The following is a 59509-nucleotide window of genomic DNA, read 5'->3' on the forward strand; positions in this document are numbered from 1 at the left end:
AAAATGTTGTTGTCTTTGCTGCTCTCCCAATGTTTTTTGGAAAAGCCCAAAGAGTCTGTGCTTGTGGTTTTAAAGGATAAGTGTGTAGGATTTAGCGGCATCTAGTAGTGTAGTTGCAGATTACAACCCCCTTGCTTCACCCTCCCCTTCCAAACTCTTTAGCCCCTCTCCAGTGGCTCCCTGTGGCTTTGACAAAACATTGTATGGAAATAAATAACAGTTCTTATTTTAAAGTCTGAGCCACTGACAGGCTCAGATTGTTATTCGAAGTGTCTAACAACAGTATGGAAATTATCCCTACAGAGACAGACCTTTTGTTTAACCAGAAACAGCTGCAATATCCCTATTGCTCGCCACCAGACTCCATAGAGAAAAACTGCATTTTTACCTTAAAGAACACAGGAGTTCCTGGACTACTGCTACTTTGATCAGTTAGTTTGTGTTATTGTGTGACTTTGGTGCTTTTAATTCTTACATTCTCTAATTGTAAAATTACATACTGAATAAAAAAATAAACTAAATTGTGCAGCATGGCACGCAAAATTGGCGTCTTTTCCTCTGTATGTTGTACAGATTTTTATTGTTGGCCCTTTTTATCGTAAAGGTTGCTGGCCACTACGGTGGCCATAACACGCGAAACGCACAAGGCCCTAGTCTGTGTTTGGTTTGTTCATTCTGGGCGACTAAAGAGGCACACTAGTTCAACAAGATATATTCCATTTCTGCCAAAATATCCACCTATGTTACACACTGGACCTTTAAGTCTATTGAGCTTGGTTTCTTGCAATAAAACAAAGACTTTGAAAATGACTTCCTTAAAAATAATCCCATAAGGATTACCAAACACATGTCATTAAAAAAAAAAAAAAACTTCAGTTTGCTTTAAAGAAATATCTACAAACTTATTTTAATTACAACAGTGTGATCTTTAAACTCAGAACTCAAATACATTTTTCACATGCCTAATCCTCTTCTGAAATAATTGATTATCAAGACTGTCTCCCTGGAGCGCCTCCTCCTCTTTCCACCTCCGTCATCAACAAGTGAGTCGCGCGCTGTTGGAGCCGTTTCAGTTGCAAATGCACGCGCACATGCTGCAGCTTTCCGCTCTCCCATTGGTCCACAAGCGGCTGACTGCACGAGAATAGAAGAAGTTTTGGAGTCAGCAGGCAGTAGAGTTCAGTGTGTGAGCTGTCCGTCTGACAACAAGTGGCTTTCCGCAGAGACAGAGGTCCGCAGCACCGAGGACAGTCATCTGCTTCACTTTGAATATCCTATGTGTAGCTATGTTAGTATCAAAGTAATGACTACCAGAATCAGAGTTATCATTTAAGAAAAACCTGAAAAACTGGTCTTCCTCTGCGGTGTGTTGCCTCCTCTGTGTGCTGTGAGTAATTAGTTAATTTGGATCACCCGGCGCTCCCGGTTAAACCTGACGGGAAACCTGGCTACAAGTCGCCAGGTGGAAGGCGACAAAAGGCTGCTGTGCGCTTCAGCGTTTCAACTTTTCACTTACTCCTTTGAACTTTCCTCTATCTGTCCAACATGTACAGCATGATGGAACACGAGCTGAAGCCGACCGGCCAGCCCCCTTCTCACCAGACCTCCCAGGGAATGTCACCGGTCACCGGCAACATGACCGGTAACATGGGCAGTAATGGCAACTCTCACCCGAGCTCCAAAACGGCATGTGCGCCTGGAGGTGACCCCATGGATAAAGTGAAGCGACCCATGAACGCCTTTATGGTCTGGTCCAGGGGACAGAGGCGCAAGATGGCTCAAGAAAACCCCAAAATGCACAACTCTGAAATCAGTAAACGTCTGGGAGCTGAGTGGAAACTCCTGACTGACGCCGAGAAGCGACCCTTCATCGACGAGGCCAAGCGGCTCCGAGCAGTACACATGAAGGAGTACCCAGACTACAAGTACAAGCCACGCCGCAAGACAAAACCTCTGCTTAAAAAGGACACTCAAGTGGGCAAGTACCCACTGTCCGCTGGGAACATGCTGGCGGCGGCGGCGGCGCAAGGCCAAGGTGGAAGTCCTAGGATGGAGAGCTACGGCTGGGGCCCCACCGGGGGGTACGCCGGCATGCAGGGTGAGGCGCTCGGCTACACACAGCAGTTACACCGGTATGACCTGTCGGCTCTCCAGTACCCACCTGCAATGACGGCACAGACGTACATGAACGGAGCCAACTCGTACAGGTGAGCTGTGTTTGTGTAGGAAGTCACTAAATTTAAGTTTGTAATGGTATCCAGTTGTACAATTTTTAAAGGCAGTTTGCTGAACTTCCACGGATTTTAAAGCCGTTTTTAATCATGCCACATCCTGAAGAAAATGCAGTGTTGTGTAAAGGGAGTCGGGCAAAGTAAGATTTTTATTGTATGGTATATACCACTGTTTCTTCTGTGCATATGACAATAACCTCTTGAATATTTAAACTATAAAGTGCGGGCTGCGACAACAGCCTGACTTACAGTCAAGTTCATAAATAAGGATACAACTGACTAAGTGAGGTTTGCAAACCTTGTCCATCAAGCAAACTCCTCCAAAAACTGTCCCACTGGAAACAAAACCATTAACATTGACTCAGTTGCGGTTCTCATATATTCATAAGTCATAGGCTCGGCCATTTTTTGTTTATTCCAATAGAAGTCTTTGATAATAACACAAGAAGTGTATAAGCTTCAAAGAAAGCCACCAAACAAGGTGTCCAACATGCTCTGTAGGTCAGAGCCACCTCTTCAGTACTAAACAAAAGGCCAAGCTTATCACATGACCTGATGATGACTTTCCAAAAAAGATGGATAAGAGTGTGAGTGCTTTCAAATGACAATCAATGGAGGAGAGAGTGTGCGTGTCTTCACAGAATCTTCAAATAAGTGGTATAAGATATATTATATGTAATGAAAATACACACTCTAACACCAAAGCAAAGAACCAGTTTATTCAGATTAAGGCTGATATGGTAAAAACATCATTGCAATTATTTTTGTTTTCTTAAAAAAATCTGTTTGCATATTACACTTGGCCATATTGCGATTTTGATAATATTTTGATTAATTGATTAATTCAGATCAAGGTTTTTTAATTATGCATTTTTATATTGTATTTAGATTCAGCTTTTGTTTTCATTAGTGGGTCCATCTTTAATACAGTCATTACTGCACACCTGTAGATCTAACTTGTTAAAACAAGTTCACAACAAAGCCATAATTACACTGACTTTTCAGTTTTATTGCAAGTGTGTGTGACTTGATGGTCTGAAGTACTCCTCTTAATCTCCAGAATTCACCTGGTGTAAAACTGACTTGTAAGAGAGCACTTAAAATTAGATTTTAATCGGGTTGAAATGTTGAGATGAAGTACATTCAGTCCCATTGAGTCACTGAGGAAACAACAGGGCTCAGTCTGTTGTCTACTTGTTATTCGTGTGACACTCTGCTCAGGGCTGGGTCCTGCTTGGAATGTTGATCAGTATGACTTGACGGCGGGCAGGACTACTCTGTGTGTGGTCTTCTACCCACAATCCCCTATTGCTGCTAAACCATTGTCCCAGTTCCACTTCTGGGTCTTCTCCTCCTGCCATTGGTCTCATGTTCCCCAATTTACAAAGACTTTAATAAATATTCTGGTGTGTGGATGGATGATGTTGAAATTTATTCCAGTATCTTCAACTAGGTCTTTTGACTAATAACTCAACTGCAGTTTTATCAATTTAGACATCTTTTTTGTTCTTGAATCCGTTAAGATGCTTTTATGTGTGTTATCGCTTGTCAGTTTTAGATGTCACAAACTTTGAGTCATGTTGGAGGCCAAACTTGTTGATGCCCATCCTCCCACAGAATTCCAGTTTAAAGTAAGAACGAAAGATTGGTCCGGACCACTTCTCAATTGATGCTTAGATATCCTACTCTACCTCTGAAAATAGACAATTTTGCTGAGAAATTACTCTGCAAAGGTAATCAGAAGTCTGATTTATTAAACAAATTACTTTAACAAAGAATATTTTAGTTAATATAATGAAAAATAAAAAGTTAAAAATTAACAGATTGCCAACAAATTCTAGTAAGGAACACTGAGAAACGTCACTACGTACTGTTAAAATTACAAGCCCTTTTGCAAACCAAAAGACCATTGATGTGACATTTATTAAGAATAAATGTTGCAAAAGACATGTTCCGTAAGATGTATTTCATTCTCTTGTGGCAAATTATTGAAAAGCCGAAGCGTTGTGAGTTTGTAAACTAGGCTAACCCTGATCGGTAGCGCAAACATGCAGCAGTGGCTCTGTCTCAACATGCACATAATTATTATAAATCTGGTATGGTTTGAACTCAGGTGTATACCCAACTCATTAACTTACTGACTCATAGCCTGTACAATAGGTAATGAGTCAAAGTACAGGACAACAATTTGGTTAAATAGTTGGCTAATTACTTTAGTGGAAGATGTATCCTGTCCTTTTTACCTCCTACAGTATTTATGCATAAAGAGTCATGTGTGACATTCAAATTCCATTACAAGAAGATACAAGTCCATGTGTCTATTGTTTTGGCAGAGTCAGTGTTCAGCTTTTTCCCCACTCACAACTGTGAAACTGAATGACCTTCAGTCTCAGTTCATTAATGCTGCTGATTTGGGACAATGGTTCTTAAAAAATATTGAGTCTACATTTTCAGGTTTTTCGAATCGAATAAAAGCATATTCATTCAAATATCAAGTGTATGACAAAACCCATTGCCCATGGCACATTCTCACAGAATGTTACACACAGTTCTGTTTTTATTTTTTCTATTTATTTATATTTTTAAACTTTGAGATGGCATCTGACTTGTATCGTCTCCTCCCCTCTACAGCCCTATGTCATACAGTAGCAGTCCCCAGCAGCCGAGCCCTGTCACCATGTCCATGGTGAAAGCAGAACCAGTGTCCCACTCACCTCCAACGGGGACGCCAAACCACCACCGGGGGCCTTTGCAGGGTGACCTTAGGGACATGATTAGCATGTATATTCCTGGACCAGGAGGGGATGCCGGCGACCCCACGACAGCACAAAGGGGCTACACTAGTGTCCAGCAGCACTACCTCACCGGAACCGTCCCACTTACACACATCTAAAACTGAAGTAGGAATCATGCAGAGGTTTAACTGACTGGGAGGGACGATGCACAGCTGACCGGACAGGCAACGGAGACAGTCGTGGGAGACTTTAGACTGGCAAAGCAAAGAGACACACAATATTAAGGAAATAACACCTTTTGTTCCTGCATTCAACAGTGTCATAGTTCCAGATGTGCCTGCAATTACACACAAGTGATGTCAATTTTTATATATATATATATATATATATATATATATATATATATATATATATATATATATATATATATATATGAAATGCTGTTTTTCTACCTCTTTGGTGCCATCTGTTCAGAGAAATGCCACATCCACCCACCAAACGTACATAGCTGAGACTCCTCTCCAGCAGACTTCTGTCCATGAAAGAAATGAAGACAGGGGCAACTTCTGTTTATTATGTACATATTAGGAAATGTTACTTTTGTCTTTTTTATATTTTTTAGAACTTATCCATATAAGTCTTAAGATTACTTAATGCCACCCTAAACACTTGTGACACTGGCACTCTTGGCAGTTTCACTATGCCCAGGCAGTCAGTGGCGAGGGACTAGTTTTCTACTGTTTGACCATGGAGCCAGTCCTTGCTGTCTTCAACCACAGCAGTGACAAACAACCTGGCAACCTGGTTGATGGATCAGTCAGCTGGTGATAAACACATCATCTGAGCTGAAGTGCTTTAGTTGGTCATTTGTAGTTGCTGTCCTGACGTGTGAGTGGAGCTGGAGAACAGCTGGGTGTCGGTGGAGAAAACCGGAAGGAAATGCACAACTTCAATGACAGAGCTGTTAAAATGAACTCTTTGTGCCTTGGCTTTGGTTTTATACTCTTCTATTTTTTTTGTATACTTTATTTTTTAGTGATGGAATTCTGTTGGATGACATGGAAAACACCTGTTGGACAATCAGCACTGCATCCACAGGAAACTAACAGAATACATTGGCTTCTATCATCTGTGGTGTTGCTTAAAATGTAGAACCAGTCTGATTTCTTCATTCAGTATGACCAGTATTCTCAGTCACACCACATCGCTGGATTTAGTGGAGTATTAGAAGATGTGTGGTGCTGTTTTTGCTGTCTGAGTTTTATTTGCTATAATTAGTTTTAGATTTGACCTTATGTAAATGTTCAGGTGCATTGTTCTGGCAGCATCCTGCATATTCATTGTCACTTTGCTCTAGGCAAGAGTTTTATTGTTTTTAGGCTTTTCATTAAGTGAATGGAATTTAATATGAAATGCTACATTTCAGTTGAGTTGTTTTATTCCAGCAGATTAAGACTTGCAAGTTATGTCTTCCACAAAGTACTCTGGATTGATAAAAAGGCCTTCCAGGCATGTTTTTAATGACCTGTCAGTTATTTCTGTTTTTACCAAAAGTAAAGGGTCTCAATAAGTTTAAGATTTTATCTCCAGCAAACCTTCCATCCTGTTTCTTAACTTTTTCTGATTAACTTTACCTGTGGGTAATATTATTCTATAAAATAAAAGTGTTTTTAATCTTGGTTTTCTCAAACTGACAGTAGTCATTTGTCTGTTTTTCTGTCTAGAATACTGTGTGGTTACTAGTGCTGCTATGGACCTAAAGGGAACTTTTATTTTCATTTTCAAACTACAAAACTGTGAATATTAAATGTGGTAGATTACAGTTATTCCATTACTAACTAAACATGCACTGGAAACAGATGCCTGACTTATTTTTGAAAAAGGGAGAGCAGTTCTTAAAGTAATGCATGAATGTTTACATTGCTACCCGAGTATTTGAAAACTTAACTTTTATACTGACTTTTATCTCTATTTTTAGAATGAATCCTCTTGTATGTAAATGCAGCCATATTGTAGTTACTGTAGCTTTGTGTAAATAATGTATAAATTTGTGGGCTCTTACACTAAGAGTCTGTCTTTTGATTAAAAAAAAAATGTTATGGCATTCATGACAATATTAAAAAGTCCAAATTCTTTTTTCATTATTGATGTCATGTTAAATGTTTCTGTGCTCTTTTAGTCCAACATTATATATTGGCGTTAATTTCGCACAATGACAAAAATACATTCAATGGCCACTTAAGTAGGTATACTTGGGCTGCTGTGTTGGATTGCATGAAATTGTACAACAGTCCCATCCAACCTTTCTAAAACTTAATTTAACAAATCAAATTAAATCATATCACATGGTTTTCCTCATCTGATAGTTTAATAATATAAATATATGTGTGTGTATATACACTTTATGGACAAAAGTATTTGGCCACACCTGTTCATTCTTGAATTCAGGTGTTCCAATCAGACCCCTTGCCACAGATGTATAAAGTCAAGCACCTAGCCATGCAGTCTCCATTTGCAAACATTTGTGATGCAAAATGGGTCGTTCTGAAGAGCTCAGTGACTTCAAGGGTGGTGCTGTGATAGGACGCCACCTTTGCGATAAGACGGTTCATGAAATTTCATCCCTGCTGGATATTCCACGGTCAACTAAGTGATATTATTAGAAAGTGGAAGCACTTAGGAACAACAGCAAGTCAGCCACAAAGCTGAAGACCACGTAAAATCAAGGAGCGGGGTCAAAGACTGCTAAGGCGCATGGTGCGTACATCATCAAGTCCAATGCCAAGCGTTGAATGGAGGGGTGTAAAGCGCATTGTCACTGGACTGTGGAGCAGTGGAAACCTGTTCTTAGGAGTGACAAATCACGCTTCTCTGTTTGGCAGTCAGATGGTCGAGTCTGGGTTTGGCTGATGCCGGGAGAACGTCACCTGCCTGACTGCATTGTGCCAGCTGCAAAGTTTGGTGGAGGAGGAATAATGGTATGGGGCTGTTTTTCAGGGTTTGGGCTAGGCCCCTTATCTCCAGTGAAGGGCTATGTTAATGCTTCAGCATAACAAGACATTTTGAACAATGCTATGCTTCCAACTTTGTGGTAACAGTTTGGGGAAGGTCCTTTTCTGTTCCAACATTACTGAGCCCCAGCGCACAAAGCAAGGTCCATAAAGACATGGTTTGATGAGTTCAGTGTGGAATAACTTGACTGGCCCGCACAGAGCCCTGACCTCAACCCCATCGAGCACCTTTGGGATGAACTGGAACGGAGATTGCGAGCCAGGCCTCATTCAACATCAGTGCCTGACCTTATAAATGCTCTACAGAATGAATGGGCAAAAATTCCCACAGAAATACTCCAAAATCTTGTGCAAAGCCTTCCAAGAAGAGTGGAAGCTGTTATAGCTGCAAAAGGGGGACCAACTCCATATTAAAGTGTATGTATTTGAATACAATGTCATTTCCGTCCGGTATTATGGTCAGGTGGCCGAATACTTTTGTCCATATAGTTTATATGTACACATAGATGTGTGTGTGTATATATATGTACACGTGTGTGTGTATATATATGTGTACACGTGTGTGTGTGTGTGTGTGTGTGTGTGTGTGTGTGTGTGTGTATATGTACGTGTGTGTATATATATATGTACACATATGTGTATATATGTACACATATTTGTGTGTATATATGTGTATATCTGTGTGTGTGTATATATATATAGTATAATATAGTTTATGTCGACACTGTCCCAAGTGTGGATTTACTTGATTTATGTTCATTGTTGGTGTTGTACTGGACATAATGTATGCATTACACTGAGAGGTGTTTCGATCCAGCCCGTTAATTGAGGGGGATGGAATCAATAATAAACATGATTGAATTAACTAAAAAGTCATCATAATCTGTGTAAAGCTTGTACTTGATTGCATTATATTTTACTGCTGTAATAAAGTGGCCACTGAGTGTAAGTAATGCTAGCAGTTGTAGGTAGGGCTGCAACTAACAATTATTTTCATTATCGATTAATCTGACAGTCAATTTCTCGATTAATTGATTAGTTGTTTGGTCCTTTTAAATGTTAGAAATGGTGAAAACTCTTGACCACTTTTTCCTAAAGCCCATGCTGACATCCTCAAAGGTCTTGATATTCAGTTGACTGCCATAGAGAACTAAAGAGACCAGAGAATATTCACATTTGAAAAACTGAAATGAGAGAAATGTTTTTTTCTTCTTACAAAATATCTCAAGATGATTAATAAAATATCAAAATAGTTTGCATATAATTAAATAGTTGACAGCTACTTGGTAGGTAGTTGCAGCTCTAGTTGTAGGCTAGTAATATACTGCTTTAGACCAATATTTTTGTAAGTCAGTATTTTATACAACTGTTGGCCATTTATCAAATCATGTAGAGTTTGGGTACAGACAATCATTGCATTTGTTTTTTTATTAATTCATTTTATTATGAGTAAATCTTCCCTTATTCCAGATTGAATAATTTATCTTCCTGGTTGAAAAAGCTGGTTATTACCAGACTCGTGAGTTTCGCTGTTTCTCAGCTGTTGCTTCAAACATGACCTGGTTCATCCAATCATTACAGAGCTAAGAACGGCATACCAGCAATCAAAACCGACCTTTTTTCACTTTCACAGCGTCCTCACAGGCGGAGCCGTCAGCTCTGCCCGAGGCACTGCGGACAAAAGTGAACATTAGTGGGAGAACATGGGTGTCTTGCCGGGATGGGAAGATGTGATGCGTGAGGGTGAATGGGGGCGGTAGTCTATAGTGCCTAGAATGATTTAAAGCTCGATTATTTACTTTCTTATCTTTACCCTCTTTAAAAAATCACTTTCCCCGTTCCCCTCCTCCTCCCTTTCACTCCCCCCCACCTTTCCCCACGTCTCTCCACAGAGAAAGCGGGTGGATGGCCCGTTCGTAATTGGCCGTGTCGGAGGCGCATTGTCCAAAGCTTTTCAGGCCGCAGGTGCATATAGTAAAGCCGGAGTCTCCGCTCCTCCCCCGGGCGTCTTTGTTCCCTCTCCCCGCTTCCCCCTCTCCCCCGCCGGGCAGAAAATTAGGGCTGCTTCTTGGGGCTTCGTCCTTAGGCTTAACCCTTTCACCGACCGCCGCCTTTCTCATGGAAATGGGAGAGAACCCCGCACCGGCTAATCGGTCACTAAGGGGAGGGGATGGTGGGGGGGAGGGCACCAGGATCAACAGGAGGAGGAGAACGGTGAACACTGAACAGATGCAATGGGGGGGATCGGTGAAAACTAATAGCTTCTCAAACTATATCTGAATGTGATTCGATTTTATAATTGGTGGTATATCTAGTTAATGTAGTATTTAATTATTGAAACTTGTCTGTGATCACAAGTTGTGTATAGAGTGGTTTATATATTGATTATAATAAAATCAAAGTTTAAACCATACTATTCCTTTCGCAACCCCCAGAACTTTGGAAGTACTTCCGGAACCCTCTCAGGAACTCCCTGTGCCCCTCAATCCAAAAGGGTTAGGGTTAGATTAGGTTCCACGATCCCTGGAACCTCTTCAGCAACAACGTTCAGAACTCTCTCAGTGATTCATGGAACCATATACACCTAAACATAAAATAGGGTTCTTCAAAAAGTTATTTGTCTTGCTGGGGTGGAACTTACCAAACTCTGATTAAACCTAGACCTAACCTAGAGAGGGCACAGTTCATTTGATACTGCTGCTGTGAAGCATTCTTAGATTGTACTAAAGCATGGGGATATGTGTAATATGTAGAACTCTGCCAATAATAAAAAGTTAAATAGCACCTGTTTTGGGGATAAATACAGGTTGAATATGGCAAAGTACCAAAGTAACATTTCTTGCCATGTAACTAGCAGAAGTTACAGCATGTATGTGGGTTGTTTTGGCTGCGGTCCATGGGTGGGTAAGGGTGGGGTAGGGAGAGGAATGGGTGGAGAAGGGGGTGGAGGCAGTGTCAATGGAAGGATTTTCTGGTCCAGTGCATCCCATCACTTAGCAACAAGCAGTGAGGCTTCAACAAGTGGTTGCCAGGGATCTGCAGAGAGTGACTTAAAAGTCTACAAAGAACTGTGGTCAGGCTGTGTGTGTGTGTGTGTGTGTGTGTGTGTGTGTGTGTGTGAGTGTATGTGTGAGAATCAGGTGGTGGATACCAACAGGGTTTTCTAAGTGCAAAATGACATTTACTTTGGTGACACACAATCTACTCATAACCTCCATGTTTTGCAGCGATTGGATTTGAATCCCAGCTCCTCTCCTGCAAAGTTAATTTATGCTCACTCACTGGCAGGTCAAGCTCTCATTCACTGGCTGCTGTTGTCTCTTTTTTCAATGAACATTCCAACAAGTAAGAGGAGGAATTAGGAATTATATCAATACAAAAAGACAGGAATGAGTTCAGCAACACTGCTCCAGGAAACCACCACTTCAGCCATGGAAACGCTGTCTGGATTTTGAAGTATAGTACCTGCTGCATTCCTTCAGGAGCCAAGACACAACTCTTATCTGCATGCACAGCAGGGCAAACACCTCCTATACACACTCTTTGACACATGTACGTAGACATAGACATGTATACACATGAACAGGAGGGACAGGCGAGGTTTGCAGATCAGCACTGGGATGCACTAGCATGCAATGTGTAATTTCTTTCATAAATTGGGGTGTAAAGTTGACACTAGAGTAACAACTAGTTGTAATTAAATTAGCTACTAAACTAATTAGTTTGTATGTTAATAAGTATGTCATAAGAAGCCAATCAACGATTCCATTGTCATGTTACTGTGCACATTAGCCTTCTGGCTAGCATGAGCCAGTTGGTATCAAAGCACATTGTAGTAAGCTAGATTAATATTGACATTGATTCACCCCTACCCATGGGGATGTCTGATTATTTAGTTTTTACTCTCTTTTAAGTTATGTTGTAACTTATTTCTGTGGGGCAACTGCATTTATTTTAGTAATAAATAAATAACAACTTAGCAGTAATTTAAATTATAACTAGGCTAAGTTTACCAGTGTGTAGGATTTAATGGCATCTAGCAGAGAAGTTGAAACTGGACCCCGCTTGCAACTGTATTTGACAACCTGGAATTGAGAACAGGCAGTGAAGTGTGTGGGAGGCCAGTGGTGCCTTGTCGACCCCCAGTGTTTGGCCTGAATGTATCTTAATCATAAACCCAAGCCCTAATAATACAGCACCCCTGAATTGAAAACTGGTTAAAGTGCCCTCAGATTTAAAGGCTTTTTCCATCTTCCTGTCTTTGTTAAGACTTGGTCCTCATAGATTACTGTCAGAAATATGCACACCCTCCTCCTCAGGTGGTTGGGTGAGGTACAGTGTTGTCTGCTGGCATGCAGGTGAAGAGGTGGGTGGCTGCTGTTTTGGCAGCTTGCCCCTTCAGTTGTAACAAACACAAGATCTACTGCATTTATGAGTAAGTGTCACGCTGTGAAGCATACCACATGCAATACCAGGGTGGGACTGAGAGGGCAGACACACGCACAGAGCTAGGTAGACTGGTTCTAAAGATATGATAGTGATCATTGTTTTGTCTGAAAACAGTAGAGGTAACCATCACCAGAAAGGAGGATATACGCAAACAGCAACTAATGCTGGCATGTTACTACCAAAAATCAATATCTATATTGTGAAATTCACTTGAAGTTTACCTACAAAAAGTGACACCCTTCCAAAAAATATGTCTTTCAACCACAGACGTACTTAAGGATTTTAAATTTTAAACTGGAACGACTCTTCAGGAAATCAGTCAACCCTCTCTTTGAATCAGGCAGACCACCGTGATTGCCAGCAGGTTTGTCAGATGCAGCCCTACTGCCACTAATAGAGGGAATTGTTGTCTTCACCACCTAACTAGCTCAGCATGTTTCTCTGATAACTCTAGATCCAGACGTCCGAAGACTAAAATCTTTCACCAGAGTTAAAAACCACCAAAATGACGAGGATTTCTCCGGGTTTGAACATTGATGGAAACACTGGGATAATTACACAACACAACAAAATATATAACATATAGTTTTTGTTTTTTTTTACAAATTTTAAGAGAAATTTTAGGTACTTGAGTATTTGTAGTTTATATTACTTGGTACTTCTACGCCACTACCTTTCAGAGAGACTACAGTTTAAAGATTAAACCAGTAGCTCCCAAACATTTTGGCTTGTACTCCACAAAAATCCACCTCTGGTCATATTTCAGATGTATATGAGAAAGGGTGATGATATATAATAATATATCAGTCACAGGGGACATTTTATTACAAAATGATCTCCACCCTCAAATGATAATACTTCTGTACTTTTACTTACGTAGGATTTTGGCAGCAGGCCTTTTAATTTCCGTGGATTGTTACTTTGTTGTATTGATTCTTTTAAGGAATCTGAATTCTTCATGTATAGCTGTTTTCATTGCTTTATATATACATTGTGACAAAAGTGTCTCTCTGATATGACACTTTCCAAACTGTTGCAGCACCTGTGATGGACAACAGGAGGAAAAATCTTCACTGTAATTGAGCCTCAGACCACCAGTTGCTTAGTAGCCTACATTTTGATATAATTTATTTATTATTGTTATTTATGTTTCTAGGTCAGTAGGTTATGAATATGCCTATACATTATTTGAGGTGCCTTTGCACACTATAGTATACTATTCTGTTACTGCTGTGACAAATAAAAATCATAGGAATATTTTTAAATATAGTAACATTAGAAAGTGCATTCAAGAATTGAGGCATGTTAAGCTTACTTTAAAGTACTAAGTTCAATCAAGGAACATCTTATCTTAACCCTATCAAATTCAGTTCTAAGTCACCATAGGAATATTATGGGAAAATTGAAATGGTAACATAAGTGAAGTAATAGTCAGATTTATACGGTAAATGTTTCTCAGGAGGCTGCTGGATCTCAGTGTTGTAATGGTACAGATAAAATACTGTTGAACTGTCATGAGGTCCATATGGCTGGTAGATGGACAACCCACACAGCTCATTACTTTTATTTAGCCTCACCTTTTCAGTCTCGTTACTGGCAGCATTGCATACACTGCACTGGTCTTGTTGCCCACAGATAATGCCCCAGGTTCCAAAAGCAACAGGGTTCATGGAAAATGTGGCCCCGAAATAGTAGCAAGAAAAAGAGTAGCAGGCATTAAGATGAGCAGCACAAGATCAATTATATGTGACATTATATATTATTACATTATATTATACATATGTGATAACAGACATAGGTATCAGAAAAAATGATGAAGACTACTGATTTGGTGAAAGGAGTTCATCTGGTCTGTTTAAGTTTTCAGTTCTTTTTTCCAACAATAAAAAACAAACAAACAAGCAAAAAAACCCAAAAGAACAAAAACAAAGAAAGAACAAAAATAGACAGAGAATAAAAGTAGACAGACAGGTTGACAAGGTTGACGCAGGCATTAGTGCAAAATGGAGTGATCATTCACACAGACAATGAGTTACACGTTAAAGAATATGAAGTCCACCTTTCCCAGTTCTGTTCAGCTCGTAGTCTTGGGGTGAAGGTCAGTTTTTCCATGCATTTTATTTCGTTAACAATGGTGATCCAGTCATTCCTTGATGGCAGATTTCTCTGCAGCCATTTCCATGTAATGGCCTTCTTGCTTGCAGCCAAGAGCACTTTATAAAGATAGTTGTCGTGGGCCATTAGTCCAACTGGGATTTTACCCAAATAAAGTGTAATAAAAGAAAAATCTACTTTTAAACCAAAGATTGACCGAAGTTTTCCAGCAAGTTCTTGCCAATATGGTTGAATAAGGGGGCAGGCCCAAAATATATGAAAGTAGTCTGCCATTGTCTGTCCACATTGTCAGCAGCATTTATCCTGTCCCTGGAAACCCTGCTGTTTAGATTTCAATTTAGGAGTCACAAAATATCTTATTATGTTCTTCCAACAGAATTCTTGCCAGGCTCTGGAGTTAGTGGTTTTAGCTTGACCTGCCCAAACAGTTCTCCAGTCATCCTCAGATATCTCCAGGCCAGACACCCCCTCCCATTTCTGATTAACCTGGAGAGTAGAAGGGTTCTTGGTCTTTAGCCTTATATGCATCGGTAAATATACTGATCAGATTGGAATCCCTATTGTCTGTAGTCTCTGACCTGGAAATATCTGAACATATCCTCTCTTCCCAGTCTGTATGATTTAGAGAGTAAAAGACTGTAGGCTGTCCTTATCAGCTTTAGTGCAGTAGGCTGTAATACCATTGTGTGCCCACTGCCTGAATGGCTTATCTAGACCTGATGGTATAAACACTGAGTCATATTCCACCCATTGCAATATTTTTGCATGTTTCTCGAGATGGAGTTTTTTACAGGTGTTAAAGCACACCTTAAGGGCAACCCTGGTCCAGCAATTTATTTTATCCAGGTGAGGATCATGGTGTTGGCAGTTACCTAATAAAGACTGTGCTGGTGTTTCAGATTGCATTAATTCCAAATCTTTCCATTTGGCGGAGTAGTTTGGATTACACCAGAAACCAAAACTTCTTAACGTCCTCCCGGATCCATTCTTGATATATGTTCACCAACTATTTATATAATCTTATTTTATCCTGATTGTCCACACCACAATTTTAATAGGTTGGTCTTTTCTGTACACATGCTAGCTATTGCATGTGTGTGTCCGTCCTGGGAAATGATCCCTTCTTTGTTTGCTTTTCATTGTGCAATATAAACAGGTATTTGGCAGTGTTCCATCCTATCTGGTTTACTACACATTTGTCACTTCATTCCACTTTTAACAATTCAGTTGTCTTTATGTGCTCCTCTTTTGCTCTGTTCCATTTCTACTTTCACGACAGGGTAGATCTGCGTATTCAGAAATATTCTGCAAGTTGAGACTTAATTTAGGGTTATATTTTAGTTTGAAGATTTGTCTTCTCTTTTAGGTTCCAGTGAAAGCCAAAATTTGGCTTTCAGAAACAATGATACCATGAAAAATGTTCTACAGTCCCACCAAATGTTTTTTTGTGAGATGCAAGTAGCTACTTGCTGAGGCATTCACTGGTGTCCCAGAGGGGATTAACCTCTTATAGAATGATTGAATAATATTATTCAACTTCTAATCTCTGTCATTAACATATTTGTCAATGACACCTTTACGCACCCTGTTATGACTTATCTTGGATTTCATCTTTTTTTTATTAAATGATTTTGCATGTAGGGAATATAAGAAATCCGATTATCAGTGTAGATTGGCTCCAGACATCCTTAGTTTTGCTTTCATTTTAAATAATTTATCTTTATTGTTTATTTTCACTAAGAATGTGATGATCTTATGATAGGTAAGCCATAGCTCACCCTGGCTACTTGCATTAGTTTTAATGAGGTGTTTCTAATAAACAGGCAACTGAGTGTACTTTGGTTCGAGAATAACCCATAAAAACATCTAAGAATCAATCAACTACTCTTTGCAAGTTTATTTTCATAGCATTCTGCAATGAATATAAGCCAGTGGCTTCCTATAAAACTTTAAAAAATCTAAAACACTTCAGTTCTGGCTGATATTAATGTTAATAGTAATATTAAAATGATATGTTCTTTTTGTTGCTCAACTCTTGTTAGGCATATTAAGAAAGAAAAGAGTGGTGAGCCTACTCTGAAGCTGAGGAGGGAAGAAGGACCTCCCAAGATGAAAAGTGGCAGGTGATCTGTCCTAGTAAACACACCAATCTGTACCATCTCTGTTCCAGAATCAGATATGAGCCAGCCTGCAGCTATGCCCTCAGCTCCTGACCCTCAACCCATTTCTCTCTCTCTAAAAAAAAAAAAAAGGAAAAGGTTTCCCTTTCTTTCTTTCTCTCTCATGAAATGCTCTTGTTGATCCCAGGCAGCTGACCTATTCTGTCCCTTCCCTGAACTCTGGTGCGCACCCCTCAGGATGGGAAAGAAAAGGTTGTCAAACAGAAAATTACATGGTGATGCAGGTGATGCAAAACCCCCTCTGACATATCCATATTGTACTGGTATCCATATGGTTTTAAACAACTGCTATACAAAATGTACATCATAAATAGACATGCTATTTAAGTTTGTGTTTTTATGGTGTTTTACTTGGGATTAACTATTTCATCTGTAATACATGAGGAATTTTGTGTTCATGTAATGTCATCTTGTTAAATAGCAAAGTATAGCATGTTGGCTGGAGTGGGTTTGAATTTTTTTTAAATTTTGTTTGGGAGTCAACTGTTGTAATGACTGAGCCACAGTGTCAGTTAGCAACTCTTTGTCCAAGAAATTACATTTATATATGCTAATCTGTTTTGCCAAATGAGAACAAAACATAATTCCTGCCTGGGTTATTTTCAATGGCAACATTTTTTTGAATGAGTGAAGGGCTAAGTTATTGTACTACTGTACAACCTTCTTTTTCTAAACTTAACTAAATGCTGCAAGTAAACAGAACCATAATAAAGTTGAATCATGCCACCCCCCGGTGGAATTTGGGGTTGCTATGAGTGGATATGTTAGCGAAAACAAAGTAAAACTACACCGTCAGTGAACATACAAGGCATGATAATTAAAAGCATTTCGTCATTATGTATGTGTTTTTACTGTTGTGAATTAGTTATATATTAATATTATTTCCAAGACAGAGGCATGCAGTCAGTAGTTGCAAAAGCAAATGTTATTTGGTTAACTAGACTCGTGAGCTTGAAAGGAATGGAAAGTGAGCCCATGTTGAGACAATAACTGCTCATAAAGGAACTAACCAGATTTTTATGCTGCAGAAGCTGAACATTATCATACTGAATATGTGGAAGAAATTGTGGTAAAAGGGAACAGTGTAGAAAGATTCAGCCTTCTTTTTTGTGGCTAACAGAGCACTCACAGAAAATGACAGCAAAAACTATGCAACTTTTGCTGAGCAACGGCAACAGCAGCCTCTGCTGTCACAAGTGGTAATTACAGGATTAATTGAATTGAACATTCAATTATGTTGATATTTGTGCAGTCTATGGTACTACACTATTCTAATTGGAAGGAAATTGTATTTAAAAAGTCAAAGTTAAACTTTTAATGTTAACTGTTGCTCCTTCACAATTTCAGCTCCAGCAGTTGAGGCAATTCAATTTGTAATTGGCAAAGCAGAAGGAAGCTTAAGAGGTCATATATTTGGAACTTCAGAACCATCAGTTCTGCACGCTAGCATATCCCTACTGGTCAACTTTCAGTTGTTTTTTTTTTTTTAAAGTAAATTGAGCAACACCCCAGATTTTTCAGTATAATCTCAATGTTTGTTAGATTTTCCCTAAAGCACAGTGTTCTCATGCAACACAAGTGTGCAAACTACATCTCCTCAAGATGAAGTGCTCTCAACACAACAATTATTATATGATGTGCCTAAATTAAGAGGGATAATCTGTTTTACAGTATGTGGTAACATTTTATAAACCAAACTTTCACTTTGAAATGTGAACTGTGTTCTGGAAAATGTAAAGTTATATGATACAACATTGTTTGGTCCTTTGAATTTATGTCACTCCTTTGACCCCCCCAATCTTTGACAGAATTGCCTGCAATTATAAGGAAACACTAGTAGCACTAGCTATTATTTTGTCTTTCTGAGTACACTGTCAGCATGGATGGTGGTCAACAGGGTCATGGTTTCTGCTGGAATATGTGCAATATGCTAAACATATAAATCCCTATTATGTTGTAATATTCACTGACATGTCAGCATTAATTTTAGCTTGGTGTAAAATTATACTTGGTTGATATACATAGTGTGTTCTCCACACAAAACAGGCGGTGTTGATTCAGTTGGTGATTGACAGAAGAACACCTCTCACTCTTGGGAGGGTGTTACAGGAAGCTGTACAGTTTACGGACTAAAATGGGCAGCATCAGAAATCTGCCACACACTATATAGTTCAAGCTGCCGTAGGTAACTTTTATAAAAATTACTTCTTAGCCAATACATTAACTGCATTTGTATTTAAATGATACATGCTAAACATTATTTGTGCCAGTCAGAATGTTAGCATTATTATTGAGTGCACTGACGTGCATGCCAATGTAACCCTCTAGCTCAAAGCACCACTGTGCCTAAGTAGTCTCACAAAGACACACACTAGTGTGGCTGTGAGTAATATTGTTCAAACCGGGGCTGAAACTTTTTTTTTAGGTACTTCATTTAGTATTTTATATTTACGTTACATCTGGCAATGTGATCCTGTAGAAAGTTACAGAAATCTACAGAACCTTTTCATATTCATTCAAATTAGTGGAATTTTGCATCAAACAAAACAAGACAAGACATGGTAGCATCAATGTCATCTCATAATGTCACCAAATACAGACCATAGAAAATACCCTACAATTATAGGAACTAGTGTGGAATTATGTTTATGTGAAATGATAAAACAATAAATCATTCTTTATCTAAGGCAAAAACTTTTAAACCATTTAAAGAAATAATCTTGATGATTAGAACTGTAATCGGAGACACTGGATGTGAAAAATCAACAGGCAAGTGCACAAACTGTGTATAAACATTCTAACACACCAGTATGAACAAAGCCTGACTCTAATGAGGAAAACTGAATTAAGAGGAATGTAATAACAGTATATGGCACAGCAGGAGTCTGGACCCATCGCCTCTCTTTGAGAGTGTCTAAAGTTGGACAAGTTGGAAAGTGTTCCTCGATGATTGAAGTTTAGTGACTGTCCTTTGCCTACTCTCTCTTCTTTTTCTTCTTCTTGGATTCTGGGGAGCTGTTCCAGTAGTAGAGAACCTGCAGAGCAATGACGCCATTACAGGCGGAGGATATAACGTAGGTGAGGGCCATCAGTGAATCTCCAGTTTCCTGTATGAACACAACATACCTCAGCTCAAAATACTCCCGTGACATGTGAACCAGTGTTTCCTCTACGTTGATTTTGGAGCGGCGGCCCGCCACTGTTGAATTTCTGCCACCACGGTATCAGAAATGGGGCAGACGCACAATGTAGTCACGGTTGCCTTTTAAATGATCCTGCCGACATAATGCACCTTGTTGGCTGCCGCTCACATTGCAGGGGGGTTCGGACAGGCCTGCCCCCACTGCTAAAAAAAAAACCTAGGGGAAACACTGATGTGAACACAAGCTGATAAGATTGTTTTCATTTTTCGACATTAACTTTTCCAGCTCTACTCCTGAAACTGAACCAGGGACTCATCCAAAGATAAAATGGCACACAGGAATGTTTACATTAGAAAGAAATTTGTATTTTTGAAGGGGTTAAAATACAGAGAATATGATCTCATTAGGACTGGGCAGTTCACTGAATGAATATTTAGTTTACCAGTTTAAACAAAAACAATTATTAAAACATTATGAATCTATAACTGAACTAATGTATCTTTAGTTATTTAATTCCTTAAGCTTGGCTGATGTTTGCAGCCTGCCCCTTGAATGGTTGTTGTACTTTAAAGCTGCAGTAGGTAATTCTTATTAAAAAAAAGGTTCTTCTGGCTCCCCGTTTCCCAGCTTGGTTGATTGGTTTTTTTGTACAGGCCCGGTGGATTCCTGCAAAGGCCATTAGGAGCACTAGGAGGAGCCAGAGGGACCTGATTCTTTTACAGATAATCTGTATCATGTACTACTGTCAGGATATAGTGAAAGTTTCAGCAAATATGACAACAAGTTGTTTTTATAAAAGTTAAAATGTCATCAGTCAGTCATATTATAGATGAGCACACAGACACTTACCTGTAGTGAGGTGAAGATGCGGGCAAGGGATCCAGCAAACAGCAAGAAGACAGAGATGGCAGACAGCTGGCCAGTGTGCCCATTGCGGAAGTTGGAGGCTGCCTGGATCAACTGAGACAAGCATACACTGTCAGTCTCTCCTGTGCTGTGTGATTGCACATGTGAATTATTAATTCAATTCAATTCAATTTTATTTGTATAGCGCCAATTCATAACAGAAGTTATCTCAGGACACATTTCAAATAAAGCAGGTCTAGACCGAACTCCTTATAACATTTACAGAGACCCAACATTACCACCATGAGCAAGCACTTGGCGATGAGGGCAAGGAAAACTGCCTTTTAAGAGGCAGAAAGCTAGGACAGACCCTTCAGCTCTAGGTGGGTGGTCGTCTGCCTCAACTACTTTTCTTTCCGTTCAAAAAGTTTTTGTATGTATTTCTTTACGTGCTGGGAAATCTGCAGCATGGAAAGAAATTTTGCATTAGATGTTTGTACTGTAACCATGGAAACAGACAACGGTCTCTGCGAAGGCAAATTCTTGAGTTACAGAGGCTTTTTTATATAATCTCTAAGCAGATGAACTTTGAATATATCACCATCACTGGAAAGAGTGAGTTCTGCTGATTACAGCAGTGTATATATGACATATACACGCTGATTTGACTGAGTTATGACTGGGACATGGCCATTTTTATGCAAATTGCATCCAGTCTGTTACATGTGACTTGTTATGGGCAACAAGGATTGAACTTAATGACAAAGGAAACAAACTAATTAATTCTTTTTAAAAAAACGTGTTATAATTACAAGAGCACAGCGCTGAAAAAAACAGCTACATCATAAAACACATTTTTATTCAGATTTTTCACTGCCAGCAAAGACGATATGAAAAGTGCAAGCAATATATTATATATTATATTTGTATTGTGTTTTCTTTGCCTACCCTGCCGATGATGATTGCAGGCATGTTAGAGGCCTGCATATAGGTAACCACTAACAGGGGAGTGACTGGAGACAGCAGGAGGATGAGCAGGCCAAAATACACAATCAGGAAGAGGAGACCTGGGAGAGAAAAAACAAACACTGGCAATAATCTGAGGGCCAATGTCAGACTAATAGAGGATTTCTTTAAGACTGTATCCAGGTTTGAGTTTTTCTGGGGTTTGGTTCCGTTTTATTTAGAGCCCGGCCTTTATGGGATTTCTTGCCTGATACTCATTTTAAAGGGGAAAAATGTACCAATTACCGATATAGTGAAATTTAGAGCTGGAATGAAAATAGATCTTGAGGAATGTGCACCGATTATGCACCAAAATGACTCACAAGCACTTCAAAGGCTGCTTTCTCACTATTAAGACCAGGCTATTTAAGTTAAATATTCTTTAACATGTTTAACATATACACTGTCAACAAATTCTAGCTGACATTACTGAGAGCTGCTTCTTCTCTTACTTTGTGCTGCTTGCTACAGTACTGTAAATCACAGTGCACGCTGCTGGATAAACTTTGCAGTGACACCAATATATTGTCATCTTTAATAGAGTGCATGCAGTCTTACCTCTGCTGGTTTTTCCTCCATAGTACTGAATGAGGAAGCCAATGGCGACGGTCTGCAGCATGAGGAACAGAGCCTCACCCCAGGCACTGAGGTGACATTTAGCACGTTACTCACTTTGTCCCTCAACATATGAAACAAAATGCAGTGATTACAACCGTGAGTGCTCCATGTAAATTTCCACTTCAGAGTTGATTTACATATGGCCCAACCTGAAAGGGAACTTGTTGGCAATGCTGTAGGCCATTGTTCCTGTGATGGCTAGCAGCTCCAGCAGAACAGACTTGAAGCTCAGTCCCTCAGCGCTCTTTGCTCCCATCAGCTTTAAGATCTGAGGCAGCTTCACTGTGAACAAGGAGGGAGAAAAGTCAAAGTATACAGTCTGCATATCTAAAAACATTCTGCATTTCTGTAATAAAAAACAACAATCAAAAGCCACCAATTTTTAAGCAGTCCACCCATCCATTTTCTAGTTTTTCTAAAAGTTTGCACTGTAAAATAAATATAAACACACAGGTTGACTGTTTTACACAACAACACATTTTTAATACTTTGAGAAATACAAATTAGGGCGCAATATGGCAAGAGCAATATCCTAATTTTCTTAATGCTAAAATGTGTGACACACTTTTAATTCATTATAATAAAAATATACTAGAAATCCTGCTTTCCTTCCTTTACATGTTTGACATGTTTGTTTGGTACAGACACAAATTAAAACTCCCACACTAACTGTGAATCATATCGCACTTGCAATATCCGTGGACATAATCACAATATGTCTTTTTTTTACCATATCGTGCAGCCCTAGTATAAACATATTTTTCGATAAAACCTATTTTGAATTTAACACGAGAAACCAAAGCTCTCAAGTGTTACATTTTATATAAACAAAGGCAGCTGTACAATGACTTAAACTAAATAAAATACAGTCTAAAACTGACAAAATTTGGATTTCAATCAGCTAAGCACATAGCATATCAAAGTACAGGAAAGGAGAAAGTTGACAGAGGCTTGCTCAACTGTTACTGGAGCAGAGAGCGAAAAGGGTTGCAGCTTAGGAAGGGTCAAGTGTCTTTAGTTTTCATTGACTAAAACGATAATGACTAAAATCTATTTAAAATTAACACCAATTATTGACTAAAACTGAATCAGGTGTGCAAATAAAGACAGTTATAAAAGGAAGTGGAGGTGAGGTGATTTACCCATCACTGATCCGAGGATGATGCCGATCCCTAGGCCTTTGCTCAGCACAATCTTCAGACATTGTACTGTAACAAAAAATAAAAAACATTCATTAGCTGGCTGACATCAAAGTATAGACAGACAGACAGACAGACAGACAGACAGACAGACAGACAGACAGACAGACAGACAGACAGACAGACAGACAGACAGACAGACAGACAGACAGACAGACAGACAGACAGACAGACAGACACACACACACACACACACACACACACACACACACACACACACACACACAAACACAAACACACTAGATACCATCACTCAGACAATATAAAGCAAGAAGAAGGATCACATGAATTTGCAAGCAGGGGAGAAATAAAACATAACTTATATTGAATGGCAAATTAGTGATATGTATGAACTACAATGTGTCTCTCTAAATACTTTCTGACTTCCCTACTCTGAGCTGTTTTTATATTTAAGAATGGCTTACAAATACATAGTTTCATTTTTAAGAACAGGCTGAGTAAATTCTGAAAACAGCAGCTCACTGTAGTTTTGACCCAATATTACTAAAACAGGAGGAAATAGTGTTTTAGGGGACTATTTTCAGCAATGGACTGATTTACATTTAGTATGCTAGTCCATTGAGTATTTAGGGCAGCAAGATGGTGTATGTGGAATTGAGTTTCCCTGTCACAAAAGGATGCATAAAATGCATAAAAACTAGTCCATGCATTTGTTACTTCTAGGCTGGATTAATGCAATTACTGCAGTCAGGCTGTCAAGATTCTCTAGTTGATCCAGAAGTCTGTAGCACGACAGGAAATACATATTTCTCCCTGTAAAATTCAGAATAGAAGTTGAACTCAAGATAAAACCACCAGTCCATCTGAGCTATAACTGCAATGTACAAGTTACTAAAGTTGAACACAGTGACATGTTTATTCTCAAATCAAAGTTGACGTCTCATGTTGACATGGGATGTGCTTAACTGTATAATTAAAATCTCAAAACTATATATGCACAGTATTCAATGCACATATTGCTTTTCAATGCACTACAGTAAAGATAATAAACAATTTGGGCCAGGAAACTGTCGATGTAAATTACATGGTGGGGTCCGATTTCATATGTCAAAGCTGAATACTATGCTGCATCTTATCTTCATCTATAAATTAATCTTCAGCATCAATTATTTGACGGAAGTTCAGTCACACAGGACTTGGTAAATGAACCTGTACTTGTATAGCGCCTTTCTAGTCTTCCAACCACAAAGCACTTTTACACTACATGCCACATTCACTCAGTGATGGCAAAATGCATCAAACAGAAACTAACTCGATGCACAGCATCAGGAACAACCTTCCGATTAGCGGACGACCCGCACCAGTCAAGTCAAGTCAACCCGACTCGAACCCACAATGTCATACTTACTAGCAAAGTGCAGAAACAAACTGAGCTAACAAAGGAGTATGTGAGTTTATCTTTTCTGCTGAGTCTGAGCTCGCTGCTGACCTATGATATGCCGGCAAAAGGTTGCATGCTTTGTTTACTGCAGCGAATATGTAACATTTAAAATGTCTATAAACACTAGACCTATGTTATTGTTGATTTGTGTACTTACATTATCCCAAATGTTTCTATTTATTCAGGTAACGGTGTCAATGGCATCATATCCCCTTCATGCATGCATTGTGGTTGTCTGCCAAAAGTCATAAACTGACTTTTTATCTAGTTTTATCCAGTCACATTTTACTGTACACGTTTTAGAGCTTGGTGTTTTTTAACTCTATGTTTGAACCGGATAAAGGATTTTAGTCATTTAGTAATTGATCTTAAGTTATCAGAGAAACAAGCTGAGCTACTGTTAGCAGCAGGAAGGCCTCCGGAGCGTCCTTTGTCTGCCCAACAGCGTGGGAGAAACAGTGACTTTTAAGGTGGAACCGCTTTATTCAGTGTTTTTAGCGGTTTTAATCAGCGGGTCCATTTATTTGGAGAGGAGGAGACATCTGTGGATAATCGGGCTCCCAGTAGAAACCTCCTGATTGATGAACACTGAAGGAATCCTAACTGGGAGAAGCTGACTGCAATGACGACATTGGGAGTGAAGACAACAACTCCCATGATACCACTACTTTCTATCTTTATTTATATTTAAAAAGTACTTGATTCTGTGTGATTCTTACGCACCAGTGCACCAAGGCAAATTCCTTATATGTGTAAAAACGTACATGGCAATAAACCCAATTCTGATTCTGATGATGATTGTTCTGATGTGAGAGACCACCTTAGCAGCAGAAATGAAATATTGGACGTTAAATATGTGTTACTTTGTGACCACAAACATTGCAGCTTTCTTTTAACATTCTTTCAACATTCAACTCTTCCCTTACTGTGAATTGATACAATCGGTGCTTGATGTCTTAGGTCTGGCTTTCAAAGTCAAAAATGAAAAACAAATGAAGTGAATTAGTAATTAGTTACACTACTAGTTGCTGGGGAAAGTAATTGTATTACTGTAATAGTATTACTAGTAATAACCCAGCATTCTTCCTAAATAAACATATTAGGCAAATAGATTTGTGAGGGGGAAAAAAGATTCTGTAAGTCATTACAATGAGAAAAATACTGACATTGTATCTCTTTACAAATAAAGGTTTAGTATCAGAAATTCATTATTTTGAGATATTACGTCAAACTATTGAGAATTTCCTTGACAGGTCAGAAAGCAAATTACATACTACAGACCAACAGGAAATCAACATCGAGTCTTCCATGCTCCCAGTGCACTGATCTCCCGGTATTCAACCTAATGACACTTACCGTCCAATAGGTTGAAATTGAGAAAGAACTCGTCGTAACATGATTCGGGCATAAAATATGTCAGTAAAAGTCCTTTGAAAGGATCCATAAACGATGACCCTTTATCCAGGACTGTTTTCTCCGCCATTGTGGGGATTAATATGACGTTGCCGTACAATGTGTAACACGTAAAGAGTTCCACCAGTTCGCATGATAATACAAAGGTTCCGCCAATTGAACACAATCACAAATTAATTATTCTATTTTTCAAATCACAAACTTCACATAATAATGAAAATGATGACACAGTAACTAATAAAATGATATAAAAACGTTAAAAAACAGCATTGTGTTTTAATTTCAACTGTATATGGAGGAGTAGTTTAAATTTACGGAAGACTATTGGATTTATGTATATAAATAAATCTCAGGATCCTATGGAGCCCCTAAAGTCCCCAAAAGGAAATACTTTTTATCTTGTGTGCACAAGTTATTTATCTTGTGGGCACAAGATAATTTACTATAAATTCATATGCATCTCTAACGGCTTCAGATGCAGACAGCTGTCATATAATGGAGAGAACTCAGCTTATCAAGTTTTATTTTCACCTCGTCATACCATGAAATTCTTGCTGCTCTTGCTGAAATCTGAATGTCCACTGGATTCTGTTTACAGTGGCATCGACACTTCAGTAAAACGTGCGAATAACAGAAAGCTATCTTTTTCAACTATCTTATCAACAAGTTCACCCACCAATAACATTGACTGCTTAAATAAAGCATGAACACGGCAATGTTTCAAACATAGTGGAGAAATCAGCAAACATATGCCTATGTAACTTGTGCGCATCAAGCCCCCACCCTTTTGGGTGAAAACAGTCCCTCTAATTTGACTGGCAGTAAATGTAAATTTGGAGATCTTTGCCAATTGAATGCCATAAAATAAGAATACTGTATTGCTGTTTAGCTATTAGGAGCCACAATCCGATAACCAGCAAGGCAAACAACTCTGTGATGTGATTGCTGATCATTTAGAGAAAAATGCACAAATAGGGGTTGATGAGTCCTTTCAGTCTGCCTCTAAAAGTGGAGGGACCTGACATATACTACCTACCTTAGTGAGTCACATATTTCTGATATCAGTCACTGTTTCTGTTCTTAAGACGCTTTATTTTGCTGCTTTGGTCGTCTGTCCAATGTGACATTAGTGCAAACAAATTCAATCGCTGTGGCGATTTATCTCGACTTCCTATATTACTTTATACTGTTTATAAGCTTTGTTATTAGAAAGTAGGTCTGCTCAATTTATGTTAATCATTAAGAATAAAAAAATCATCTGCTTCACACTGTAAAACCAAACTTCATCCCCCTCTCATCCCTAAGTCTCTTCACTGATTCTCTTGAATCTACAGTTACAATTGGCACATGTGTCAATTACTCAGTAATATTAACTAACCTGAATGCAGGGCTACTTGTGGTTCCTGTAGTGTCTAAAAGTAGAACAGAAGCCAGAGCCTTCAGTTACCAAGCTCCTCTCCTGTGGAACCAGCTTCCAGTTGTGGTTCGGGTGGAGACACCCTCTCCACATTCAAGAGTAGGCTTAAGACATTCCTCTTTGATAAAGCTTATAATTAGGGCTGGATCAGGTGAGTCCTGAACCATCCCTTAGTTATGCTGCTATAGGCCTAGACTATCAGGGGATTTCCCATGATGCACTGAGCTCCTCTCTTCCCCTCTCTCTCTTCCTGCACTCATTCATGTCCCATTAATGCATGTTACTAACTTCTCTTCTTCCCCCAAATTCTTGTGCTTTCTTTTCTTGCAGGTTCTTATCGATCCTAGTGGAGCCTCCTACCTTGGTCGTGCTAGATTGCCATTGCCAATACTGTTGTTGCTGTGCACCTGTCTGTCTGTTTTTTTTCTCTCTCTCTCTACAACAATAACATAGGTCTAGTGTTTAGAGACTATAGGAACCACAAGTAGCCCAGCATTCAGAGAACGTAGTGTTCTAGAGGGGTAATAGGGTATTATGAGCTCTTTAAGATATGAAGGGGCCTGACCATGAAGAGCTTTGTAGGTGAGGAGGAGAATTTTAAATTCTATTCTAAATTTTACAGGGAGCCAGTGCAGAGAAGCTAGTACAGGAGAGATGTGATCTCTTTTTCTAGTTCCTGTCAGTACTCGTGCTGCAGCGTTTTGAATTAATTGGAGCGTCTTAATGGACTTATTGGGGCAACCTGATAATAAAGAGTTGCAGTAATCCAGCCTTGAAGTAACAAATGCATGGAATAGTTTTTCTGCATCTGTCTGTGATAGTATGTGTCTAATTTTTGTAATATTACGTAAATGAAAGAAGGCAGTCCTAGAGGTCTGCTTTATGTGGGAATTAAATGACAAATCCTGATCAAAGATAACTCCAAGATTCCTGACAGTGGTGCTAGAGGCCAAGGTAATGCCATCTAGAGTAACTATATCTTTAGACAGTGAGTCTCTGAGGTTTGTGGGTCCAAGTACAAGAATTTTGTTATTTTCTGAGTATAACATCAGAAAATTGCAGCTCATCCAGGATTTTATGTCCTTAAGACATATTTGTAATTTAGATAATTGATTAATTTCATCGAGCTTGATTGATAGATATAACTGCGTATCATTCCTAATAATTTTGCCTAAAGGGAGCATATATAAAGTAAATAGTATTGGTACAGAACCTTGTGGAACTCCATCACTAACTGTAGTATTTATTGAAGATTCATCGTTAACATGTACAAACTGCGAACGATCTGATAAATATGACTTAAACCAGCTTAGTGCGGTTCCTTTAATGCCAATTTGATGCTCAAGTCTCTGTAAAAGAATATTATGGTCAATGGTGTCAAATGCAGCACTAAGATCTTATAATAATAAGTACAGAGACAAGTCCATTGTCTGAAGCAATCAAAAGGTCATTATTAACTTTAACCAGAGCTGTCTCTGTGCTATGATGAACTCTAAATCCTGACTGAAAATCCTCAAATAAACTATTGTTATGTAGAAAGTCACACAACTCTTTGGCGACTACTTTCTCCAGAATCTTAGAGAGGAAGGGGAGGTTAGAGATTGGTCTATAATTGGCTAAAACCCCTGGGTCAAGAGTGGGCTTTTTAAGAAGGGGTTTAATTACAGCTACTTTAAAGCACTGTGGTACACATCCTGATAATAAAGAAAGATTAATCATATCCAGTAAAGAAGTGCCAATTAAGGGTACGACTTCTTTAAGCAGCCTAGTTGGGACTGGGTCTAATAGACAGGTTGATGGCTTCGATGTAGAAATTATTGAAGTTAACTGATGAAGATCGATAGCAGAAAAACACTCTAAATATATATCTGAGTTTACATTAGTTAAAGTTCTTGAACTTGGAGAGCCACTGATAACTGTTGATGGCAGTTGGTGATTAATTTTCTCTCTAATAGTAATACTTTTATTATAAAAGAAGCTCATGAAGTCATTGCTACTTAAGGTTATGGGGATATGTGGCTCAATAGAGCTGGGACTCTCTGTCAGCCTGGCTACAGTGCTGAAGAGGAACCTAGGGTTATTCTTATTTTCTTCTATTAGTGCTGAATAATAGGCTCCTCTGGCATTACGGAGGGCCTTTGTATAGGTTTTAAGATTATCTTGCCAAATTGAGCGATATTCTGATAATTTGGAAAAGCGCCATTTCCTTTCAGATTTCCTAGCTATTTGCTTTAATTGGCGGGTTTGGTGGCTGTACCACGGTGCTAGTTTCTATGTTTTAATAATTTCCTTTTTATAGGAGCGATAGAGTCTAATGTTGATCGTAGTGAGCCTGCAGCACTATCAACAAGATTATCAATTCCGGAGGGACTAAAGTTATTATTGGACTCTGTTAAATTCAGACATGGCATTGAATTAAACACTGAAGGAATCTCCTCCTTAAATTTAGCTACAGCACTGTCAGATAGACATGGCTGTAGGAAGTTTTGCTTAATGGCTTATAATCTAATAATATGAATTCAAAAGTTATTAAATAATGGTCAGATAGGAAAGGATTATGTGGGAAGACTATTAAATGTTCAATATCAATGCCATATGATAGAACAAGGTCAAGAGTGTGATTAAAACAATGAGTTGGTTTATTTACACTCTGACAGAAGCCAATTGAGTCTATTAATGATATAAATGCATTACTAAGGCTGTCATTGTCAACATCCACATGAATATTAAAATCACCTACAATAATTACTTTATCTGATTTAAGGACTAAACTTGATAAAAACTCTGAGAATTCAGATATAAAATTAGAGTACGGTCCAGGAGCGCAGTACACTATAACAAACAGAACTGGCTGCAGTGTTTTTATGTTGAACTCCTCTTGTTTTAATTTCTTTAAATAATTTAGGTGGTCGGGGGACAGACACAGGCTCTATGGGGTTTTGGGTGGGTGACTGTACTAATGGAAGTGCAGAGAAGTGTGTAAGACAGCAGCTCTGCTTCCTGGTCCTAACTCTGGACTGTCAGGTTTTAGAAATAAACTTCGCCATATTCCTAGATAAGAGAGAGAGCCGCTCCATCCAAAGTGGGATGGATGCCGTCTCTCCTAATCAGACCAGGTTTTCCCAAAAAAGGCTTCCAGTTATCAATGAAGCCCACATCGTTTTCTGGAGTTTTAGCATAATTACACACCGACTCCACATTAATCTTAGTGACCTCCGATTGGCGTCAACGGGTGTCATTACCGCCGACAGCGATAACAATCTTACTGTATTTACGTTTATCTTTAGCCAGCAGTTTTAAATAGGATTCAATGTCGCCCGCTCTGGCCCCAGGGATACATTTGACTATGGCCGCTGGCTTCGCTAACTTCACGTTTAGCGTTCACTGACAGAGCTACAGCACGAAACAGTGTACACAGAGCAGGAAGTAAACCGGAAATGAGTCAGTACGCTTACGGCCAATAGAGAGTGAGACTAGTTCTTCTTCTTCTTCTTCTTATAAGATTCCGGCAGTGTAGACGCTGTTAAGCGTATTACTGCCCTCCACAGGTCAGATTTAGAACTAAATTCTCACATACAATCCTGTATCATGCAGAAACTGCAGAACTGCACCGGAGACCAATTTGTATTTCTCACTGTGTCCAAACAAAGATGCAACAGAAAAAGCCTCAACTCCAAGTCCTGTCAATCTAACAAATAATATCTTTCTCTCTTCCCTATACTTTCTACATTCTAGGAAAACATGCCTTAATGTTTCAAGGATCCCACATTCACACAATCCAGAAACCTGTTTTCCTACAATGCACAAAGAATCATTTAACCCACAATGACCCAACCTCAATCTACAGAGAATCACATAAACATATTTTCCTAACTTTAGGATGTATAGAAAAGAAGTGTCTACCCCTGGCTTCCCTTTGCCACCCTCTCTGCCATTCTTTTGTTAAGCCCACTTTGATTATTTCTCTTAATTCCACTCTCCCCATGGATAAATGAACATCTACTTCTCTGCTTAAGCTTTCCTTTGCGATGTGGTCCACCTGCTCATTCCCCCTAACCCCAGCGTGCCCTGGAACCCAGCAAAAAGTAACGCTGCAAGCAAACCCAATTCTAAAAACCACATTCAAAATGTCATTCATAATGTCAGGATGAGCTGTAGATTGTCCTGCTCTTAAAGTTTCTAGTGCAGCTGCAGAATCAGAGCAGATAGTGACTTCTTTAGGTCTGGCTTCCTCAATCCACCATAAAGCCCATAGAATTGCCATTAGCTCAGTAGTGAAAACAGAGCTTCCATTAGAAATACGTCGACCAATCTTCAACCCAATCTGCTCCACATACACCCCAAAGCCGGCTCTCCCACTAACCGGATCTCTAGATCCATCTGTAAAAATAATTAAAGTACTCTCACTGATTGAATTAAGATGTTCCACTATTCTTGGAGTCACTTTCCTCTTATCTTTTTCCTGAAGAAAAGAAAGCTCAATATTCAATTCAGGCATCACCCAATAGGGCATAGCCATCTTGTGTGCTCTACATTACCTCCCCGTTCCAAGCCCAGCTTCTTAGCCCACTGGTTTACAGTGACAAAAAAAATATTATATTTATTATCTACTATCTCTTGTAACAGACACCTTGCTGGAAAGGTATGACTACACCCTCTAAGTTTAACCCAGTACTGTAACCCTAACTTAATGCGCCTTAACTATAAGGGCATTTCTCCCATTTCAACAAGCAGGGCAGGGACTGGGGAAGTTCTAAAGGCCCCACAACAAAGCCTCAATGCCTTTGCATGCACCACATCTAACTTATCCAGAACAGTTTTAGAAGCAGATCCATACACAAAACTCCCATAGTCAAGAGCAGATCTGATCAAGGCCTGAAAAATTACCAACATCGTCTCCCTCTCAGCCCCCCACTCACACCCAACCAGACTTCTCATAACATTTAGAACTTTTCCACATTTCAGCACAATTTTATCTACATGCACAGCCCAAGTCATACGCTCTTCAAACCATACACCCAAAAATGTAAAAACCTTTACCTTCTCCAATAAAGACCCATACATATACAGCCCTATATTAGGTAACTTTCTTTTAAAACCAAATACAACATATTTAGTCTTAGATGCAGAAAATTTGAAGCCCCATGTGTTCCCCCATTCCTCTATAGACCATCATACTCTTTGAATCTGTTTTAAAACAAACTCTACATTACGCCCTCTTTTCCAGATGGCCCCATCATCTGCAAATAGAGACAACCCAAATCCTCTCTCTATTTTGCCAAAGATATCATTAATCATTATATTAAATAAAACTGGACTGACAACACTTCCTTGCGGGGTTCCGTTCTCTATTTCTACAGTATTTGAACAGACACTACCAACCATTACTTGTATTGTTCTTTTCATTAAAAAATCCTTAATCCAATTAAACATTCGCCCCCTTACTCCCAAGTCAAATATTTTAATCATTAATCCCTCCTTCCACAAAGAATCATATGCCTTCTCAATATCCAGGAATACACTCACTACTATTTCCTTATTGCTAAATGCCCTTTTGATATCCTGATCCAAAACTAACACTGATTCCATTGTCGACCTTCCCTTCCTAAAGCAATTCTGCACATCAACAAAGAGTCCTCTAGTTTCTATGAAGCACACTAGTCTGTTGGTTACCATCTTCTCCATTACTTTACAAAGCACTGCTGTGAGTGCTATAGGGCGATATGAACTAGGGTCAGATGGACTTTTGCCTGGCTTTAAAATAGGGACCACAACTGCATGTTTCCATTCCTTGGGCAAATAACCCTCTGCCCACACCGTATTAAACAAAGCTAATATTTCATCAAGTACAATATCATCCAGATGTTTAAAAAACTCATAAGACACCCTATCTCTCCCCGGGGTAGTATTTGCCCCAGACATAATTGCATCCTTCAACTCTTTTATAGTAAAAAACAGATTTATAGGATTATCGTTTTCTAAATTCCTTTCCAACTTCCACTGTTAACTGCCATCAGCTCAGTTCTCTTCCTACACCTCTCAGCCCCCATTCTCTCTGATCTATGCACTGCTTGAAAACTATCAACAAACATGTCTGCTTTTTCCTTATTGGAAACTGCTACTGTCAGTGAGACTAGTTGACTAGTCAATAGACAAATGAATATCAAAAGGTAAAAACAATGCAGAAAATATATCTGTATTTAGAAAACATGGAACTTTCCTCTTTGAGCATTTTAATTTAATATATGACCAGCAGGGGGGCATACTATACTCTACTCTTAGTCCTGAATAAATGGTAAAATACAGGTTGATAAGAATGTCCAGATTTAATCTCGGCGCTTGGGGTGGGAAGCCCTGTTAACATAATTTTATATTGCTTTTATATTTTCTCCTCTTTTGACCATATATATACATATATATATATATATATATATATATATATATATATATATATATATATATATGTATATGTATACTGCCATATTATATATATTATATATACTGCCATATTATATATTATGGCTTATACACATTTACCCTTTTATAACAAGAAACCACATGGTGAATACTGCTGAAGCTGCACAATGCTTAATAAGCTACTTTATTAACAGAAAATATTTTAATTTGCATCTGGCTCTACATCAAAACACCCAGACCATCAAGACCATCATGAGAAAGGTGTTTTTATTTCGTACCATTAGTATATAGTAAAACATTTCGAAAACCCAATCACTCATCAACTTTACAATCTAATCCAAAAAACACCATTAGAATGAATAACCAGAGTTCAATCAACAAAAATACATCATTATACCCTTCATAAACATAACTTTTATTGCAGGGCTATAGGGCTATATATATATTGCCTCCAACCCCAGCAGATAAAGACTGGTTTACAACTCCTACCTACAACACACAAGCCTTTTGCACAATTTATATTTAATTTCCACTTTAGTAGTTTAGTAGCTTTAGTTTAGTTTTAATTTTTTAGTTTTCGTCAAGTTAAATTTTCTGCTCATATTTTGGACTCCATGTCCTACTTGAACAACAAATAGTGTATATATTTTAATTTATAGTTTTTATATCTTCTAATATTAATAATATTAGCAATATTTTTACTGTGATATTCTATTCTATTCTCTGTTTTCTGTTTTTGCGCTGCTTTGCCCTATTGCTCCTATGTCAAAATTAATTTCTCCTTAGGGGGATAAATAAAGTAATTATTTTATCTTATCTTATAGGTGTTCATGTTGTTAGGTCGAGACTCTGTAAATGCCAAGAGTGAAAGTAACACGACAGCATTCCCATACGCCATACAGGGCTACGGAATTTTATAACTTTCACAACCATAAAAACACTATCAGTCATATTTCTTGCAGCTTCTATGGCTACTACTCGTATCTTTCGATCATATTCACCACCATAATTACTATTATTCATATTTATATCACCTTAATTGCCATTGTTTCTACTATTCATATCACTCTGGTATATTATCTGCCATAACTTGTTAGTCATATTCACATTACTATAGATATTATTACAGTTAATGTTAATTTTGTGGTTGCTTGCATCCCTGGGACAGTCTGTCTTTGTGTCTGTCTGTCTGTCTGTGTGTGTGTCTGTCTTTGTGTCTCTTTCTCTCTCCCCCCCAACCGGTCAAGACAGATGGCCGTCCTCCATAGAGCTGGGTCTGTTTGCTACTGTGTGCACGAGATTGCTGGATAAATACTGTGTATAAATACTGTTATTGCTATTATTAAAGATAGTGCGACTTGTTGCTGCTCATGGGGGAATTGTTCCGTCTCTGTAAATCATGAATAAGTCATAGAGTGTGGTCTAGACCTACTCTATATGGAAAGTGTCTTGAGATAACTTTTGTTATGATTTGGCACTATAAATAAAATTGAATTGAAAATTGAATTGAATTGAATTTCGCTAATTAAATAAAGAGAGCATAGTATATTATATAAAGGCTGCCATTCCCCCACATTAGTGTTTTGAAGCAGTGCATTTCGGGAAAGATGGAGTTTGCTTTAGAGGTAGAAGTAGATAAGATGTTGGCTTGATAATCAACAATTTGGTACATCTGTACGAGTGTCTGTATGCATGGTTGAGGAGAAAGGCATTTTGATAAATCAAAGAAAAACACAAAGAAATATCAGACTGAGATGACTGACTTTAACAGAGATGGCACTTTGTCTTCTCACTGTGTTGTTTGATGTAGGCGAGTAGAACCAACAGATGAGACGTGGGTGTCTCAGAAGGACCATCTCTCCTGTTTTTTTTTTTACCAGATGTATTATTATTACTATTATTATTATTATTATTATTGTAATAACATTCATTCATCGTTTCATCGTTTCATCATTTCATTCATTCATTCATTCATTCATTCTTTCATTATATTCATTCATTTAAAATATTCAACTGTTTGTGATTTGTTTCCTGCAGTTTGCAGTGGAATCACATCAGTCTCAGCCTTTTCATACGGTCAGTAAGCCATTTTAAGTCTGTCACATTGCTAAACCAGAATAAAAACGGTCAGAAAAGCAGCCATAAAATGAATTCTGGTCGATATTAAGTGTATAATAGGCTACTCAGTAACAATCCAGGTTACTTGTTGGTGTGATCATTGTGGCGCATCTGTAATGCACAGTGGAAAACATTCATGTCCCTTATTTTCTGCATGACTATTTCCAGGCAGACATAAATTACGTGTGTGGTTCTAGAAAGAAACATTAATTAAAAAAAATGTGTATCTTGTGTTTACTTAAATGTTATAATGTGTTTTAAACAACGGAGTGTCTATTTACACCCGGGTGAAAATAGCCTTTGCCCCGCGATCTGGCTATTGACCCCTCCATTCTAATCCTGAACGTCTTTAGAACGGTAAAATTTCATCACAGTTGGTAAATAACACCTGTGTACCTAATTATGTCTGATGAGTGCCTAATCTCTGAACAAAAAGAGGTCTGTTTAGGTTTTAACAAGCCCCATTATTAGTGATAATGTGCTCCCTGCTGGTTATAGCCCTAAATTAAATTTAAATGCTCAAAAAAGGTTCATATTGTTTTCCAAAGACAGGTATTCGTTACAATGGTCTGTATCCTAAACCAGCATTGGGCGATATTAAAATATATTAATGTGGTTTAACAGTTTTAATTGCACCCTGACTCAGGATCATGCAAATGTGGCACAGAGTGATTTATATGCATTTGTTCATGCATTTTGTCTTTTATTCTTGCAGGTGGGTAAATGTCACCGAAGCACCTCTAATGTTATTGGTAGTGTAATCAGTCTGTCTTTATTGCTCTGTTAAAATTATTGTGCTTTCTTATATTAATGTTAGTAACGTAACGTTAAGTGTTTTTGTAGGCTACTGTTAATGACGGCGCTATAGTGGAAACCTTCATTTAAGCTAGAGTAACTCCGCAAGGATCTACGCATTTATTTTTCTAAATATTACGTTATATCACAACTTGTGACAATATATTTGTTAAGGTCCTTAGGGCAATGGCTGTTGATGGTTAGCGTTGATCTTATTTACTTGCGCCAAATTGTCATTTTATGGGTGTTTATTGATCCGGCAGTTGAGCTAATATGCTACCGTCAGCGTTCACTTGTTGTCATAGCAACTGTAAACTGTATTAGCGGAAACAGGCAACGTTGAGTGTGATACATTATAGTATAAGACGTGTTTATTTTGATGTAACTGTTAGGTCTACTAGGATTTATGATTTCTAATATTGTATGTGTACATATAGCCTATATTTATATAAATTGTATTTTATTGAGATTTCGATATATATGAAAAAGAGAATGAAAACACATTTTTATATTATTATCATTTATATTATATTTTGTAGTATAGCACACATAAATACATTGTGTTTTGTTGTGATTCTGATATGAAATATATTATTATTATATTATTTGATCTAATATAATTTTGAGATTGTATTTTGTATTATTTATTTATATTGTTCCAATATATTTATATTATATTGTTGGCCGTTGATATTGAGTAGCCTGAGTAAAACTGCCACTGAAGACCAACAAACTGATCAATTTTTGTCATTTATTCTTGCAGAATCTTTTGGCACAGTAGTGTATACAGTACAGTCTCTGTATTTATCATATTCAAAGGAATTCATATGTCCAACCATGATATTTTACATATTCTTAATTTATTATTTTATATATGTTGTTTAGCTATATTTTTGATATGTATTATTTGCACACTGGTCTTATTTGTATGAATATCTATTTTTGCCGATTGTCTGCTTGTTTGTAATCTAAAATAAAGATTTATAAATAAATAAAAAAAAAAAGAAACAGGCTTGACTCAAGAGGTGCAAGTCAGTTACAGGCTGCTATTTGCTTGTTAAACTGCAGCCAATCACAATGCTGCTTCCCCTCCCCCACTCATTTGCAGCCACCTGGCCTTGGGGTCTGGAAAAACAATAGATGCCAGCGGGATACAAGGAAACAAGGAAGGAAGGTCATGGCTCTTTCAACTTTTCTAGATCATTGTAAAGCTACATATGCAGAAAGTTCCAGCAAGCTAACAAAGGTTGTTTGGCCTGGTATTGTAGAAAATTCTAAATATTCTCCATGCGGCTGAGTGCATATTTAATGATAGAAAAGTCATTAATCACGAATTACATTTGTACATGTTTGAAAAAATGCTACAGCTGACAGCTACAGGATTAGCAGTTGTACAAACTCGGCTGTTACACCTGGAATTGTAGCAGGCTGAAGTTAGCATTGGGGATGAATTGAATTTACTGTCTTTTGAGGATTTTCACAAACGCTGACTTTAAACGTACACTTATTGAATTTGTTATTTAGTTATCATACCGGGAGGTGGTATTCTATTCAATTCAATTTCAATTCAATTCAATTTTATTTGTATAGCGCCAATTCATAACAGAAGTTATCTCAGGACACTTTATTTATATATTTATTTATACTATTACTTGGTAGATACTGTAGACTCCATTATTATTAATGAAGACATGTCAAATGGTTACATTATGTGGCATATTAAGCCCGTTGAAGCTCATTAAACAGCGTATTTCTTTAATTCAATTCATGTAAGAGGGAGTTTAAAAGTTTACTATTTGTTTTGTATTTGGTTATAGAAAGATAGTCATTATTTTTGGTTAAAAATGCAGAGTACAGTGTTTAGATTGCCAGTAAAATTTTGAAGGTGTAGTAACCATAAATCGCCAGTAGATGTCAGACGCGCTACAGGAGCAGCATAGGTGCTGGAGAGTCACGGGGCAACTCTTGTGTGATTACGTCAGACAATGAGAATCCCTGTGTACGAGACCACAATCGAAGAATGCTGTGTTGAAATTGTCAACATAAGTCCTGTAAGAAAGCCCTACAGGTCAAGGTCCAACAGCACCCTCTACTGGTGCAAAGACAACTAGCAGTGAACAAGTCAGGACATGCCCAGTCACACTGAAGAGCAGCAAACCAGTCAGTGAGCAGACCGTGTAAAGCTGCATGTAGTGATGGGCAAATGAAGCTTTTGTGAAGCACTGAACCACTTGAGCCAATTGTTTCAAAAATGGGTTCACTACTTGAAGCTTCAGTTACAGTGACCTCTACTGGCAAAGTGCAAGGCTGCAGCCAAATTAGGAAGGCTAGTTGATGGACATGAGGCTTTTAATTACATACTCGCATGCATGCACACGCACACATCTAGCGAGCAGTGTTTTTGTAGAAAACACCTTTTGTTCTGAAGCATGTTTGCTTTGATCACCCTTGGATTGAAAGTGTATTTGCTTTAAAAATTTGTATCTATATCATGTTCTATTTACAAATAAAGATTGATGAATGTGTGTATTATGTTATTGAGGAGAGAATGCTGGGGAAATATTGTATAGGTTGGGGTGTGCTTGTGTAACTATGACAGGAGGGAATTGGGAACAGTCATGAATCAATACAAACATAATGAATCAATACAAACGCAATGAATCAATACAAACGCAATAACTCTGCAACTATGATAACAACCCACAAATTGTGCATTGTTTAGAGCGTTTATAAAGTGTTAATGGCGCTCAAATTCAAAACTGTTTCAACCTGTCACCTGTCGGAATCGGGGCAGTGAATCACCTGATTGGACCACGAACCAGGCAGCTGATTCATTCAGGCAACGAAACAGTTGCTGCTTCAGACGTCATTTGTCACGTGATTTTTTTCGGACCAAAGCAAGCTTTGAAGCAGTGGTTCTATGGAATTGTAGTTCAGGGTTCGAAGCACGCATCGAAGCTTCAGTGTCACACTGCCATCACTAGCTGCATGGACTTTCTGTGTGTTTCCTAATGATGTGTGCATTCTTGAGGAAATGTAAGTAGTTTCAGCTTGTATTTATGTATAATTTGATCACTATTGCAGTTTGTGTTATTTTACATGGAAATATGATGAGTTTGAGTTAGCTACGTTTGGATTGTGAGGACTTAATCATGAATATTTCGTTTGTAATGCCAATATTGCAACTCAGTCTATTTGTTGTGATTGTGACCATGCTTATTGTTAATAGCGTTTAAAGGTTGAATTATTTACCGTGATTCACAGTCAGTATGTAAAGCTCCCATGCTGTTTAGCATGCTTTGCCTCTGCTAATGTTACGTTGGAAATTGTACTGCTTATTCCACGTAGGGCTGGGCAATAAATCGATTTTATCGATTAATTCAAATTTGTAGTTAAACATGATTTATTTTTAGTTAAAATAGTTAAAGTAGTAGTTTTCTCTTGAACTTCCACAACACCGGCGCTCCCTTCGGGCTCCCGTAGATCAGAGTGTGCTGACCCCTCCCCCCGCCTCTCCACAGATAAACACAAGATGGCAGCAAGCCAGGATGAGCTCGTCCCCAAAAAAGGCACAGTGTCGTCGGTGGTTTGGAACTGGTTTGGTTTTGTGGTGTCCAAGAGCGAACAAACCACGACGCACTGCAAAGTTTGTTTGAAAGCTGTTGCAACCGACCAATTTATTCCAGCACCTCAAGCAGAGGCATGCAGCCGAGTGGGAGAAATGTTGCTGTCTGCGAGATATACAGGACCGCAGCCCACAAACACTCGCTAAAAAACAGTCTACAAAAAAAACGATGTAAATCGGGTTTGGTGTGAAAAAATCTGAGATTTTATTTTTAAGCCATATCGCCCAGCCCTAATTCCACCACTAATATTGCATCTTTGTTGTTGTATTATGCTGAAGTAGCAGTTTGCATATAAGTTAGGGATATTATTGGTGAACCTTAATATCTTATCCATTTGTCTCGTAAATCCCCCACCCGAGTTGCTCTGCCACGAGAACGTGACGTAATTGCCTGGCTTGTACCACTTATAGCGTTACAGTTGTCTTTCCATGGAATGGCGCCAGCGACAACGGCAGCCTGTCATGGCAGCTCCTTTTCATTGTTGTAGTTTTAGTGTGTTTTCAGTGTGTTTTTGCTATTTTGAACTCTTTTCTTACTTTCTTACTTTCTTACTACTTTGTTCACGTCGCCTAAATACTTTTTTGGCGTTTTTGAGCACTTTTTATTTTTTGTTTATGCTGGTCTCCATGGCGACGGGGAGTCGCATTGTTTTCACCCGCGATCAGATGATCGCCCTGAGGCCCCCTAGCATCCTGACCGGAGAGAGACCCTCCATACTGGAGGAGCTGAGGAGACGATGAGGCTGCAGAGCGGGGGTTAAACGGAGGATGAAGAAGAGGAGCTTTAAATTCTACATCCCTGCAATCATCGAGCAGATACCGGACTCCAACGTCACCATTCCCGGCTTCCAGAGGGTTCGAGCCGTCAGGGACACCACCGCGACCGGCATGAAGAAAGGAGGGGGACTATCCGTGCTCATAAACAACAGGTGGTGTAACGCCGGGCACGTCTGTGTGAAAGAGCGTCTGCAGCCCGGACATCAAGCTCGTCGCCATCGGACTTCGTCCTTCATCATCATCATCACTGTTTACATTTATGATGTCTTATTTATTCTCCTGTACAGCATTTTGGTCAACTTTGGTTGTTTTTAAAGTGCTTAACAAATAAAGTTGGATTGGATTGGATTGGATTTGGGCATTACGAGTCAGAAAGAAGTGCAGCAGCTTTCTTGTTTCTGCTTGTGGCTCATCTAAAAAAGCACAATGTGAAATATATTTTTCTACAGAAACACTAACATTTCAAGTAATTCCTTTATTGCAAGTCTTACATTTCAATAATATTTTGCCATTTTCGCCTATTTCAATTTCAACAAGTGCTGTGGCGTTTTTCTCGAGCCACCAGGGGCCACCAGGGGCCTCCAGGGGCCTCCAGGGGCAGTGGCTAGTGTTATTGTTAGCTACATTAGCCTATTTAGCAAACCAGCTTGAAAACAAAACTTTACATTGTATTGCACGCACAACAACACCGTGCAATGCATAAATTGGTGACCGGATTAAAGCAGCAATGTAAACAAGTGTGTAGGAGCATTTAAAATCGACATTAAAACGACCAATGTAGTACAAATACAAAGAAAATACATCTCAATATGGGCGCTGCCATCTTTGTTTTGCGGGTCGTACGTTCGTCCTCGTTTAGCTCGGTGTACTGTGAGGTACCAAGAGCTGGACGGCTGAAATTACGACCAAAAGGGGGTGTGTCTTGGTGAAATGTCGCAAGATAGCTGCGAGATTTACACTTTCCAACTTGGGCTGGGGGTTTACGTGACAAATGGATAGCACCATTATGCTGATATAGTAGCTTATTTAGAGATGTTTATTTGATTTAACTGCTGAATAACATGTCGAGCATTGTTGTAATACAGTTTATTTCTTTTCTTTATTTTCAGACCACACACAAACACACCCACATACGTTGTACAGCAATGTTAAATTCTAGCACCGTGGTACAACCACCAAACCCGCCAGTTAAAGCAAATGGCGAGGAAATCTGAAAGGAAATGGCGCTCTTCCAAATTATCAGAATATCGCTCAATTTGGCAAGATAATCTTAAAACTTATAGAAAGGCCCTCCGTAATGCCAGAGGAGCCTATTACTCAGCACTAATAGAAGAAAATAAGAATAACCCTAGGTTCCTCTTCAGCACTGTAGCCAGGCTGACAGAGAGTCACAGCTCTATTGAGCCACATATCCCCATAAACTTAAGTAGCAATGACTTCATGAGCTTCTTCTACAATAAAATTATCACTATTGGAGAGAAAATCACCAACTGCCATCAACAGTTATCAGTGGCTCTCCAAGTTCAGGGACTTTTGCTAATGTAAACTCAGACTCATAATTGTATTTTGTGGCCCTCCTACAATAGGTTTAGATGTTTTAATGTTCAAAAAACACATTATTTTTCTCATACTGCCTATAGCTGAGCACCTCTTTTCAGCCTCTGTCTGAATCGCTGTTTTAGCGCCTGTCTCTTTAAGACCCCCCTCCCGAAAAGCCCAGTCTGCTCTGATTGGTCAGCATTATGACGCGGCTCACACGGATGACGTGGCTCACGCGGATGACGCTCTGGCCCCTCCCCTTCGTTGCCGGCAGGTAGCTCCTCACTGCTACTGAGTTTAGCTGCATTTCTACCGTCAATATTAATTCAATAACTGCTTCTAAACCAAAAACTTCACCAGCGGACATGTTAGAGCGGGAGTCTGACCTGAAATCACGGAGAAATGGACAACAACAAAGTAATCAGAGTAATAGTATAATGATTACTGTAACCTCCCATCTGTTATATTCTTTATACACATTAGTTTACTGAGACCATGGAAACAGAAACCTGGAATACTTTATCCTGTACAACATGTCAACATAACTGAAGGAATCACTCATCTAATAAAGTAAATTGTTTATGGGGTTGAAAAACTGCCAAGTAACCAACTGTTAACGGTACTGTATCCATATTTCATAGTCTAATATAGTATTATTACCAAAGTTAACCTTCAGGTATTTGTAAAAGCTGCAATTATGTTTGAACCCCATTAAAAATACTGTATACTCAATATTCTATCATTTATATTATATATTGTGATGTAATTTATCTTCCAACATTATAAAGTTTGAATGTGAGACAGTAATGTATTGTGTTGCTTACAGTCATTAATACAGGTTTAAATTTCACATTTTCATATTGATAGATGACCAGATTTTCAACTCTTTCAAAATCTTCATAAAACCTTTGTGAAATAACATGTTATTTATATAAAACCACACTTGAATTTAAAAATGACCAAAACTCTTCTTAAAAGTAAAACACTTTATTTATATTTCATTCATATTCCAGTTACACATGTTGTAAGTAACAAAGCTATAACTTTTATGTAAACTGTGCAGATCCTGTCCTACATCAAGGTTTATGGTTTCTAGTATACTGAAGTGTGAGCTGGTAATGGAGCTCTGCAGTCAGTGTTCATCTTCATGAGTCTTCCTTTGGATACCCAGACTGTCCTGATGCTGCAGCTGTCTCTGTCCTCTGATGGGTCCAGGAACACCTGAGCTTCATCAGGTCACCTGTAAAACAAGGCAGATTCAGTGTTACTTGTAAGACAGCATATAATATACAGTGTAATATAATGCAGTATAATATAATACAAGTACAACAGCTCATTGTGGCTCAAAGTAGTCCTACCTAAGTTATAATCTAAAATAATAAAGCAGTGTCTCTGGTGGTTCCTTGTTGCAGCTAACTGTAGTGATGTGTTGTTGAAACAGTCTGAGGTTACCAACACAATGTCTATCTAATGGCAGCAGATACACACACAGGACATTTACTGACTGTAACTGATGTTGTAACAAGTTCCCGGTGCAATAACAGAAATTTAGCAGTGAGCCTCAGTGTTTATAATACAATAGGAGATTATGAGTATAGGATGTTACACTGGACCTACACTTATATCGTCAGTAATAGCAGTACTTCAGTAACGCTAAATAAATGGATCAGAAAACTTTTATTCGTCGGTTTGACTCCACATAAAGCCTAGTGAGCAACCCCAGCTGCTGGGTGCTAATCAAAGTTACAGAATAATACTAAACTAATGAATCCCTGCAGTTTGACTATTTCTCTCTCACTGTAGCTCTATTGTTAACTCTGGTGCACGTTGATCAAGTTAATTTACACACCGTAACACACACACACCTGAACGAAGCAGAGAAACAACAAAGCTAGCGCTAGCTGAGATAACGTTAGCACGTCAGTATAAAGTTACACAAGAAGCAACATGAAAACAACCACCAGGCTCCAACCTAATTAACGGTTAACGAGGGTTATCGATCACACTGCCCCTCATATTACAACATAAAGTCCAACAGACTCAGTAACCAAAGTAACACAGTGACATCACAGAGCTGCTGTGTGCTAATCAAAGCTACAATGCTACCAAACAAATGACCTCCGCTGCTGAATTACACACAGTACGGTGTCTCCTGATCACAGCTGTATTGATCCACACGGTGAACAGATACCTAGCTACCCAGCAGATAATAAGTTACCAGGTTAAAGACAATTAAAGCTATCTAACGTTATCTTACCGGTTCCATGCAGCTCAAGGAGCTAACAGCTGATGAGCGGCTACAGTTTGTTCACTCTGAGGTTTTCTGCTCTTTCTAACAGCGACACAAACATATTACTGACGGAGCACGTTTAACTAAATACAGACCAACATAAAGCCAATTACCCCCGGTCACAAAACCCACAACAGTAACAGAGTTACAGAGCCCCCCCCCGCACGAAGCTTGGTGATTCACGGCTTAAACTTCGTGTGAATCTCTATAAAAATATCAGCAGGGGAGAATATGGAGACATCTGCACCAGCTGGCTTAATAAATTAACTTCACTTTATAAGTTTCATGTTCATCTTTTAACAATTAACAAACAATAACTACGTTAGCATCACTGAGGCCCCTGCAGCTAACAGCGGTTAGCATGAGCTAGCATTACACGAACAATAAAAAACAGCATAAACTCTTAAAAATACTTAGTTTCTTCCTCTGCCTTCTCTCCACAGACTGGCAATGGCGGAGCTCCGATAGTCAACAGGAAGTAAAGAGAGGTGGGTGGCAACAGGTACACACACTTCTGAAGCTTCGTGATTTCTCTCCTGTATTCTTCTGACTGAGGCAGCCCACAAAAACATGACTGAGTCATTTTTTTTCACACTTTGCCTGCTGATAGGCCCTCCAGATTCCCAAATGTACATAATCAAATGATTAAAAAGTTGGTTTTGCATAATGTCCCCTTTAATTGACACTTCTTTACTGGATATGATTAATATCTCTTTATGATCAGGATGTGTACCACAGTCCTTTAAAGTAGCTGTAATTAAACCCCTTCTTAAAAAGCCCACTCTTGACCCAGGCGTTTTAGCTAACTATAGACCAATCTCTAACCTCCCCTTCCTCTCTAAGATTCTGGAGAATCTCGCCAAAGAGTTGTGACTTTCTACATAACAATAGTTTATTTGAGGATTTTCAGTCAGGATTTAGAGTTCATCACAGCACAGAGACAGCTCTGGTTAAAGTTAATAATGACCTTCTGATTGCTTCTGACAATGGACTTGTCTCTGTACTTGTATTATTAGATCTTAGTGCTGCATTTGACACCATTGACCATAATATTCTTTTACAGAGATTTAAGCATCAAATTGGCATTAAAGGAACCGCAATAAGCTGGTTTAAGTCATATTTATCAGATCGTTCGCAGTTTGTACATGTTAACGATGAATCTTCAATAAATACTACAGTTAGTCGTGGAGTTCCACAAGGTTCTGTACTTGGACCAATACTATTTACTCTATATATGCTCCCTTTAGGCAACATTATTAGGAATCACTCCATTAACTTTCACTGTTATGCAGATGATACGCAGTTATATCTATGGATCAAGCAATGAAATAAATTATCTATCTATATATTATCTAAATGACAAACATGTCTTAAGGACATAAAATCCTGGATGAGCTGCAATTTTCTGATGTTAAACTCAGGAAAAAAATGAAATTCTTGTTCTTGGCCCCAAAAACCTTAGAGACTCGCTGTCTAAAGATATAGTTACTCTAGATGGCATTACCTTGGCCTCTAGCACCACTGTCAGGAATCTTGGAGTTATCTTTGATCAGGATTTGTCTTTTAACTCCCACATGAAGCAGACCTCTAGGACTGCCTTCTTTCATTTACGTAATATTACAAAAATTAGACACATACTATCACAGACAGACGCAGAAAAACTAATCCATGCATTTGTTACTTCAAGGCTGGATTACTGCAACTCTTTATTATCAGGTTGCCCCAATAAGTCCATTAAGACACTCCAATTAATTCAGAACGCTGCAGCACGAGTACTGACAGGAACTAGAAAAAGAGATCACATCTCTCCTGTACTAGCTTCTCTGCACTGGCTCCCTGTAAGATGTAGAATAGAAGTTAAAATCCTCCTCCTCACCTATAAAGCTCTTCATGGTCAGGCCCCTTCATATCTTAAAGAGCTCATAGTACCCTATTACCCCTCTAGAACACTACGTTCTCTGAATGCTGGGCTACTTGTGGTTCCTATAGTCTCTAAAAGTACAACAGGAGCCAGAGCCTTCAGTTACCAAGCTCCTCTCCTGTGGAACCAGCTTCCAGTTGTGGTTCGGGAGGCAGACACCCTCACCACATTCAAGAGTAGGCTTAAGACATTCCTCTTTGATAATGCTTATAGTTAGGGCTGGATCAGGTGAGTCCTGAACCATCCCTTAGTTATGCTGCTATAGGCCTAGACTATCGGGGGATTTCCCATGGTGCACTGAGCTCCTCTCTTCCTCTCTCTTTCTGCACTCATTCGTGTCCCATTAATGCATGTTGCTAACTTCACTTCTTCCCCAGAGTTCTTGTGCTTTCTCGTCTTGCAGGTTCTTATGGATCCTGGTGGAACCTCCTGCCATGGTCCTGCTAAATTGCCATTGCCAATACTGTTGTTGCTGCGCCTCTCTCTCTCTCTCTCTCTGTCTCTCTCTCTCTCTCTCACCCCAACTGGTCGAGGCAGACGACCACCCACCTAGAGCCGAAAGATCTGTCCTAGGTTTCTGCCTTTTAACAGGCAGTTTTTCCTTGCCCTTGTCGCCAAGTGCTTGCTCATGGTGGTACTGTTGGGTCTCTGTAAATAATGTTTTAAAGAGTTTGGTCTAGACCTACTCTATTTGAAAAGTGTCCTGAGATAACTTTTGTTATGATTTGGCACTATAAATAAAATTTAATTAATGTATATGTTGTACTTTAAGTATCTTTTATGCAAATTATGGCTAAAGGTTTGATTGGAAATGCACAAGGCTGCACTTTTTCTGTATGGCATAGGCTTATATCAATTTTAACGATGCAAAGTTAAACATTACTTTATGCGGGAAATTGATTGCAAGAGAACAGGATCACAGTATCAACAATCCTTTACCTCCAAACCTACCGAATCCATTACACCACCAGCTGACATTATATGGTCAGTATAATTATTACTACAACTACTGCAAGAACTCAAGTCTCTACAAAGAGGAACTGCAATTTCCTCACGTCCTTATGGAAGCAGTCCTGAATTCAATTCAATTTGATTTGTATAGCGCCAATTCATAACAGAAGTTATCTCAGGACACTTTTCAAATAGAGTAGGTCTAGACCGAACTCTTTAAAACATTGTTTACAGAGACCCAACAGTACCACCATGAGCAAGCACTAGGCGACAAGGGCAAGGAAAAACTGCCTGTTAAAAGGCAGAAACCTAGGACAGATCCTTCGGCTCTAGGTGGGTGGTCGTCTACCTCGACGAGAGAGAGAGAGAGAGAGAGAGAGAGAGAGACTAGTCACAACAACATTTGAGTGAAATAGGCTACAGATATAAAAAAACAGGAACATTTGCATACAGCAGGTTCAAGGTCTTATTGTCTCTGGTGGTGCATGTGACAAACTGTGGACGAGAGAGAAACATGGTTGAAGGCCTCCGGGTGTTTCGTTTGTAGTCCTGCAGTCACATTGTTGATGATGTCACACGCTGCTTCTGCTTTCCCAGACAGAGGAATATAGACAGTATGTAGTCTTATGAACATTTTATGTCTGTACACAGTTTTCCTGTTCCCTCCAGAGAATTTATATCTGTAACTCGTGCTATCCCGATAGAGTTAATTCAACTTATAAAAAGCCACTTGAGTTAGAGTGAATATAAAACAAGTCAACCTGTACTGATGCTGAGTGGAATTGAACTAACAGATAGAAAGTGTAATAATAAACATATTTGCCAGTGTTTTCAAAGAATGAATGGAGTTCAGGACATAAACTGGGGAAGAGCTTGGCTTCTACCCCACAAATATTGCATATCTAACAAGGCTAAAGAAATACATTTTAAAATACTGCATAATATATACCCAGTTAGTAGTATTATTGCTAAGTTTATATATGTTGATGATTCCTTGTAATCTTAATACAGAAACAATTTCACATCTGTTTTTTATTGTGATATATCTAAAAAGTTTTGGAGTGATGTTGAATCTCATTGTTTTGATGCTGCTAACTCTGTCTACTCGTAGAGATGTTATTTGCTACTATGTTAACCCAGAAGATAATGCTCTTGAACACCTGATGAACTTTGTTATCCAATGTGCAAAATTCTTTATTCATAAACAAAAATTAGCAAAATCTCTACCTAAATTTGTTCCTTTTCTCCTGAAACTCAGCTCTTTGCTTAAATCTCTGATTTTGTTAAATAACAGAAAAAGTAATACCTTACTGAGTCATTATGAAATGTTTTTCCCTGAAGCCCCTGTTTGAACTATATTTTTTATTTTTAATTTGTACTCTATCTTTGATTTATTTATGTCACTAATGTGCTGATTGTAGCTTTGTACATTTAAATTGTTCAATAAAACACACACACACACACACACACACACACACACACACACACACACACAGAGGAATATAGACAGTGATGGCGATAACACTGGAAAGTTCCCGTGGCAGATAATATGGACCGTGCGACGGCGACGAGCTCGATGTCCGGGCTGCAGACACGCTCTTTCACACAGACGTGCCCGGCGTTACACCACCTGTTGTTTATGAGCACGGCAAGTCCCCCTCCTTTCTTCTTGCCGGTCGCGGTGGTGTCCCTGTCGGCTCAAACCGTCTGGAAGCCGGGAATGGTGACGTTGGATTCCGGTATCTGCTCTTGTAGCCACGTTTGTTTCCAGAGATGACTGCAGGGATGTAGAGTTTAAACCTCCTCTTCATCCTCCGTTTAACCCCCGCTCTGCAGCCTCGCCGTCTCCTCAGCTCCTCCGGTATGGAGGGTCTCTCTCCGGTCAGGATACTCGGGTGCCTCAGGGCGATAATCTGGCAGCGGGTGTAAACAATGCGACTCCCCGTCGCCATGGAGACCCGTGCAAACAAAAAAAAAGTGCTCAAAAAGTATTTAGGCGACATGAACAAAGTAGTAAAAAAGTAAGAAAAACTGTTAAAAAGTGAAAAAAAACACAGGCTAAAGACACACTAAAACTACAACAATGATAGCAGATCATGACATATTTGCAAAGAAATACTGTTTTTATTATTATTAACATAATGTACATCATTATTGCTGCTGAGAAACAAAACAAAATAAATTAAATTGTTCTGTGTAGGTGTCATCATAAAGCATATTTATATTTGTCATTTTAGTGCCAGGATAAATGTAATCTGTGCCAGAACAAATTTAATCTCAATGTAATAGTTTTGATTTCAAAATGTTCAAACTGAATATTGTATGCCAAATTTTAAATTGTATTTCACAGATTAAATAGAATCTTATGGTTTGACACTGGATTTAACTCGTATGGCAAATACAAATTCAGAATATTGTTAGTTTAAAAGTAAGATCTTTGAAAAAATTTGAAAAATTTTCAAAGGACAAAGAAGTCCTTTGAAAGGAGTTGGATTGAATCAGAGTTCTAGTCTAGACTACATGAGTGCCTCTGAGTTGAAACAAAATTATGAGAAACTGAATTTGAAAACTGTTATCTGAAATTTAAACTCTTTACTCTTAACTAAATAAACCACTGAAACTGAAATAATACTTACAAGCTGGAAGCAATATTGGTTAAAATCGATTCAGAGATACAATTTCAAATTGTATATTATACAGTATTCAGTTTTCTAATTCAAAATGATTACATTCAGTATGAGGGAGCTGGGAATCACCCCCCTCAATAAGGTGAAAAATTATACACCAAGGTAAACTGACTGTTAAGTTAGACAAGAGCAGACTAATGCAGGAAGTTTATTTTGTTGTTATATCGTGCTTTTATTTTGAAACTCACTAACTTTTTGAAGTCTACTTTCTGGGGGGCCTGTTTTCATTGAGCACAGGCATGAGAATGCAGCCACAGGACTAGTGGCAATTGGGTGCCAATCAAATCATCAGGCTGCACCACGTAGTCGGGAGGAAAGAGGAGAGTGGGTAGAGGAGTTTTTTGGTTAAGTTTGGGCTTTTGGTAAGTTTTATGTTTAGACACCAGTATCAGAGCTCTGAAAAAACCTTACCTGACTGATGCCACTTATTCATGCACTACACTTTAACCCTCATTCTGCTGGTTTTCATCCTGGTAGGAAGGGTTCTCCACCATCCAAACCCTACATTTAGATTCAGTTTGTTCTGGTACTAAAATAACTCCTTAAATATTATTATGAAAGACAATAATTAAGCTTTCTGTAGATGTTTTAACTTATCAAGTATGTTTGTAAAGAAAATCTATATATATATATATATATATATATATATATATATAAAAGAAATTAAAGTTTATAATACTTTTTTTAAAACTTTAAAATTTTAAAACTAAGAAAATGTGTCATTTTGTGCTGATTCAACTCTATGGTAATTCCTGACACTGTAGTCTGTGGCACTTGATTGCAGTTTTTATGGGGACATGTAACAAGGTGCCCATCATACAACAAGAATACCTGCTTCTTGGTGGGTGAGTTTAGTCGGGGTCTCCGAAAAGGTTTTATGTATTCACTGCCATCCTCCATCCAGAGTCAGCTGACAGTGATGCAGCTGGTAAAGACTTAACAACATTAAACTGATGCCAGCATGTAGCGTTTTTTTCGTTCACTTTGACTCACTTTTTGAAAGTCAACATTCTCTAAAGTGTAAGTTCAAAAATATTTCTGTAATGATTTTGTTTTGACAAAACATAGATTTCCTTATGCTGTCTGAGACCCAGTCAATCCCTGGCGACTGTCGCATTCAGTCAGCAGCCTAGGATCTCGGGTCGTGGAGGTGGACTGGCTGTGATTCATAGAGAGAAATGTTCCTTGTTTTCACTTGTAAACTTCTCTTCATTTGAATCACTTGGTTTTTATCATAAATGGCAGTGTCCCTCTACTCTGTGTTTAAATCTACGGACCCCAGAAATCTAATTCTGGTTTTATTGAAGAATTTTCAGATCTTTTACCTTTTTTTATGTCTCGGTTTGATAGAGTCTTAATTTTGGGTGATTTTAACATACATCTGCTGCCCTTCTCGTTCCTCTTTTACTGTGGATTTTATAGACATTGTGCATTCTTTTAATCCCACTGTGTACTTGTATAATGCCTTTCTAGTCTTCCGACCACTCAAAAGCGCCACATTCGCCCTTTCATACACATTCACACAGCATCGGGAGCAATTCGGGGTTCAGTATCTTGCTCAAGGATACTTCAACACGTGGCGGGAGGAGGCGGAATTGAACCAACAACCAATTAGATTACATTCCGATTACTCGATGACCTGGTCTGCCTCTGAGCCACAGCCGTAGGGACACATCCTAGACATTGTCCTTTGCTCTCGTTTTACTCTTGAAACCATTGATTTCTGTGAGACTATTCTATGTGTGTCGGACCACAAAGCCCAACCTTCCACCTCCTGGTCCTACAATGGCTACCTACGTCTCCTTCCAGGTACTCACTGCAAACTCCACTGTTAGATTTCAAAATACCTTTACCACTCCACACAGCAACAGCCAAAAAACAAATATGTTGACAGAAGAATTACTAACCTGTTCATCATCAGTCACTACTATTAGTGTAGTTGTTGCTACTGTTGTTGCTGTGCACCTTTGTCTCTGTCTGTCTCTGTCTTTGTGTCTCTCTGTCTCTCTCTCTCTCTCACCCCAACCTGTCGAGGCAGACGACCACCCACCTAGAGCCAGGGTCTGTCCGAGGTTTCTGCCTCTTAAAAGGAAGTTTTTCCTTGCCGCTGTCGCCAAGTGCTTGCTCATGGTGGGAATTATTGGGTCTCTGTAAATAATGCTATAAGGAGTTCGATCTAGACCTGCTCTATTTGAAAAGTGTCCTGAGATAACTTCTGTTGTGAATTGGCGCTAAACAAATAAAACTAAATTGAATTGAATCTTCAATAATACATATAAAACTGCTCTTGACTCTATAGCACCAATAAAATCTAAGCACAGCATTATTAAGAAAAAAATGCAGACAAGCAGAGTGCCTAGTGGCCTCATACCAACAATAGAACACCTCATGTCAACCTTTCAAAAAGCAGTAGGGATGCCAGATCATCCTTCTTTTCTAACATCATTACAACAAACCAGCATAATCCCAGAATCCTTTTAAAACTATCAAAGCTGTAACCCACCCCCTTCTGTTCAACACACTGAATCCACTCTGTGAGCAATGTTTCTCCTTTTTCATCACTAAAGTAAATTAAATAAAACTCAAGATTAGTCTTCCCACCGGCAACCCTCTTTTCAGAAAGCAATCCCTCTGCCTCTGCTTCTGTCTCCCTCAACAGTTTTCAGTACCTCACACTGTGCACTTTAACACACACAATAGCCAAATTAAAGCTTACATCAGCCCTTTGGATGAGAAGCCTGCCAGATTTCTGAAGGAGGTTTTTAACAGCGTTGGACCCTCGATTTTATTGATTGTAAATAGCTCTTTGTCCACAGGTTGTGTTCCCTCCTGCCTCAAGCACGCCATAGTGCACCCACCAAGCCTTGAGCCTACTGATATAATAATAATTTAAGACCTATCTCTAAATTTCCATTATTATCTAAGGTTTTAGAGAGGACTGGTTATTCACAATTGATCTCTTTTATGAACACTAATAAAATCTTTGACAGATTTCAGTCAGGTTTCCAGGCTCATCATAGCACTGAATCTGCTCTTATCAAAGTAACAAAACTTACAGCTGATACTGGTGACCGTTCAATTTTAATTCTTCTTGATTTAAGTACTGCATTTGACACTGTTGATAACTCTATTCTTTTAGATCGACTTGAAAAGTGGGTTGGCATCTAAAATATATATTTTTTAATCATATTTATCTGGCAGAACTTTTTTATGGGTGATGCCTCCTCTTCAGTGGCCCCTCTGACCTGTGGTGTTCCCCAAGGTTCCATCCTTAGCCCTAGACTGTTTGTTGTATACATGCTGCCACTGGGGCACATCATAAACAAATCAGTCCAGTATCACTGCTATGCAGATGACACACCAACAAATGAAACAAATCATATTTAGCATGGAGGACTGGAGTGAATCTATGTTATGGTAAATGGACCTGTACTTGTATAGTGCCTTTCTCGTCAAAATTATTTACTTACTGTCTGAGATATGTCCTTCTTTGAAGCAGTTACAGGTATGATCGCCCTATTCGTGCCTGAAATTGGGACTTTGGCCGGCAATATATTTTAGTACTTGGGATGACTCTCATAACACAGATTAACAACTAAAGGTCTATGATAAATTACAACTAAATAGACTCACTCAACATTTTAATTGAAGACCTCTTGTGTCCTCTGTGAAGCAGTTACTTACTGCCTGAGATGTGGCTTTTGTTTATCTGTGAAGCAGTTAGAAGTATGATAACTATTTGTGTCTGAAATTGACTTTGGCCGGGCAATATATTTTACCACCAGCAACTGAGTGATTGAACTGAGTGAAAATTCTTAAAAACATACTGACAGTATGAATATAATGAAGAACTATTACACACACAGTAATTATTTCTGTAAAATATTTTTATGTAAGTCAGGCAACTGTTAAAGATGGCCACATCCTCAGTGTTGTTTCTGGGAATCTGGAGGATTTTGTCTATGGTTAGAGCAAGTTTGTGTTTTAGGTCAAAACGTTAAAAGCCTTCATTGTCATGGCTTAATGAATAACTTGCTTGGTTAAGTTTGGGAACAATCATAGTCATAGTTTAAGGAAAACAAAGTTAACTGGTGGAAGGAAACAGGTAATGAACTGCAGTGTCTTGTTTCGGATGCAACACATGCAACCATTCTCCCTACCGGCCCTTGTGAGACAGGAGCGCATGGATTGTTTGTTTGTTTCCTTGTTTTCAAAAGACAATTATGCAAAATACTACAATCACCTATCAAATAATGCTAATACAGACACAGAAAGACTAGCTAATTATGTTGCCCCCGAGGCAGCACAGTGGTCCTTGCTGGGTTGATGTGATTGCAGGTTATGCACATCACAGTTAATTCACAGTCCATGCTGGAACCCACAATGACAGAGTTTGGAGTAAATAAGAGCATTTATTCAGAGGCAGTATTGTCCTGAAAGACAATTTGAAGGTGCTAGTCCTTTGAGTCCTTCCACTTTACCTGACTTTTAAGTAACTGAACTTGTCTATGGTTAGAAAGAGATTGTGGTTTTGGTTAAAAAGTAAGAAGCCTTAATTGTTTTGTCTTAATGGAGAACTATTTGTTTGATTAAGGAGCGATCATGGTCATGGTTATAAGAAACCAAAGTTGACTATTGGAAGGAAATAGGAAATTAACTGTAGTTTCCTGTGTCAGATGCAACACATGCAACCATCGTCCCTACCTGCCTTTGTGAGACAGGAGCACATGGATTGTTTGTTTGTTTTGTTTTAACAAAAAATATTGCTGTTGTTTCTCAGTAATAGGTTAAGAATAATAAGAATAAGAATTGTTTTTTTGAGATATTTTTTTTTTTTTTTTTACAGATGCTGCAGGTTATTGCATTTTGTCCACTGCAAAGACACTCAAGGGGGCACTTTATTGTGTCTTATCCACTGGACGGGCACCCAAAGGGGCACTTTCTTCTGTTTTGTCCACTGGAAGGACTTTACTTAATGTACTTTCTAGACCTTCGACCACTAAATGCACTGTACACTACATGCCACACCCAATTCACACACAACTGCTCGCCAGAATGGAAACTAATCATTCATTAATTTATGCACACTCACACACCGATGCACAGCATCGGTAGCAATTTAGGGTTCAGTGTCTTGTTCAAGGACACTTGATTGAACCATCAACCTTCCAATTAATGGACGAACTGCTCTACCTCTGGAACCTTGAATCCACCAGTGGTACTTTGTACAGTGGCCATATGTTGGAGGTATTAGACTTTAGTAGAAAAATCCTTGATGTGAGTTTAAAGATTCATCGAGGAGTGCGGATTGGCAGGAGTGTGAGGATCTTTCGAATTTTTAGTTGTGGATCATTTTAACAAAGAAGAGGATAATGAGATGGCATGAATATCACTGGGTGTCTGACTTTTCTAAAACTATATGTAGTACTAATTTGGTATTTTGCTTGATTATGTTCATGTGCAATGAAATCAACCCCCATTCCAGCCTTGCAAGTCCACTAGAGGTCAACAGAAATGGATCAATATCCAGGGACACAGGGAACACTACTGAAATTGTCCTAAGAGTTCAAGGAAACAAGTCCAACAATATATATCTATTTCCGGAAGGGGGGGTTACTATACCAAAATCACTGCAATGCAAACAGAATCTAGTGAATTCAATTACATCTTTAAATTGGGAGGTCATATGTCTGGTTGTACACACTCCGGTACAAGAGGTGGCAGTAGACTGAACAGTACTGAACAGTAGACTGAACAGTACTGCCACCTCTTGTACCGGAGTAGACTGAACAGTCGAAGCTCCCATGACTCTTCCTGTGAACTTAGTTGACATGATGGATACCGACAGTAAACTGGACACTAACAAACAGTTTCAAACAACCCCCTTACCAGAGTCTCTCTCATTCTCCGGTCAGCCGTACTCCGTGTCCGTCCTTAAAGTCGGATACTGTTTCTATCAGACCGACGGGACGTTTAGAGCCGATGGGACCATCACCCTCATAACGGGACCGAGGACTATTCTAGTGGACACCGGTGGCCCGTGGGACCGGGATTTTCTCTTACAGACTTTAAAAGAGAGGGGTCTGGAACCGGGAGACATTCATGTGGTCGTGGGGACTCACGGACATTCAGACCACGTAGGAAATCTGAGCCTGTTTCCTGCAGCAGTGATCATTGTAGGATATGATGTCAGTGAAGGGGACACATACCGTCCCAACAAGCTGGCAGAGGGACACGCTTACCGTATTGATGAGTATGTAAGTATAATTTCATATCTGTCACATCCAATATGACCAAGCGTAATAGGAAGCCACAATTGTTTGATAAAGCAAAAATGTGTAACAACCAGCCTTATAATGAAGTAGGCTACTGCAGTTCTGCAGAGATGCTACAAATCTTGTTCTCCACATTTAAGAAAACATTATTGTTTAGTACAGACCACAACAGATTTTAGATCATCTTGATTTAGATAATTTTTTCAGTAAAAACAAAAGTTGTGATTGATATGATTTTTCATATCACAATTGCAATATCTTTCAAAATAATCGCAATATGATGTTTTTACCCTATTGTGCAGCCCTGGATTTAAATAAAATAAATATCGTGACCAGTGTTGAGCTAGTTACAATTTTTTATTTATGTATTCCTCCTTAGTCGTTACTCTTGAAAATAGTAATGTTATTACTTTACCTATTACTCCCTGCCAACAATAATTAGTTACACTGCTAATTAAATTACTTTTCTGCTACTGCCCATAAAAATGTTAATTGTGTCCTTTCTCCTCCAAAGACTTCACATGTTTGCCTGTGTCTAATACACTGGTTCCTACACTTCATGGAGGGTCGCAAAGGCCTTCTTGATTTTAAGAAATCTAAATGAAAATCTGCATTTGGCTCAATTCCATGAATAAAAGTAAAGCAAATAGAGCAATGGGCAAGCATCAGGGACAAGAAAACACTAAAAGAAGCCTAGGAAGTATATGATTGTTAAAAATTACACAATACAGGCAGTCTTCCCTAAAAGTTCCCTAAACAGGAGGTAATCTGCTCAAAATTCACCCATATCACTTGTTTTACGCAAGCTTCTTGTTGTTTTGAAAATAATATGAAATATCCATAAAATATGTCACTTAGTCAGGGGTTGTCAGTTTACTAAATGATAGAAAAGGGGTCCCTCAAGGAAAAGGTTGGGAACCACTGGTCTGAGCTAAGCCTCAGAGTGTCAGATACTCTGAGTCATTGTTATTAAACTGGCCCTTAAAATGTTACTCTGGTTAATGTGCAATACGGTAGCATACATATATTTCTATCTAATATATATTGTCATATATTGTAATATAATGTGTTACTTCAAACTCTTATGTTTTCCTATTTTCTATTTTCTATATATAGAGTTGTTACATTGAACATTAAATCATTCATCTTACTCACTTCACTACTCACATACTCACTACATCTGAACCTTCCGACCCTTAGGTGCGTAAAAACTACAGGTTATGAACTTCTTTTTTAAAATACAAAGATGCAGAATTATCAGTTATCGGTATCTGCCATGAGAAACAGATAATTGGTTAACATATTGGCCTAAAAAAGACCATATCGTGCATCCCTAATGGGTATGCATACCTGGGCAATCGAAAAGGGATTCTAATTCTGGAGTAGTCTAGCCTAAAGTCAAGTTACTGTCAGTTACAGTACAGTTTGCAAATCAGCAAATTAGCCTGTGTCACAACTCCCTCACTTCACCCTCCCATTCGGGAAAGTATATATATATATATATATATATATATATATATATATATTCCATATATATTCCAAAGGTGCTCTATTGGATTGAGATCTGGTGACTGTAAAGGCCATTGGAGTACAGTAAACTCACTGTCATGTTCAAGAAACAAGTTTTAGATGATTTGAGCTTTGTGACATGGTGCGTTATCCTGCTGGAAATAGCCATCAGAAGATGGGTACACTGTGGTCATAAAGGGATGGACATGGTCAGCAACAATGCTCAGGTAGACTGTGGCGTTTAAACAATGCTCAATTGATACTAAGGGGCCCAAAGTGTGCCAAGAAAATATCCCCCACACCATTACACCACCACTAGCCGCCTGAACTGTTGATACAAGGCAGGATGGATCCATGCTTTCATGTTGTTTATGCCACATTCTGACCCTACCATCTGAATATCGCAGCAGAAATCGAGACTCATCAGACCAGACAACGTTTTTCCAATCTTCTATTGTCCAATTTTGGTGAACCTGTGCGAACTGTAGCCCCAGTTTCCTGTTCTTAGCTGACAGGAGTGGCGCTCAGTGTGGTATTCTGCTGCTGTAGCCCATCAGCTTCAAGGTTTGACGTGTTGTGCGGTCAGAGATGGTCTTCTGCATACCTTGGTTGGAACAAGCAGTTATTTGAGTTACTGTTTCCTTTCTATCATCTTGAACCAGTCTGGTCTGTATTTTCTTATCCGTTGTGTTTTATCTGGAGCTGCTGTAGCAAATGAATTTCCCCAGTGTGAGATCAGTAAAGTCTGTTATCTTATCTTATCTTATCTAGATACAGTGTTTGGTTCGTCTGTTCTGGGCTACTGTAGAAACATTGCGGTTCAACGGGGATGTTATTTCTG

General features: G+C 38.8%; 3 protein-coding genes and 2 long non-coding RNA genes across 6 annotated transcripts in view; 3 read left to right on the top strand and 2 right to left on the bottom strand.

Annotated features, from left to right (window-relative positions):
- The first annotated feature begins 1101 nt into the window (after window positions 1-1101).
- sox19b (SRY-box transcription factor 19b) lies at window positions 1102-7110 on the top strand. The gene is made up of 2 exons (XM_051375247.1): window positions 1102-2207; window positions 4863-7110. The coding sequence occupies exons 1-2, from the start codon at window positions 1546-1548 to the stop codon at window positions 5122-5124; spliced, it is 924 nt and encodes a 307-aa protein (XP_051231207.1). The 5' UTR covers window positions 1102-1545; the 3' UTR covers window positions 5125-7110.
- Window positions 7111-19283: 12173 nt separating this feature from the next.
- mpdu1b (mannose-P-dolichol utilization defect 1b) lies at window positions 19284-26454 on the bottom strand. Its single transcript, XM_051375251.1, has 7 exons — window positions 26291-26454; window positions 23476-23541; window positions 22483-22615; window positions 22274-22359; window positions 21659-21777; window positions 20714-20824; window positions 19284-19828 (listed from the first exon to the last, which is right to left on the bottom strand). The coding sequence occupies exons 1-7, from the start codon at window positions 26415-26417 to the stop codon at window positions 19697-19699; spliced, it is 774 nt and encodes a 257-aa protein (XP_051231211.1). The 5' UTR covers window positions 26418-26454; the 3' UTR covers window positions 19284-19696.
- A 13508-nt stretch (window positions 26455-39962) lies between these two features.
- LOC127349485 (uncharacterized) lies at window positions 39963-41844 on the top strand. The gene is made up of 2 exons (XR_007880298.1): window positions 39963-40130; window positions 40616-41844. It is a non-coding gene; the product is annotated as an uncharacterized LOC127349485 (long non-coding RNA).
- A 2159-nt stretch (window positions 41845-44003) lies between these two features.
- On the bottom strand, window positions 44004-47475 carry LOC127349484 (uncharacterized). The gene is made up of 2 exons (XR_007880297.1): window positions 44394-47475; window positions 44004-44275 (listed from the first exon to the last, which is right to left on the bottom strand). It is a non-coding gene; the product is annotated as an uncharacterized LOC127349484 (long non-coding RNA).
- Window positions 47476-56609: 9134 nt separating this feature from the next.
- Window positions 56610-59509, top strand: part of mblac1 (metallo-beta-lactamase domain containing 1) — a 4276-nt gene continuing 1376 nt past the window's right edge. Inside the window, exon 1 of one of the 2 annotated variants that reach the window (XM_051375255.1) lies at window positions 56610-57137. In XM_051375255.1, coding sequence (XP_051231215.1) covers window positions 56689-57137 — 449 coding nt within the window. In that variant the 5' untranslated portion in view covers window positions 56610-56688. Of the gene's footprint in view, window positions 57142-59509 lie in introns of both variants that reach the window. The other variant, XM_051375254.1, reaches the window with a different exon arrangement.

This window comes from Dicentrarchus labrax, unplaced genomic scaffold (genome assembly GCF_905237075.1).
Source record: "Dicentrarchus labrax unplaced genomic scaffold, dlabrax2021, whole genome shotgun sequence".
Classification (NCBI taxonomy): Eukaryota; Metazoa; Chordata; class Actinopteri; family Moronidae; genus Dicentrarchus; species Dicentrarchus labrax.

Excerpts from the sequence above, each read along its gene's own strand:
- mpdu1b (XM_051375251.1), bottom strand. The coding sequence starts at position 26,417 with ATGGCGGAGAAAACAGTCCTGGATAAAGGGTCATCGTTTATGGATCCT. Across the intron at positions 22,360-22,482 it reads GCCAACAAGTTCCCTTTCAG|TGCCTGGGGTGAGGCTCTGT; the intron begins GTTGGGCCATAT and ends ATGTCACCTCAG. Across the intron at positions 21,778-22,273 it reads TGGAGGAAAAACCAGCAGAG|GTCTCCTCTTCCTGATTGTG; the intron begins GTAAGACTGCAT and ends TTTCTCTCCCAG.
- sox19b (XM_051375247.1), top strand. The coding sequence starts at position 1,546 with ATGTACAGCATGATGGAACACGAGCTGAAGCCGACCGGCCAGCCCCCT. Across the intron at positions 2,208-4,862 it reads AACGGAGCCAACTCGTACAG|CCCTATGTCATACAGTAGCA; the intron begins GTGAGCTGTGTT and ends TCCCCTCTACAG.